Below are 70932 nucleotides of genomic sequence, written 5' to 3'. Positions count from 1 at the left end.
GTTTTTAGGTTACCTGTGACATACACAGGTTTAAAAAAATAAAAAGAGAGTAGGAAAAAGGTTCAAATTCAATGTATCAGAATTAAGATTTTTATATTTAAGATAACATTAATAATAGATAATATGAGATGCATAGTAATTTTAAGGATGATTAGTCAACCTTAAAAGATATAAACAGGTGATTATAAAGCACCAAGGAAATGAAAAAACGCACAACGAAGGCAATCCATGATGAACGTAAACCTTTGTCCTAAGCCATTATAATTTCTCTTTTCATTGTATATTTCATTCTCACTTTAAAAGGTTGTTTTCATTTTCAAGTATCAGAACAGTGCATACTGATCCTGAGAAATTCCCTAGTTACAGAAGACATATTTTGGTCTGCTTGTTGTCATTTGTATAAAGAAATCATTGAATCTTCTTGATGTCCCACGAGTGTTCTTATTTCAAAACAAATGCATTCCAGGCAGAAACTTTTTTCTTAATCTCTCTTTCATTTTATATTTATTTATATTTTATTTCTTAAACCCAAACCATTTCTGAAGGAATATTTCCTGGAGAAATATTTCACAAAATTCATAGCAGTAATTTTACAGAAGTTAGTTGTTGAGTAAATTTGTATGATGAAAATGAATAGTTGGCTACATAAGGAAAGATGGATTTTTTAGGGTTCACCAGAGGAATGGAACCAACAGGGTATATCATATATATGTGGAAAAAAAGGAATTGACTCACTTGATTATGGAAGCTGGCTAGTCTAAAATCTACAGAATCAATGTCTCATTTTGAGTCCAAAGACCTGAAACTGCTGTAAAATGAGAAATCAGTTCAAAGGCTCCCAGGTAGGAGAGTGCTCCCCTGAAGGGGAAGAAGGGTTAGGTAGCTCCCCTGAAAGTACCAAGGCCTTCATTTGATTGAGTGAGGCCCACCCACATTATGGAGGGCAATTTGCGTTGTGCTCAGTTTACTGATTTAAATGTTAATCTCATACAAACACCCTCACAGAAACACTCAGAATAATAATTATTCAAATATCTGGGTACCCTGTAGTAGAGTCAAGTTGATCCATAAAATTAGCCATTACAACAGGATAGAAAGCCTTGCCTGGACCTTGACTGAAATTTATTTGGGTTCCCTTAGAGTGGGAAGGCCTAGGCGTATACAGTCCCCACTCAGCTGATTAGTTAGTAGGAACATCTTATATGAAGGAGAGAGCACATCATGTCTTATGTCTTGTTATTGTAAATGAACCAAAAATTGTTGAGCTTTACATGTGCATGTCTGCTCAGTCACATCCAACGCTGTGACCCTATGAACTGTAGCCCACCAGGCTCCTCTGTCTGTGGGATTTTCCAGGCAAGAATACTGGAGTGGATTGCCATGTGCTCCTCCAGGGATCTTCCCAAGCCAGGGATTGAATCCTCACCTTCTGTATCACAGGCGGATTCTTTACTGCTGAGCCAGCCGTGACTGTTTTCTAACAGCAGACTTTAGTTTCTTCTGAGGGCCACGAGGGAAGGATCTGTTCCAGGCCTCTCTCTGTTTATGGATGGCTGACTTCTGCCTGTGCCTCTTCCCGTGATCTTCCTACTATCTGTCTTTGTCCAAATTTCCCCTTTTTGCAAGGACATCGGTCATACAGGGTTAGAGTCTGCTATAGACTGAATGTATCTCTCCAAGATTTATATTATTGAAACCCAATTCTCAATGTGATAGGGTTTGGAGGTGGAGGTTTTGGCCAGTAACTAGATCGTACAGGTAGAATCCCTGTAAATGGAATTGGTGCCCTTATAAAAAGAGATCCCAGAGAACTCCCTCACTCCTTCCACCGTGTGAGGAAACAGTGAGAAGATGGCCATCTACAAACTGAAAAACAGGTCCTCACCCAACAGAATCTACTGGCATCTTGATCTTGGACTTACCAGAACAATTCTGTTCTACTTTTGAGGGGAAATTGTGCCAATTAGTATAGATTTCTGTTTAGTGAATTATTCTTAGATTGCACACAACAGACACTAATTGGTTAACTTCAGGGGGAAGGAAAGGGAAAGTACATGGAAATGAGAAGGGACGAAACCCTGGGGATAACTCTGGGGGTGTCAACAGCAAGAGTCCTTAGACTATGTGTCCAGGATCTTTGGAGCAGTGCAGCTCCAATGACAGTCCAGCGACATTCTGTGTCCCTGTGGTCCATCCTTGCAGTTCCTGAGTATGAGAAACGGACTGACTCTGGGTCAGGTGATCCAGTAAGCTCTAAGCTGATACGTATATGGGGAAGGTGGTGTGACACACTGTCCCACAGACATGTCATTTCCCCCCACCCGCACCCCAGGTGGAGGGCTTTCCTAGGGAGAGTGAGTGGATGGGTGCTACGCTAGGAGGTCTCCTCCAGGTATTAAAACATACAAGATCACTAATCACCACACTTGGAGGGTGGAGGTAAAATGCTAAGAAAAACTTGGGATGGATCTTTGCATTTGAGCCAGGAAAAGATGCTTTAGTTATTGAACTCTAAACCTGTTGGGTGTTACTTCTACTCTGCACAGTAGACAAAAACAGGGATGTTTCTCAGAAAAATGAAATTTGGTGACCAGTGAGTCTAAGTATTGAAAGTGAAAAATGCAAGGATGTAATTCGAGTAATCAAAAGTAATTGAGGCTCAGGAAACTTTGAGGGTCAAGGATATACTCTGTATCTTAATGTGGTGGTTTCAAGACTGTATACGGCTACCAAAATTCATTAAACTGTATACTTAACATAGGTGAATTTTATTGTGTGTAAATAATATAACGCTAGTAAATAAAACAGGCCATCTTCTTCGTCACCTCCGCACTCCTGCCTCAGTGTTTTCACAGAGTGAGTTTTTGATTGTTGAAGATAGTTCCTTATATTTATATGCTCTGTGGTATATAAGGGACTTCCTTGGTGGCCCTTATGGTTAAAAATCTGCCTGCACTGCCAGAGACCTGGGTTCGATCCCTGGGTCCGATCCCTGGGTCAGGAAGATACCCTGGTGTATAAAGCAACTTCATGTATATAATTTCATTTGGGTATCACATGACTTTAGCCAGATACATTTTGTTACTCCCTAATTTTCAAGTGGAAAAATTGAGCCTCAGAGAACTTAAGTTACTTGCTATTGGTGAATGATTTAAGCTTGTATTTTCTGATTTATTAAAGGAGAAGGAATGAAAACAAATAAATAAATAAAACAGGCCAGTCCCCGGGAGGGACTGCCTGGATGCTGAAAGAAAATACAAATTGAACCCTTCACTTGTGGGAGGCTAGAGCCGCCTTATCTGCCACCAAGTGACCGTGCTTCAGCAAATAACAAATCAGAAACAGAACTTGGGCTCAGGAAAAACTTCAAGTGGCCTGAGAAAAGTCAACAAACTTATCATAGGAAAGCCTGAAACCAAGGACAGGCATCCTTAAAGCCAAATAATTTTTAATCCTATCCTAACATTTGCATCTTTGAAACATTTCTTTTTTTGAAAAATGTTTATTTATTTGGCTGCACGAGGTCTTAGCTGCTGCATGTGGGAACTCCCATCTTCCTTGCAGCACGCAGGATCTTTAGTTGTGGTATGTGAACTCTTGGTTGCAGCATGTAGGATCTAGTTTCCCAACCAGAGACTGAACCCAGGCCCCCTGCATTGGGAGCACGGAGTCTTAGCCGCTAGACCACCAGGTAAGTCCCCAAACATTTTACATGTGCCATCTCACTTTCATCAGCACAAAAACCTGCAAAGTGAATGCAATTATTTTTTTCTATATGCCACAGGCCAACTGTGAAGAGGAGGGCTGGTGTCTGAATATGTGGCAGGTATCAGTGTATTTCCTCTCAGCCCCAAATTCACTGTCAAGCTCCGGAAGGAAGATTTCCCCACAAGTTCTGCCAGTACAGCGTCACAGTGACTACTATCACTTCCTTCCTCTCCGGTGAGGTCTGGATCTCAGAGAGGAGGAAATTCCTTAGATGCTCTATTTCAGCACCCAAGGAAGCGAAGACAGCTCTCAAGAGTACACTATAAGAAGCAGCCACTGTTTCTCCAGCTAAAACAAACCGCCCAGCTGAGATCTAGACCTTGTTGGAGCAGGCATGCCAGTGACAAGGATGTCCTTGGGATGCTGTACCCAGGGAACTTGCTGGAAATCTTCCCTCCGGTACTTCCCTGAAATTCGTTCTCTAGGGTACCAGAGAAAGCTGTTCCCTGGGAGGTATCTCCCCAGAGACCAGAGTGGAATTCTACAATGATATTGCCCGAGGCAAGGGGGCAGTGAGGGGTGATGTCAGGAAAGCTGCTGGCAACCCACTGCCTCTGCAGACTCGCATCACCAGCACTATTGTGTAGTAAACAGGAAACTTGAAAACATAGCTCACCCAGCAAAGTCTCCTTCTACACATGAACCTGCAGGACAGTGGTTGTTCTAACTGTTGCCACTCCAGTGACTTTGGGGTGTCTTGATGCCTGCATAACTGTATATCCACACAGAAGACCCTTAATCTCCTTTAGAACTTGCTTCTGACTAAATCCTTACCTCTAACGAGTAGGATGAACACCTTGTTTTGAATCAGATGGTCTTTTCTATCTCCCTTGGGTAGAGTTTATTATTTTATCCCCAAGAGACTAGATACAACTTGTTCAGAGGCTGTCGGGAAATTGGAAGCCCTTCATCTTAGTCTCAGGTTATCTCATTGAGGCTCGGGGCTGTGGGCAGGGAAATTACATGGGACTCTCGAGGCTTCGATAAGGACCCAGAAGGGCCATCATCCCAGGTGAAGCTGCCATCTGAGAAAACTGCTGATGAACTCTAAAGACTCTGCTCTTAAATCTGCTAATATGAGAATGTCAAGAGTTCAGAACTTGTTTTCTCGATCAACAAGGTTATATTTAGAAAGAAAGACTCACTGACTTTTTCCTGGAAATTTCTTTAAAGATAATGCACCACCTACTGTTACCCCCAAATTGAATGTGATTTGGAAATCTACTGCCAGTTTAAGGAAATCCTGGGGATAGAAATATGAGAAACACCATAAGGATGCCATCAGCAAAATCCAAAGTATAGGAAATATTACAGGACAAATAACCTGGTTTCTTCAACTACTAAGTGGGAAGATGAGGAGAAAAAAAAAAAAAGCAAAAGAATGGATTTGTAGAGTACAAAGAAACATAATAATAAAGGTAATATATGGATCTTGTGTGAACTAACGAAATGTAAAAAAATGTAAGGGAAATCTAAACGCCAACTGAACATTTTATGATGTTTAGGTATTAGGTATAATAATAGTATTGTGGGGTTTTTTCTTTTAAACTTTTTATTTTGTATCGAGGTATAGTCGATTAACAATATTGTGATAGTTTCAGGTGAATAGCAAAGGGATTCAGCCATACATATATACATTTATCCATTCTTCTGCAAACTCCTCTCCCATCCAGGCTGCCACATAACATTGAGCAGAGTACCATGTGCTACACAATAGGTCCTTGTTGGTTATCCATTTTAAAGACTTGTGGTTTTTTTTTTTAGCTGCACCGCATGGCATCTTAGTTCCCCAACCAGGGATCGAACCTATGACCCTTGCAGTGGAAGCTTGGATTCCACTTTTAACCACTGGACCTCCATTCAAGTCCCAGGATTGTGATTTTTTACTGTAATGGCTTTATCTATATGCCATTACATAGATATTTACAGATATTTTCTTTGGAATAATCATTGTGGGAAGGAAGAGTAAAGGAACAAATCAGGCTTTCTCAACATGGGCACTATTGACATTTTGACTCAGATAACTCTTTGTTGTGGGAGGCTCCCCTCCGCATTGTTTGCTGTTTAACAGCATCCCTGGTCTCTACCCTCTAGCTGCCAGGAGCACTCCCCAGTCATGACGATCAAAAATGTCAACAGACATTGCCAAATATCAAAATACTTCCAGTTGAAAGTCTGTGGTGTAAGACAAGATTGGCCTACAAATGTGTAACTGTTAACATCAGTGTATATGAATACTCGAGGGCTCGTTATTCTGTTTCCTCTACTCTTATATACATTTGAAACTTTTAATAATGATTTAAAATATTAACTTAAAATGGATTTAAAAAATAGATATACTTCAAGGTGTTTGACTATAAAACCCTTGGCAACCACAAATATTTGCACCAATTAATTTTTGGAGATAAAAGACAAATTACAAGCTGAGAGAAAATATATGTAATGTATTTCACAGATAAAGGGCTAATTTCTCTAACTTATAGAGTTCTAAAATGTGTGAGAGAAAAAAGCCACAAACTCAATAGAAAAAAAATGGACAAAAGACAGAAGAAATCAGTACCCAAAAAAAGATTATATAAATGGTGCTTGAATATGTGAAACAAAACTCTACTCAAAGTAAGAGATATGCAAATTAAAACACTGAGAAACTATTTCTCACCTATCAGATTAGAAAATATTCCAAAGCTTGACAAAAGTCCTTATGGTAGGCAGAATTGTAAAATGCCTCCATGTATGATGTTTGACCTCTTTAGAGTTATCCCTTGAATAGGTTATATTATATAGCAAAGGCAACTGGATTTTATGAATATATTTAAGGTTCCAAATCAGTTGTCTTTAAATTAATCAAAAGGGGAGTGATCCTGGTAAACTTGACTTAACCAGGAGGATGCCCTTTAGCCGAGGCTCAGATTTTCTTGAGGGTGGAGACATTCTCTTGCTGTCCTTTAAGAAGCAAACCACCATGAATTTTACAATCCCAAAGAAAATTCTACCAACAACCTGATGAGCTTGGACGCAGATTCTTCCTCATCTCAGTTTCAGAATGTTAGCACCTTCTTCACAGTAATTTACCAAACAGTATTCAGGACTTCCCTGGTGACTCAGATGGTTAAGAATCCACCTGCAATGAGGGAGACCTGGGTTCCATCCCTGGGTTGGGAAGATTCCCAGGACAACCCACTGCAGTATTCTTGCCTGGAGAATCCCCATGGACAGAGAAGCCTGGCGGGCTACAGTCCTTGGGGTCGCAAACAGTCGGAGACGACTGAATGACTGGGCACGGCGCAGCATATTCATGGCATGTACCATCTTCCCAGGAGGCTCCGTGGTGAAGAATCTGCCTGCAATGCAGGAGATGCGGGTTTGATGCCTGCGTTAGGAATATCCCCTGGAAGAGGAAATACAACCCACTCCAGTATCCATTATTCTTGCCTGGAAAATTCCATAGAAAGAGGAGCCTGGAGGGCTACAGTTCAAAGGGTTGCAAAAGAGTCAGAACCAACTTAGCAACTGCTGTTACTGCTGCTAAGTCGCTTCAGTCGTGTCCGACTCTGTGCAACCCCATAGATGGCAGCCCACCAGGCTCCCCCATCCCTGGGATTCTCCAGGCAAGAACACTGGAATGGGTTGCCATTTCCTTCTCCAATGCATGAAAGTGAAAAGTGAAAGTGAAGTCGCTCAGTCGTGTCCGATCCTCAGCGACCCCATGGACTGCAGCCTTCCAGGCTCCTCCATCCATGGGATTTTCCAGGCAAGAGTACTGGAGTGGGGTGCCATTGCCTTCTCCGACTTAGCAACTAAGCAACCACAATTCATAGCATATAGTTTCAGGAAGAATGTTTTACTACCCACTAGATGGCAATGTTCCCTAGCTTAATTGAAAGCAGAACTTGAATTGGAAAGACTCCTTCATCTAACTATATATGCTACATCGATTTTCTCACCTATTGAGCAAACTAGATTTTCATTCATGTCTATGCAAAATAATATCCTTCAGAACTTTAATAACAAAAAATAGATCCTGTTTTCCCACACATGGGCTATATTAAATTTATTTTTTTTAATTTATTTATTTATTTTTAATTTTTACTTTACAATTCTGTATTGGTTTTGGCATAGATTGACATGAATCCACCACAGGTGTACATGCGTTCCCAAACATGAGCCCCCCTCCCACCCCCCTCCCCATAACATCTCTCTGGGTCATCCCCGCGTGTCAGCCCCAAGCGTGTCATATCCTGCATCATATATTAAATTTAGAATCACTGGGTTGGTAGGGACTTCCAGAAGTGTGCTAGTCCCCACAGGGGAGCCTGGTGGGCTGCTGTCTATGAGGTCTCACGGAGTCAGACACGACTGAAGTGATTTAGCAGCAGCAGCAGCAGCAGGAATAGGATGGTGCCCGAAAATACAGGCTGCTGCTCTCCATGAGATTTTATTATCAATTGCCCTGGCAGTTGGCCCTCCTGAAAAAATGGAAAAGTTGATGTGGCTCCTAGAAGCGTGCTTGCTCTGCTCTTCTCAGCTCAAGTGGAGGAAAGATCTTAAAACTATAAGAAATGGAGGCCCAGTAAGGAAAAACAGACAAACAAATCATTACAAGGTAATGTGAGAAATGCAAGGGAGTCAGTAGAGGGCACTGTGAAACCCACAGGAGGAGGAAAGAGCCCAGCCAGTCTTAGGAGTAGTCAGGAACAGCTTCCCAGATGAAAGGGCATCCTAAACTGACACGTGAGGGGTAAGTAGACAGGAGAGAGGCGGGCGGGGTGGGGTGGGGAGGGGAGATGGAATGGGGGAGGGGGAAGGGCCATGCAGGTTGCAGAAGTTGAAGGAGAAAGAATAGCATCTTACCAACTGTGTCCTCTGTGACGCCCAAGAGAGGTGGAATGAGGTGGGTGGGTGGGAGGCTCAAGAGGGAGGAAATATATGTATGAAAGTGAAGTCGATCAGTCATGTCTGACTCTTTGCAACCCCATGGACTGTAGCCTACCAGGCTCCTCCATCCATGGGATTTTCTAGGCAAGAATACTGAAGTGGGCTGCCATTTCCTTCTCCAAAATATATGTATACTTAGAGCTGATTCATGTTGTTGCACAGAAGAAACCAACATAACATTGGAAAGCAATTATCCTCCAATTAAAAAAATTAAAGCAATAAGTAAAAACAAAACAAAAAGAAGAGCATCTTATTTGAATCTGTATCCCCAGCACACAACACAGTGTCTAGCACACAGGGGATTTTTGTTAAACACGACCCTCCGATGCTGTCACACTTTGGACTTTGGTTACATGATGACTTTGGACAGATCACACCACTTCTTTGAGCCCAGCTGTCCTCACTCTGAAGGTGAATAAGATCATTTCAGGAGACTGGGGAGAGGGAGATAAGAGGGCGCAAGATCTAAGTCTGCAGATAAACTTAAGAGACGGGGAGAAAAGAGAGTCGCAAGGAAGCCTGGCAATCAGCGGCAACAGAAGCAGGAGTAACCATGCGAACGTGGTATCTTGAGGCAAGCATTTTAAGAACTTGGCATCGATCAACCGTTCAAGTAATTTAAGGAATAGTCCAAAGTGACCATTAATTTATTGATAAGAAGCTGCCATTGGACTTGGTAGGAGAAGACTCTGTGGCCTGGTGGGTGCAGCAACCACACTGCAGTGGGTTGAGGTGAATCCGTGGAGCCGGCAAGTACAGAGAACGCTAAAGAAATCTGAAGGTCAAAGTAGGGAAAGGATTGCGCTTCTTTCATTGCTGCTGGAAAAGAGACAGGGGAGGTCACAGATAGTGAGAAGAGTGAGGCTGTGGGGCAGCTGTGGCATTCGGGAAGGCAGGAGAGCTCGGCAGGTAAAACCTCATGGACAGATATTGTTTGCAGACTTTTTGATGATGGTGGTCATTCTGATCAGTGTAAGGTGACGTACTGTAGTTTTGATCTGCATTTTAGAGTGGCTCATTTTTAACATGTTATTTCCAGGAATCATGAAATGAAGCAAATAATTAAATGACCAGAAAGTACATGCAGATGGTGAAAATTTTCTCATATTGAACTTTGTACATGGGTGCGTGCTAAGTTGCATCAGTCATGTCCGACTCTCTGTGACCTCATGGACTGTAACCAGCCAGGCTCCCCTGTCTATGGGATTTCCCAAGCAAGAATACTTGAGTGGGTTGCCATTTCCTACTCCAGGAGGTCTTCCAGACCCAGAGATTGAACCCACGTCTCTTGCGTCTCCTGCATTGGCAGGCAGATTCATTACCACTGAGCCACCTGGGATGGCTCAGACCAACTAAGCAACTTTGTTTTCTAAACAAAGCAGGCTTTGCTTTCTTAAAAAAAAAAAAAAAAAAGCAGACCAACTAAGTGACTTTGTTTTCTAAATAGCTACAGACTGCACACCCAACTGTTGCTTGCACCTGGGTGACAACTGCTCCTTCCCCTCCCCCTCAGCAGGCCACCGAGACATTCTACCCTTGTAGCAGAAGGAAAGCCTAAGGAAGCTTAGCAAGGTGGTAGGAGCAAGCCATCTGCGAGGTAAGGGGAAGCTGAAGCGTGTGGTGATTGTAACAGAAGCGCATTTGTTAAGGCTCTCACAGGTTGCAAAGAAAAGACACAGAGGGGGTGAAATTCCGTTGCACGGAGGCGTAGGATCCAGAAGGAGCATAGGAAACCACCTCAGCAGCTGACCAGTCACTCTGGGTCCCTTAGAAAACTGAGAGGAACGACAGGCCTCAGAATTGGATGGATAATCTGAGTTCATGTAAGCATCTGTCCTCACTAGGAGAGCGTCTGATTGTCTGAGTCTGCTGCTATTCGCTGTACTGAGCATCCCTACTGGGAGGAGTTCCACTGTGCCCTCTCTGAGGAGGAAGAATCTCTGCCTTTACCCTGACTACCTTTGACGCCTGCCCGGGGAGCAGCATTGGCTTCTGCCAAATGGCACAAACCACAAACGTTTTACGTGGAAAATGCTTTGTTTGGGACTGCTTTCCTCAGAAAGGTCGAAGGGCTTGCCAAGAGTACAAAGCGCAAAAGAATGCTTTTCAGCTCAGGAGAAATAGTTTGAATCAGCTGCCGTGGAGAGTGAGAAAGAACCGAGAGGAAATACAGGATGAAGGACCCAGAGGAGGCTGAAGACCACAGGTTCCTCTTGCTAAAGTTAAGAATCATTTTTTTCTATTATGACTTCAGGAGGGGAGGGAAGGCAGATGGTTACTGTTCTCTAAATCAAGAGCTGGGAAACTTCTTCCATAAAGAGCCACATAGTAAATACTTTAGGCTTTCTGTCTTGCATACTGCTTATTTTTACTACCCTTTAAAAAATATGAAAACCATTCATAGCTCTCAAGAAGGTCAAAACAAATTGGCCTGAGGACCATATTTTGGTAACCTTTGCTCTAGACAGTTGACAGGATCTTAAATGGAAAAGAAATCACATGCAATCTATTAGAGATAATGCAGTTACTTCCTATCGTGCCAAGGCTATTTTCTTGCAAGAGGCTTGACAAATCATTTTGAAATGGGTATGTGAAAGAATCATTTTCTTCCTACCTGTGTGAAATAAAAGTCATACTCTTATTGCAAGACAAGAGAAATTTAAACCAAAAAATCTCTGCCCTTTGGCATCCTCTCACCCCTCACTGTACATTGTATATGTGCATTATCCATCACCAGACCTCCCCATTGGCAGGACTACCTGCTCATCTGTAGAGAGCAACATTCTCCCAGCATCAGCAAGATACTCCTTGGAAGACAGCATTCCTTCTTGAGCTTGTAAGAAGTCACATAACCCACCATGATGTGGCTTAGATCTGGATTATGTAAACTGTCAATAATAATGTCGTTTGTGTAACGCCCTCTGTCTCAAAAAATTTATATAACTGTGCCTTGACTTCTAACAGGCAGAACACTTCTCAGAGCTTTCTGAGATGCTCTTCCCGGGTTAAAATCCTCAAATTTGGCTCAAGCAAAATTTCCCATTTCTTTCTTAGACTGACTGATTAATTTTTCTTCTATATGAGTGAGAAAGAAAAGAGACAAATGGGCAAGCCTACGACTAAGTAGGCTTATTTTCGAAAAGAGCTAAGGCAGGTGCCCTTCAGATGGGAGAAGAATTAGAGGAAGTTATATGATGTCTTTTTTGTGTCGTAGATTTTGCTCAATGCATCTTTTCCTCTTTGGGGAATTTATGGATTAGACAAGAAACAGGTTTTTGGAAAATGGTCTGAAAAACAATTCAATGAAAAGAAGCAAATATATCCCATGATTTAAGACTCCTTAAGTGTTTAAGAAAATTAGAAACACAAGCTCCAATCTAGATAGTGAATAATCTCAGTGAGAATGGAGAGAAGAGAGCATCTGAAGGACCAATGTGGATACAGAGTTTCCCTAGGAATTCAGAATTTTTGAAGATTTATACGAAAGGTGAAAGACAATACATTCTTCAAAATGAATGCAACATCAACAAAAGCCTACATGAACAGTGTTTGCAAAACTAAAACCAAGAACAAATCAAAAGTTATATTTGCCTCCTTAAGAAGCTGAAGGTTTTGGTTAGAAGTCGTGGTGGGTTGAGTGGAGGTAGTGATTAGGCTGGGTCAGGGCCAGCCATGTATTTGGAGGACCCAGCACAAAATGAAAATGGGAGTCCCCTTGTTAAAAAATTATGAGCAATTTTAAGATGGTAACAGCAGGACAGTAAACCAAGCACAGGACTCTTCCGAGTGACCACTCAGGTGCACGTTGAGGAAGCCAGCCCTGGGCTGACGACACAAGACTGATCAAACCCTGCCTCAGCCCAGCCATCTCTGCTTTAAGGTTGTCAAGAGAGCTATGCAAGATACAATGTAGAAAATACTGCACCAGGCCGCGAGCTCAGTATGTCCGACCCTTTGCCCTCTCATGGACAATAGCCTGCCAGGCTCCTCTATCCACGGAGTTCCCAGGCAAGAATACTGGAATGGGTTGCCATTGCCTCTTGCAGGGGGTCTTCCTGTCCCAGGGATCAAACCCTCATGTCCTGTGTCTCTTGCATTGCGGGTGGATTCTTTACCACTGCGCCACCGTGAAAGCACACCACACCAGATGCCCCTTCATTTTTCAGTAGTTCCTGTAACTGCCTTCACAGGGCTCTCTGGTAAACTCAGCAGCAGGACACTTTTGAGGCTCAAGACAGAAATCTCTCTGCCAAACGGGAACTGAGAATGCCTGAGAGTTTATGTAAACAGAAGAGAGGAAAAGAGCAAATGACTGAAGGCACCAGCTAAATTAGAGAGAAAAGCCAGCTCTAAAGACTTCTCCCTGTGGCCAAAGCATCCTGTTCACTATTTACAACTCCAGTCAGATCATCTCTTCTAGGGGGGGATCAAAACTGGAGGTGAGAAAAGGACTTTCTTCAGTTCCTTTACCCCATCCTGAGGGAAAGGGCTCTTAAAAAGTATATTTGAATTGAAAGAGGAACAGGAAAATCACTGTTCTTTGTTGCTTTTGTCAGGGGAGTGTGTAATTTCCTCGGTTCTCTCACTGCAGTAAAGATTTTAACCAGCAGTGTTACAGCTCCATTACAGCTCAGTTTTATTAGGAAAAACAAAGGATAGTACACCCTCGAGGCATGAGGGTGGGCCAACCCCAAAGGAGAGGCCTCAATCCTTCTAGGCTTCCTCCTTTTATACATTTGTCTCCTCCCTCCTGAGCCTGCCCTATGCAAATCGGGCTAGCCAAGTGTGTGTGTTTCACCTGAAGTTCTCATTCCAGTCTGCGGATTACCTTTTTTTTTTTTTTCCTCCATTTCTGCGGGCTTTTTCCTTTGTCTTCTAGCCACCGCCATTTTGGACTCCTTTTTCCTATTCTGACTACCTAGCACTTTGATAAAGTAAGCATAAGTGCTAAGAGATAACAATAAGTAAGGAAAATAGCCAATTGTTTTTCTTCATCTTTTCTGTATAGCAAGGTTTAGTAATCTGCAAAGTTTTAAAAAAGGAAAAAGCAATGGAAACTTAGTAAAAATGTGTAAGAGCATCAGATAATAATGCAGATGTTTTAAATGAACACTTAAGATGTTTTCAATGCAGACAAGTGTCTGGAATTAGACAAAGTGCATTCCAGGGATACTGTAGGAATTGGTCCTTGTGTTCTGGGTCATTGTAATTGCTCTTTGAGAAATTTTAGGACATGTGAGGAGAAACAAAAAAAACTGGGGAAAAAGATCTCCAATTTTGATAAAAAGAGGAAAAAATTTAATTTTCAAAACAGGGACTGGTAATGTCAAACCCAAGTTCATGTGCTCAATGCATAGTGAGATCAAAACAGACCAAGATGTCGGAGTTTGGAGCAGAGAAAGGCTACCTGGCAGTACTCTTCATTCCAGGGGGAAAGGGGAAGTAAGCAGTTACAGGGGAAACTGACTTGGGGTTGGCTCATTGGTTACCAGGGAAACTAGCAGAGAGGCATGCCCCTCACTGCCCCTTTCTTAAGCTATCAAAGTAGAGATGTTCTGATCTCAACATAAGAAGTTGCGGCCAGGACAAGTATGTAGAAGGGTCAGTTGTGAGTAGAGTGTAGGTGAAGCAGGCACTGGTTGACAGGTAATGTAGGGAGAGAAGAGAATAGCCATCTTGGGTGGCCTGATCATACACATGGGAACTCTCCAAGTTCTGCCAGCCTGACAGTGAAGACAACAGCAAATCATCAGAGAGACCTGACATTTTAGATCTAGTTCAGGTATTTTGGAAACTTGAGACACACGTTTTTGAAAGTATCTGTGAACTGGATTTAATTTCCCTATAGAGAAGGAATAGAAATGGCGATGGGATAATGATATTAGAGATCAACAGGAATGAAATTATTACATAAATTGATGCACAAAATAAGTTGAAGAACTCTGAGACTAGCATAATAGGAATTCCAGCCTGTGGTGTATATGTATGAGCTGTAAAAAAATGCAAATCTTCCTGTAATTCAAGAAATATAAAAGTGGTGGTGATATAAGTATAAAAGTGCCCCACCCTTTAATTCTTTCAGATTAAAAATTTAAAAGTTCACTCCCAGGTAAAATCCAGGTGGGGGGAGTCATCTAAGTTTACCGTTCAATTGTTCACCAAAAACAGAGGAGCGTCTTAGCTTTTCTCTTCAATTAAAGTCCAGGTGCTGTGTACACGTTGGGTGGAATTAGTATGTGGAGTTCAATGTTGCTTTTCTTTTTTTGGTTGCACTGGGTCTCCGTTGCTGCGCACTGGCTTTCTCTGGTTGTGACTAGCAGGGCCTGCTCTTGTGGTGGGGCATAGGCTTTTCTTGTGGTGGAGCGCAGGCTTCAGGCAAGCAGGCTTCAGTAGTTGCAGTGCACAACTCTTGGGTTCATGGGGTTCAGTAGTTGCAGCCCACAGGCTCAGAAATTGTGGTGCAGGGCCTACCTGCTCCGAGGCATGTGGGATCTTCCTGGACAAGGGATTGAGCCCCTGTCCCCTGAACTGGCAGGGAGATTCTTAACCACTGCACCGCCAGGGAAGTTCCCAGTGTTGCTTTTCTTGCTCAGTGATTTTAGTGAAATTCACTAGTCTTGCATGGTTTCTTTTTTCTTTTTTCTAAACTGCATTCCCATGCCTACTGAAGGCATGCCTCTAGTATTGGCTATTATGGTATTTCAAAAAGTGTTTGAGACATTTCTTTATGTACACCCCAAAATGTTGATGTTTTGAACAGCTATCAACTACTGCATTCCTTAATTCTTTCTACTATTTGTCACAACTGTTATTTAAAGAACCAAATAAGTATTGCATGAAGATGTGCCCTTTTTCTCTTAGTTTAAAGAAACACCAAGGTACCTGGAAAAAAAAATTCAAGTGGAAAAATTCAGTAAGTCTCAGTGTGATCTGTATTCCATTAGGTATGACTATGAACATTGAATCATAACTTTTCAGTTGTAATTTTATGTTCACATTATATTTGAATACTTCCCAATATTTTTGAAAGAAATCTTTCAAACATACATATACCTATCCACAGATTTCTTATGCTCTTTTTATTTTTAAAAATTTCAGCTGTACAAGAATATGGAAGGACTAGCACTATGAAAGCCTATATATCCTCTACCTAGATTCAACACCCATGTTTTTGATCTCTCTGCCTATAGTATTTTTTTTTAACTGAACAATTTGCAATGCTTCATGACACTTTTCCTTCTTTTTCTTCCCTTTCCCCCTGAGCTTTTTCTTCTTCTTCTTTTTTTTAATATTTATTTATTTCGCTGCACCAGGTCTTAGCTTCTGCACACGATCCCTTCAATCTTCCTTGTGGCATGCAGGATCTTTAATTTCGACATGTGGGATCTAGTTCCTTGATGAGGGATCGAACCCGGCCCCCTGTGTTGGGAGCCTGGAGTCTTAGCCACTGGACCACCAGGGAAATCCCTCCTCCTGGGCTTTTAATTGTCACTGCTCAAGACCCTTCACCAACTCTGCCTTCTGTTTGCCTCTTGAAGCACACATTCTAAATGGCTCCAGCTCCACCTCTAATTAAGCACTAAAACATTTTGTCCCTTATCAAAGGACTACCAAGTATCAATAAGAACATGGAAAGAAACTGCTTTGTGTGGGAGAACTCAAGAGAATGTTCTGGCCTTTGGGTGTTGGTTAAAAAACTGTACGCTGAAGCTATTCAGAGGGAGGAATGTAGGTGAAAAGAAAAAAATGATTATGCATGTTAGAGACTCAGGAAAAAGATATGATGGTGAATGAGGCAGAATATCATCTTTCTCAATTATAACATCGTAGATGTCTTCTATCCATGATAAAGTCCTGTCTCCCCTATCTCCACACATGAAGTGGACAACTGCAAACTGCATTAACACAGTACACAGTGTAACCCAAATACACAGTGTACCTTGATCTCAGCTCCTAGTGCTTCACAAAGCTTATCAGTCTATTTTGCTTGAAAGGACTGCATCTAATCCTTTAAGCATTAGAGAATGGGGTGCTAATCCAGAAGCAAAAGAGAAAAGCAAGTCCAACTCTCTGTGCTACCTGAATGGTAGGTAGGTAAATCCTCCATTCAGGAGTCCATTGCTATTAAGGAGGTAATACCTGTGTTGAGAATTAAGCCTAAGCTGAGGTGAAGTGGACCTTGAGATTAGGAGAGATACACAGTGTTGATACATGAGATAAAGAACAAGGAAAGAGACAAGCTGAGTCCTTCAGTAAGTTTATGTGTGTGTTTTTTAATGGAATAAGAAAATTGGATATTTAAATCAACAAAATGCAGAAGATAAATTAATGTGTAAAATGGGTATTAATTAGCAATATATTTGTTTATCATTGGAAGAAAGCTTTTTAAAAAGGAACTACTTTAAAGCAAGATAGTTTTTTTTTTAATTTACCAAATATGGTAAAACTGTAGCAGTTTCAGATTTAACAGAAGTAAAACAGATGATGTATTAGGAAGTCACAAATGCACTGGTTTTAGATTTTGTTGGCTTTTAAAAATAAAACAGTTGCCCTTTTTATTTTCCATTCCACATTACATATTAAATTCCCTCAAAAATCTAGTTAAAGGATACCAATCACAATTTTTTAATAATCAAATAATCTTGATGGGGCTTCATTCTTATGAATTTACTAAAATAATTAAGGAAAGAGGAAAGAGTCCTTAAAAAGATATACCCTGTGACTATAATCTACTTTTGATTTAACTAGAGACTAAATTAATTACTAATCTTTTATGCCTGATTTATTATGAAATGGTAGCCCAGTTGTAACAACTTTTTCTGACTTTATATCAAAAGACTAACACAGGTGAAATCCTGGGCAGAAGTTTGTGCCTCCTTCATGAATAGGCCATATATCTAGTTTCATTATCAAAGTGAAAAGCCATCTTCTTACCAATATCCCAAGCAAGAAAAATCTCCCTTGTATGTCACTAGAAGTCCCAAGTGCCTACATTCGTCCCAATCCCCATCTGACAATACAGGAAATATATACTGTAATGAAAAATAGTTGGGAGATGAAAAGTGACAGAAAGAGAGAGGTTATTAAGTTGTGTTGATTCAATCATTTAATAGCCAGGAATAAAATAATATTTTTTATTTGATCAATCAAAAGTAGTGGAGAAACTACATTTAAAAATGTAAAGATAAATACTAAAAAGAGCAGAAAGAGAGAAGTGTTAATATACTAATTTCATCAGTGCTGATAGTATGGGGTCAGTTGGTAATGTCTAAAGAAAGAATAGAAGATTAAGTGTTTTATATAAATGTATACTTATACAGGTACCACCAAATTGGAATTTGGGACTAACATTTATACACTACTATATATAAAGTAGATAATCAACAAGGATCTACTAATAGTATAGGGAACTATACTCAATATTTTGTAATAACCTATAAAGGAAAAGAATCTGAAAAAGAGCATATATATATGTATATATATATTTATACACACATACATATGAATCACTTTGCTGTACATCTGAAACTAACATAACATTGTAAATCAATTATAACTGTATTCTAAGATAACCACTAGAACAAAAATGCAAATATGTATTTCCTTATAAGAAAAAATACCCACCTGCACCCACATCCATAGCCACAGAAGAAAATGCAGACCAAGCAGTGAAAGATTTAAACAGTAACAAAACAAAACACCCCAAATGAGCCCCCAAAAACCAATTTAGAAAACATAACACAAAATATGATGTAGAATTAAGACCAAACATATGTGAGTATGGGCTTGCCTACCCAACAGGCCTCTTCCCTTTTTTTTTTTGTGGGGGTGCCCACCCTGCTTTTGTTGTGGGGCACATAACCAGCCTATGGGATGAGTCACTATTGCTAAGCCAAACATGGGTACTCTGTGTCCTTTTGTCAGCACCCATTACACCTAAGAGTAGACAGGAGTTGACTGAAGAAAAATGTACAACCTAAAAATTTCAAGTTCTGTTTTAATCAGAGATCTTCCTGAAGACTAGCACTCAGGAGACAGCCTCTCAGATAGCTCTGATCAATATTCCAGAGAAGTAAAGTAGGAGCCAGGATATTTAGGACTTTTTGTCGGGAAACAAAAACAACCACCACCAAAAAAACCCCCATGTAGTCAAACAGCAAAAGATGACTGCTAATCACAAAAGAACAGGCATTTCAAGTTCATGATTTTCGTGCTTTTCTATGTGTAGGAAGATGCAAAAGTCTGGGCTCACTGACATTATTCCTTAATGTGTATCTTAGCTATCTAGGGCTAGTGTCCTGTTCTTCATCTTGAACTCTCCTCAGGGTAGGTAATTAGTGTTTTTTTTTTTTTTTCTTTTGTATGCACAGGTATATGACCCATTTCTATAGGCAATGAGATTTAAGGGGATACCTACTGCAGGGCCACTGGGAAATATCATTTTTTTCCCCCTGATAAGAGAAGCCCCAGGAGGATAAAGGTTTTTACCCTATCCTTTGTTTTCTGCCTTCGAAGGTGCTTGTGATGCTAGGAGCTGTGGGAACCATCTTGTGCTCATGAATCAAAAGAATAAGGGCTGGCCGACAGAAGGAAGGAGCCTGAGATCTGATGACATTGCTGAATGAAGGCCAGCTACCGAGTTGCAGGGTGACTCATATCTTTCCTTACAACTCTCATTTCTTTCTTCAGCCCTATAATACAAAGAATCCATGATTAATCTTGCTTAGCAAAATATTCCTCTCCAAAGCTTTTAACCATGTAATGCCTTTGCAGACCATTTAGATATTTCACTTGCAGAACAGAAGAGTTGACTTTGTACTAAAAATCTCCCTAGCAGAGAGTCTTCCCAGCTTCGGATTACATAAATGACCTTTAGCTTGTGGCATAGAATTCCAGAACACTGGAAATGGCAATGCAATAACAGAAAATGATTCAGGAAGGGGCTTCTTGAGGTCACACACATGGGTTACATAAGCTGCTCCAAGCAGCTCTATATTCTTCTAAATGCTCAAGCTCCCGTAAGTCACTGGGTATTACTATTGCTTGGTATCTCTTAACTGATTTCTTATTGATGTCCACTAAATTCGTAATCTCTCTAACAGATCTTTCCTCAAGCTCCCTCTCCACTCAAGGGAGTGGCTATTCATTGACTTCCTAGTAACCCTCAAGTTCCTACAACTATTCTAATCCTTATTTCCCATAATTCTTCACAGCCACCTTCCCTCCTAGCTCCCTGGATGTCTAATCCACATTCCTTTCTGAAATAAAACTCATCCACAGTGCTCACACCCTGTCGATGCAACCCTAGAGGACTTCACTTCTGCACAGGCTTCTTTCTGGTTTTCCTGCTTCATTGGTGCCTTTCCCCTTTTATCTTGAACTGTGTGACCGGTCTCTGTGGGTGATCAACCCCCACTCCCTCCTCCCTGTTCCTCCCTCAGGCAATCTAACCCTTAAACTTGGGACATGTGCCCTGGGGTTCTTTTCTCTCTTGTCTGCACTCTTACCCACTGCATACTTGGCAGTCTGGTTTCTTTCCCCACAGCTACACTGAAACTGTTTCCTTAAAGATCAACAATGACCTCTTTTCAGCTAAATCCATGATTCTTTTCTGGTTCCTCATTCTCTTGACCTCTGTATTGCATTTTTAGAAAACGATTACTCCTACCCTCAAATGCTCTCTTCCTTGGCTTCCGTTCTATTTGCTAGCAGTTCCTTCTCTTTTTCTGCCAGGAGACAGTGAAGGACAGGGAAGCCTGGTGTGCTGCAGTCCCTGGGGGTGGCAGAGTTGGACACAACTGAGCGACTGAACACCACCAACCTTCTCTTTTTATTGCCTTTGGTTCCTCCTGCTGTCCCTTCACTGTATATTCCCCTTCCCCAGTCCCTGACTCCCTAAATTCTTTATTCTTTCAAGGTCACATCGGCTTCCCTACAGCCATTGCTGTTGAGGCCGTCTGAGCACAGGATTGGAAAAGAATTTCCAGACACAGAGCATTTCAGAAGGGAGTGAGTTGATTAAGAACAAAGAGCAGAGATTAAGTGGGCACTGGGAGCACAGCGAGCTGACAATTCCTGACAGACCAGGGAGAGTCAACAGTTTTCGTGGGTTAATAGCCAATTTTTACAGTCTAAAGACAAAGAAAATTCCTGCTGGAAGGTTGGCGTCAGGTGATTGGTTGGGACGTTATAGCATTGGGAGCCAAGAAGCTTGTTAAGTTATTCTCAGGTGCTTTTTGCAAGGTTACAAAGGGGCTCAGTCAGCTTTGGAGGTGACCTTGGTTCTGGGCTCCACTTCTGAGGCCTTGGTGCAAGGCCTCACATCTGTGGCCTTGGGGCAGGACTCAACAATTTCCTCTGTGCTAACAAAGGTCTGTGCTACTTTCTCACAGGAATTGTAGTCCTCCACTGTTCAGGCACTTCAGTTGTGTCCAACTCTTTGCAACCCTGTAGCCCTCTAGGCTTCTCTGTCTGTGGGTTTCTCCAGGCAAGAACACTGGGAATGGGTTGTCATGCCCTCCTTCAAGGAACCTTCCTGACTCGGGGACCGAACCCAAATCTCCTGCATTGCAGGCAGATTCTTTATCGCTGAGCCACCAGGGAAGCCCAAAGGCCCCCGCTGCTTACTGCTTATTTACTCTTGGATATTTCACTGGTACTTCAATTTGAACATATCTCTTGTCTCACACCGGTGCCCCTTCCCATTTTCCTGCCTCTGGTCATGCCACCATCATTTGCCAGAAACAACAGAAATTTAAGGTGGCTTCAGTTCAGTTCAGTTCAGTCGCTCAGTCGAGTCCGACTCTTTGCCACCCCATGAATCGCAGCACGCCAGGCCTCCCTGTCCATCACCAACTCCCGGAGTTCACTCAGATTCACGTCCATCGAGTGGGTGATGCCATCCAGCCATCTCATCCTCTGTCGTCCCCTTCTCCTCCTGCCCCCAATCCCTCCCAGCATCAGAGTCTTTTAAACAGCGGTAATTAATTTTCTTAACTGCTCTGGAGGCTAGGAGTCTGAAACCAAGGTTTTGGCAGGTTTGCTTCTCTGAGGGCTCTCTCCTTGGCTGGCAGACAGCTGCCTTCTTGGTGTGTCTCCATATGGTCTTCTCTGTATCCACACACATCCCTGTGTCTCTCCCTTTTTTAGGACACCAGTCCTATCGGATTAGGGCTTACCATAATGACCTCATTTAACCTTAAAAACATCTTTAAAGGCTTTACCTCCAAATGCAGTCACATTCTGATGTGTGCTGGGAGTTAGGACTTCCATATATGAATTTGGAAGGAACATAATTTAATTCATTATAGTCACCCAGGCCATAAAACTTTGTTGTCCTCTTGACTCATCTCCATTATATTTTATCCAGACATTTAGTCTTCTAGACTTTTCTTATTAAATGTCTAAATCTATTTCTTTACCACCATTCTCAGTGCCATTCTCAGATCCTAATTAATCTAAATTTCCTTGCCTTGTTTTTATCCTTATAATGACTCAATTTATCTTTTCTTTTGGTATTTTTATCAAAGCCATTCATGTGTGTAAGTAACATAAATACTAATAAAAATGAACAGGCCTTTGCCCTAACCCCAGGCCCATCACCCAGGTGTAGCCTCCATGTTGAGCCAAAGACTGTACCAAGAGTGCATTTTTTCCTTAAGATCCACTGTTCTTAGAAACTAGAAGCAAGATAGTTTGTGACACATATGTATTCCAAAAACTAGGATAGATTTTTTTACTGAATAGTAGTATATTCTTGGCATATGTTCAGTATATAGTCATCGTATATGTTTCTTAAAGGTCCATATGTAATTTTTAAAAAGCGGGGGAAAGGAGCCACTGTTAACAGTCCCTGGGCCATCCAAAATAAAGTGCTCTTAACAGCCATACAAATACATCCTCTGTCACTGCAAAAATCTGCCATAGTTTAGTTCACTTCATATTTGGACATTTTCTAATTATTCTTACAGCTCCTAGTGATTATTTTTTCTATTTTAGGAGGTATACTAGTTTCCTAGGGCTGCCGTAACAAATTACCACAAACTAGATGGTGTAAAACAGCATACATTTATTCCTTCACAGTTCTGGAAGTCTGAAATCAAGGTGTTGGGAAGGGCATGCTTTCTCTGATCTCTAGGGAAGAAGCTTTTTTTCCTTCCTTTGAAGGTGACCTATTTTCCCTCATCTCTGAGTGCTTTCTTCTCTTTTCCTTAGTACATCTAATGTTATCTTGCTTATCTTTCAGCATAGCTTTTCAGTCCAAAGATTCATGGCTATCATTTTTTGGGCACATTTTCTTCAATGATTTCTATGGCAACTTCTATGGTTGCACTTTCTCTGATGCTTTCTTTCTGGAACTCCCATTGGTTAGATCTTGGATCAATATTGGACTTCTACTTCTTTATTTTTCACTTTATTTTTTATTTGTCTTTTTTTTTTCTAACGATATTTCTTTCTAGAAAACTTTTCAGTTCGGCAAGCATATTTTTAATTTCCAAGTCATTGTTCTTGACTTTCTTGTTTTCCATTGGTTTCTTATTTATAGCACCCTGTTTTTTACATTAGGTATTCATTGTCATCTAGAATACCTCTGAGGATATTAATTGGAGGTTTGAAAAAAATCTTTTCCTGTTACCTAAATTGGTTCCTGTGAGGTCAGCTTTTATTTTTGCTTAGTCTGTTTTTTTTTTTTTTTTAATCCTAGTTTATGCAGCTAATTTCCCTTGTGTGTCCAGTGATGTGGGGGTGCTTTTTTAAAAATATTTGAAAAAGAGGAAATAGGCTGACTATTTTTCTCTACTGTTATATGTCAGGCTGTTAGTTAACTGCCCAGAAAACAGAAGAGATTAACAGGAAGTTCTGTGTTCATGAGCACAGCTTGCTAACCAGTTACAAGGAAAGGATAGGGAAGGAGCCAGAGAGAGCAGGGTTTACTTGGTGTCTGCTACTCATCTTAGCATTAGTTCATCAGTGTTTACAGATATTTCTGTTTATTGTCCTGTTCTCATTTCTCTTTGCTTTTATAGCTTTATTTACTTAAAAAATTCTTTACTGGGCTTTCAAATTGTGTTTTGTAAGGGAGGGGAGACAAAATGTGCTCAGGCTGCTATTTTGAACCAAAGCATCTGTCTACTGAGGCTTTCTTGATAGCTCAGTTAGTAAAGAATCCACCTGCAATACAGGAGACCCCAGTTCGATTCCTAGGTCAGGAAGATTTCCTGGAGAAGGTACAGGCTAACCTCCCCAGTATTCTTGGGCTTCCCTTGTGGCTCAGCTGGTACAGAGTCTGCCTGCAATGCAGGAGACCTGGGTTTGATCCCTGGGTTGGGTAGATCCCCTGGAGAAGGAATAGGCTCCCCACTCCAGTATTCTGGCCTGGAGAATTCCATGGTCTGTATAGTCCATGGGATCGCAAAGAGTCAGACACGACTGAGTGACTTTCACATCTATCTTTTAAAAAGTATTTCCTGTTCTTTCTAAGTGGGCATCTTCCACTATATTTAGGTTAATATCCTTACTGTCTCATGGATACACCAAGCTAGTATCAACCTTCATGCCCTCAGCTGTGTTTCTTTTCAAGAAACTTCCTTCTTCTCATCCCTTTCTTCTCCCACCTAAGCCTAATAAAATTCTTCCCCGTTTTGAAGCTAATTTGAGTACACTTCCTCCATGAATCCCATCTGTTTATAGCTTTCATGGACCCCCACCCCTTCATCTTTCTACTATCCAACTCTGTACCTGTCACTCACAATTCAGCTTTAACTCTAAGTATAAACAGAAGGGGGCTCAATAATACTTTTGGTTAAAACCTGTAGGCATAAAGCATGAGAAGTGGAAAAGAAAAGAGCAAAATTAGGATAGAGAAATAAAGGAACTGGGAGAAGAAGAAGAGGTTAAACAATAAAGAAAAACTGTGGTGCAGTATAGGTACTTTCTAACTTATTCCCCTGGTTCTTAACTGTGTTCCCAAAATAAGGATAATGATGGTTACCTAGTCAAATCTTATTTTCCAAACTTGTAACTCACGTTAGGCCTTCAATAAATATTCAACTATTAGGCAGCAAATAAGTACTGACCGCCACAGATTTGCGCCTACGTGAAATTAGGGTAAGAGGTAGCTCAGACGATAAAGAATCTACCTGCAGTGCGGGAGGCCTGGGTTTGATCCTTGGGTGGGGAAGATTGCCTGGAGAAGAGAATGACTATTCACTCTAATATTCTTGCCTGGAGAATTCCATAGACAGAGGAGGAGGGCTGTAGTCCATTGGGCAGCAGAGTCGGATATGACTGAGCAACTAATTCTTTCTTTTCAGAGGGGAAATGAACTATTTTCTTATGCTCCCCTCCACCCCCTGAAAAGACCTCAAAACTAATAGAATTTCTCCTTTCTATATCATTTTTGTTTAAAAATTATGTAAATGTGACTCTCTTGCGGATGGGAGAGTTGTATGTATCAGAGTGGGTGCTGTGAATAAACCCTACTGAACTGTGGAATTTTATTGCCCCATATTATCAGTTACCTTAGATAGTACACTTGTAATGTCGAAATCTGGAGACCAGACCTCTGGTGTGCTGCTTTTAGGATCATACTGGAGAGTTTCAGAACTAGATCTCTAGGCATGGATTGACTTAAGTGTAAACTTGTTCTGTATAGATGCTTATCGTGCATATTAAACTATTAGTCATACATATGACCCATACACAATGAAGGCCCATGTCTGATAGACTTAACAGCATTGATGAAGGGAGACAAAATATTTGAGAATTCCTGAAACAGGTACTATGCTTACCAGCCATGATTGTAGTTACAGAGAAAACCAAGCCAGAGGTGTTTCCTTCCTCCAGGACACATTGTTGCTATTTCTTGGTCCATTTCAGGGATACGTGACACAGACCCACAGCACACAGTGTCTCAGGATTTGTTCAGCTTGTGACCAGGTGTCTCCAATTCTATTTCATGGTAGCGGAAACGGAAAACTTCATTTTTTTTTACCTCAATATCTGCTCCATCTTATTTTTTTCATGATTATTATCAGTTCAGTTCAGTCACTCAGTCGTGTCCAACTCTTTGCGACCTCACGGACCACAGCACGCCAGGCCTCCCTGTCCATCACCAACTCCCAGAGTTTACCCAAACTCATGTCCATTGAGTCAGTGATGCCATCCAACCATCTCATCCTCTGTCGTCCCCTTCTCCTCCTGCCATCAATCTTTCCCAGCATCAGGGTCTTTTCAAATGAGTCAGTTCTTCGCATCAGGTGGCCAAAGTATTGGAGTTTCAGCTTCAACATCAGTCCTACCAATGAACACTAAGGTCTCCTTTATGATGGACTGGTTGAATCTCCTTGCAGTCCAAGGGACTCTCAAGAGTCTTCTGCAACACCACAGTTCAAAAGCATCAATTCTTTGGCACTCAGCTTTCTTTATAGTCCAGCTCTCACATCCATACATGACTACTGGAAAAACCATAGCCTTGACTAAACGGACCTTTGTTGGCAAAGTCATGTCTCTGCTTTTTAATATGCTGTCTAGGTTGATCATAACTTTCCTTCCAAGGAGTAATCTTTTAATTTCATGGTGAAATGAAATTAAAGTAAGTAGTGGTTGGGCCGACTCCTTGGAAGGAAACAATTATCATAGTAGTATAAAAAAATTTCAGTGGTTTCATAGTTAGGACACCAAAAGCACAAGTAGCAAAATTGAAAACAGATAAAATGGATTTCAACAAAATTTAAAACTTCTGTGTTTCAAAGACCACCATCAAGAAAGGGAAAACCCACAACCTGTAGAATGGGAGCAAATATTGGCAAATCATATATTTGATAAGGGACTTGTAGCTAGAATAAAGAACTCTTACATCTCAATAATAAAAAGATAAGAAACCCAACTCCAAAAATGGACAAAATCTATGATTAGAAATTTCTCCAAAGGAGACAGAAGAATGGTCAAAAAAATGTTCAACACTATTAATCGTTGCTGTTGCTGCTAAGTTGCTTCAGTCGTGTCTGACTCTGTGCAATCCCATAGACGGAAGCCCACCAGGCTCCCCCGTCCCTGGGATTCTCCAGGCAAGAACAATGCCATTTCCTTCTCCAAGGCATGAAAGTGAAAAGTGAAAGAGAAGTGGCTCAGTCGTGTCCCACTCTTAGCGACCCCATGGACTGCAGCCTACCCGGCTCCTCTGTCCATGGGATTTTCTAGGCAAGAGAAAATTGGCTCCACCCCACTGGAGTGGGGTGCCATTGCCTTTTCCGATGAATCGTTGCTGCTGCTGCTAAGTCACTTCAGTCGTTTCCGACTCTGTGTGACCCCATAGACGGCAGCCCACCAGGCTCCCTCGTCCCTGGGATTCTCCAGGCAAGAACACTGGAGTGGGTTGCCATATCCTTCTCCAATGCATGAAAGTGAGAAGTGACAGTGAAGTCGCTCAGCCGTGTCTGACTTAGCGACCCCATGGACTGCAGCCTACCAGGCTCCTCCATCCATGTGATTTTCCAGGCAAGAGTACTGGAGTGGGGTGCCATTGCCCTCTCCGATGAATGGTTAAGGAGAGGCAAATGGAAATCAACATTGAGATACCCACTTCACACCCAATAGGATAACTATAATAAAAAAGACAGATAATAACAAGGATGTGGTGAAATTAGAGCCCTTATACACTGCTAGCCAAAATGTAAAATGGTGTCACCACTTTGTAAAAATACTTCGGCAGTTTCTCAACTGATTAAAGTTAACATCTGCCCCTATAATTTTACCCAAGGGAACTGAAAATAAATGTCTACACAAAAACATTTACATAAATGCTCATAGCAAAATTCTTAATAGTCAAAAGCGGAATAACCTAAAAGTCCCAAAACTGATGAATGGATAAACAGAATATGGAAGAGCCATATAACGGAATGTTATTAAGCAATTAAAAAAAGTACTGAGACATGCTATAACATGGATGAACCTTGAAAACATGAGGTCAAGTAAAGAAGCCAGTCACAAGGACCATGTATTGTATGACTCCATTTATATGAAATTTCCAAAACAGGAAAATCTATGGAGACAGAACACAGAGTAGTGGTTGGGCTGGAAGAGGAAGGAGCTGAGTGATTGCTACTGGGTACGGAGTTTCTTGTTTGAGTGTTGAAAATGTTGGAAATTTCTGGTGATGGCTGTACAACTCTGTGAATATAGTGAAATCAATTGAAATGTGTACTTTAAGTCAGTACATTTTGTGATGTGTGAATTATATTTCAAATAAAGCTGTTATTTAAAAAAAAAACCCTCTTCTAAGGAGCTGATCTTCTAAGGAGCTTTTTTTTGGGCTCCAAAATCACTGCAGATGGTGATTGCAGCCATGAAATTAAAAGATGCTTACTCCTTGGAAGAAAAGTTATGACCAACCTAGATAGCATATTCAAAAGGAGAGGTATTACTTTGCCAACAAAGGCCCGTCTAGTCAAGGCTATGGTTTTTCCAGTAGTCATGTATGGATGTGAGAGTTGGACTATAAAGAAAGCTGAGTGCCAAAGAATTGATGCTTTTGAACTGTGGTGTTGGAGAAGACTCTTGAGAGTCCCTTAGCACTGCAAGGAGATCCAACCAGTCCTTTCTGAAGGAGATCAGCCCTGGGTATTCTTTAGAAGGAATGATGCTAAAGCTGAAACTCCAGTACTTTAGCCACCTCATGCGAAGAGTTGACTCATTGGAAAAGATTCTTATGCTGGGAGGGGTTGGGGGCAGGAGGAGAAGGGGATGACAGAGGATGAGATGGCTGATGGCATCACCGACTCGATGGACGTGAGTCTGAGTGAACTCCGGGAGTTGGTGATGGACAGGGAGGTCTGGCGTGTTGTGATTCATGGGGTCGCAGAGTCGGACACGACTGAGCAACTGAACTGAACTGAAGGAGCTGATCATGGATACAAATCAAGCCCAGATCAAGAAGACATGAACCTTTTCTATTCTTAAAATATCTTTCTTTAAAACCAGTGTCCTCAGTTCAGTTCAGTTCAGTCAGGTGGGAAACAGAGAGCCACGTGAGACCAACATAAGCCATTTTCGGCGGCTTAGCCGTTTCAAGTCCAGGTATTGGAAACGAACGCTCAGCTGCACGAGACCGCAGGGCAGACCCACAAAAGGCCTACCAGTCAGTGGTTGAGAAACAAAACCGCGACGAACTGAAGTCAGCATCTCCGCCTCCCCTCCCGACAAACACTTCCCTTTTCCTCCTCCACCCCGCCCCACCGTCGCATTCTCTCCGCCCACCGGCTCTGCCCACCCGCTCCGCCTCTCGCGCGCCCCGGCCGAGTCGGAGGAGAGCACGAAACGAGGGCAGGGTGATTCCATCCGGGTGCTCCGTCGGGGAGGGCGTAAGGGCGTGGCTTTATGACGATTGCGGGGGCGGGGCGAGGAGCCAACTCGGGTGCCGGGCCCTCCCGACAGAGAGGGCGGAGGGAGATTGGGTCCTCCCTTTTCACGCCCCATAGAAACTGCATTCTGGACAAGAGGGGGAGATGTCTGGTCTCAAACTCCCCTTTTGAGGCGGGAGTGTTAACCAAGAAGCTTCAGCTCGGAGAGTCACCCATTTCAAAGCTTGCTCACACCCTCTGCCCCTGCTCTTCCTTCTTCCCTCCTTGAGAACCATGTAAACCTCCCCCCTAGCCCGTCTTCTCTTCCCCTTCGCCCCTGCGCAAATGGTGGCGGCCCGCGCGGTGCGCAGCCGCAGAGCGTTCGGGGCGGTGCCGGTGAGGGGCGGGTGACGCAGCGGCCGTCGCTGCCATTTTAAGTTGTTTGTTCTCGCTTCTCGTCTCAAACGCGACTCTGCCCCGGACCTGGGAGGCGTCGAGGCCGCCGCTGTCGCTTCCGCAGCCACCGGTGGGGGGGAAACCAGGCTGTGCCACCGCGGACGCTCACCCTCCGCTTCGGCTTCTCCCCCCTCCGGGTCTCCTCGACTTTCTTTCCGAGAGCCGGAACTCGATCCGTGCGGAGAAGAAAGACTCCAGAGCAGATGCTTGAACTGAAATAACTTTTTATTTTGGGGGGTTTTCTTCGCTGACAGACCCCCTTTAGCGCAGGGCTCCCCCCACCCTTCCTCTCTTCCCCCTCCGCCGCCAGTACAAGTCCAACCCCCCCTCCCCCTTCCTCCTCGTTTCTCCTCTTTTCTCTCACCGTCGCCGCCGTCCCCGCGTTCTTCCCGTCCGCCGCCGCCCGGGGCGCCGAGCCAGACTATGGGTCCCAGGTGGGGGCTGAGCGGCGGCAGCAGCGCGGGCGGCCCGGTCACAGTGCGCACTGCAGCGGGGATGGAGGGGTTCAGTTGGCTGGTGGTTTTCTCTTGACATGGCTCCTGCCCGTGCTGCGAGCAGCGCCCCCACCGCCGCCGCCTCTTCCGCCGCCGCCACCGCTCCGCCCGCAGGCTGCGGCTAGAGGGCCCGAACCCCGCCCGAGAGTCGGTCCGCCAGTCCCGGTCTCCGCGGGGACAGGGAGGGGACTTCCCCGTCACCCACCCCGCCCCAGCCGCCTCCAGTCCATCCCTCCTGTTCCTTCGGGAAGCCAACTAACGACCCCGCCCTAAACCATCCAAACTCGGGAAACATGGTCTGTTCAACGTGAGAGCTGAATCCGGGAACTTAGTTTTTCTTTTTTTCTTTTTTCTTTCCTTGGGTGGGGTGGGGTGGGCATACTTTAAAAAGTAATTAATATTAACGCAACTATTTTCTTTTCTTCCCACTGATCCTTCCCCTTTACCCTCTCCCGCCTCCTCTACCTGGGCGGGGATTGTTTCCACGATGAAATGAGTGAAAACCCGAGTGATCCAGTGTCTCCCGTGGTGCGAGTGAGTCGCTGCCGCTGAAGGCAAAGGGTGGGGGTGGGACCTCCGGGGGGTGGAAGGCAGGTGGTCCCCGGGCACTGCCTGGGCTTTGGGAGATAGAACCCGCCACCTTTGCCTCAGCAATGCTCACAAGAAGATAAGTCTCACTCCCCACGGTCTTGCACGCGGGCAGATTTATAGGGAACGATCCCTCGGGGAATGTAGGACTCATTGCAGGACTTGGGGTGTTGGGATCCCGGGCATTAATCAGGTCTAACCACAGAGCCGGAATCATTATTATATCGTATTATATATACCCCTTTTTCTTCTGCCATCATGATTCTCCTTGGCAGCAGCATTAGCAGCCGCCTGATGGTGAAAATGTGGGTGATGGGGAAATTGGTAATGACTCCGCTGTTTTTTCTTACGGCTCCTTTGGGCAACAGCTGCCCGCCCCCGGTATACACTGTAGTTGATTGCAGGGAAACCCTGAACCTCTCCCCTTCTTTCTCTACCGATTTTGCACTTTTCTCTTTGCTCACCACCAAGTGTAATCAATAACACGCACTGATAATACATAGCAATAGTGAAATCTGAAATAACTAAGAATTAATTAGGTACTACAGCCATGAATCTGGCTGGGTAAAGTTCAATTGGGTATTTCAGTTTCATTCACCTACCCTGTTTTGGTTTTGGGGGGAGGTTATTTTGGTGGCTTTTTTTTTTTTTTTTTCCTTTTTGATATTTGGAAAGTAAGGATCACAGTCCCCCTCCTCATTTCTTTTCATTACTCCTCTAAAAGGAGGGAAAAAAGATCCGGATGGATTTTAAGGATTGGACTGGTGTCAACTGTGTTTTATTGCACACCTAAATCCTATTAATAGGTTTATCCGTTCCCCCACCTTTATTTTGGCAGTTAAGCCAAATGTGTTTTCCAAAAAGTTAGTTCAAGTATTTTCTCTTTCCTGCCTTCCTTCCCTTCCTTTCTCCCATCTGACCCCAAACCATTCTTGTCCAAACATGACTGGACAGCAGCTTTTGTTTCTTGACCCTGTAATATGACAGTCTCCTAATATTGCCAGAAGGTGCAGTTTTTGGGTTGCGGTCGTGATTTTAGCTATACAATCATATTAGCAGGAAAAAAAATGACTTGTTTCTGTTGTACTTAAGTCTTAAGAAAAAGTGCCCATAGTTTAGTGACAATTTCCAAAGGCTTTAGTACCACCTGTATTTCAAAATGGGGGACCCAAACTCCCGGAAGAAACAAGCTCTGAACAGACTACGTGCTCAGCTTAGAAAGAAAAAAGAATCTCTAGCTGACCAGTTTGACTTCAAGATGTATATTGCCTTTGTATTCAAGGAGAAGGTAATTTAAAGTTCTTAATGTGATTTAGCACAAGGTTTTTTGTAAGTGTATGGTTAGGGTTAAAGAGTGGTGGACAAAAGTCTCCATTTATATGCTTTAACTTTGACCCTTAAGGTAATTAACCTCAGTCAAAGGAGTTAGGGTGTAACTATGAATGAAAGGCTTGTGTGCTCATTGGTTTGGAAATAATATAATTCTAAAGCTGAGTAGGAGCCCCTTTAGTTAACGTGGGGTCAGTAGCATTGTAAAACTCGCATTTTTGTTTTAGAATAAATGTTATTTACGTGGAGTTATATAGAGAACTTGGTTACTGAATTTAAAGATTATCTAGGTATCTAGAATGTTTGAAAGTAGTAACTGGAATCAAAATGTTTACTTGCTGAAAGCTTTCTGGTTAATTTCCATGCTGTAGTTTACCTTTTCTCATGGCACATCTAGTGAAATAGAATGCGCTTTTATTTTTAGGAGCAGTTGATTACTGCAACGGTTAATTTGTCTTTAGAAGTACAGCATGACCAAAAGAAATGTACAGTTTTTTTGGTGTTAAGAGTTAATCCCACAGTAAAACAGCAAATAATGAGTTGTGAGTAGTCACGGAAAACATGATAAAACCTTTTGGCAACTGAAAATAATGGACAGTTTCTTAGATAATCAATTTCTATTTGACATGAGGTTAGTTTTGAATATTAAGGAAACTGCTTTGATTTTGTGCTTAAGTTGTGAGCTAATTTCACATCAAAAACACCATCTCGGCATGGTTTATCTTTAATTTGAAAGTTTCTCACGTATTTATTCCCACTATTAAAGTTATTAGTATTCAAGATACCAATACAAGTATAGCTGCTAGGTATAGCATAAAAAGTGGTTTCGAAATTGGTTTGTTTTGAAATGATTGTCTCAAGATTGAATATCACGGATTTGCTTTTTTCTTTTTTCGTTAATTGCAGAATTGATAAGACCAGATTTTAATGGACACTATTACAATATAGGTTCACTAGAAATACGAGATAAAAATAGACTAGATTTCTGAATTTAATTTATCAGATGCTGCAAATTATACCATCTAGCTTTTCTCACACCTGTGGAAATCTTTGACTGGACAGTATCCAGACAGTTGTCTTGAGCAGTTCATGAATTTTATAACCTAAATTGATGAGTTCTTGATCTTAACTAAGTTTGAAGGTTTGGTGGACATTTTTTTCCTTTTGAATATTGACATTTGTAGTTAAATAATACCCAGAAGGGATAATGGAAATTGACCCTAGAGCCTTGATTTTAAACTGCTGAGAGTTTGATTTTGCTGTATGTAGAACCCAGTTAAGTGAACTTGGATCAGGAGTAAATCAGTGTTTTGTTTTTTTTAACTGCAGGGGTATCTGGTGTTTGTTTCTCATTGTTTAAGAAATACTGTGCAAAATAAGTTCTTGGTATGGTTACCATAATGCTAAAAAAACATGCAGTTAAACATTCTGATAATAGCCTATTTGTGTGTGGTTGGGAAGTAAGGGAGTTGAGGGAAGAACAGAGGGATCCACCTAGTTTGAAAATCTGTGTTTTCTGTATGGAAATAGCTTCAGTTAAGAATTTTGCTGTGTTAGAATAATGCTACAAAACATTGTATAATGAACTCTGGGAGTTAGACAATGTGCTACCAGTAAGTTAATACACTTTTTTTTTTTTTCCTTTTAGAAGAAAAAATCAGCACTTTTTGAAGTGTCTGAGGTTATACCAGTTATGACAAATAATTATGAAGAAAATATCCTGAAAGGTGTGCGAGACTCCAGTTATTCTTTGGAAAGTTCCATAGAGCTTTTACAGAAAGATGTGGTGCAGCTCCATGCTCCTCGATACCAGTCTATGAGAAGGGTGAGTTCTGTTTTTAAGTCTTGATTGGGTAGGCTTTTGTGAGTTAAACTTGCCTTTCTTTTTTTTCCTCCTAAGAATGGGTGATCGTAAATGTCTTTAAAAACGGAATTTAAATAAAGCATGTGTAACTTTCTTAGACGTTACTCTGTTGGTAATAGTGTACATTGTTGTGATTCGTGTATTACATTACTGAGATTTCCTTTTTCAGGGGAGAATAAAACATCTTGCCCCTTGTAAATAAGGAACTTTTGAGGTGGTTTGTCTAAACTTCTGCAACTCATTGAAAGTTACTGTGGGCAAAGTAACTTGAACAAGAGGGCCCCATCATTAGTAGGCTTGGGGGGCAGCTGGAGATAACCATGTAGTGGTCTGGAAGAGGTTAATTGGCCTCAATAATTGGCATATGATAAAAATAGCATTTCACTTGTAATAAGGTAATTTAGAAGTTCCAGGACACCTTTGTTTAATTAGGCTCTGATTTTGAAGAGTGGAAATAATGGTACAAGAACTTTAAAAGACAAAAAAATGAGAGGTTCAGTTGCAGTTTTCACTGTGCACTAATGAGTTTAGATCTCAATATGATGAACATTGGACTGATTGATTATATGTGAACTCTACAAAATAAAAATTAGAATTCGGTCATAAACTATTCAGATTGTATACAGTCCTATTACTGTCACCTCTTAAAAGACATAATATGTGGTAGACCCTTAACGGATTTGCAGCAACTGTCAGGGCCCACTTATAAGTGGGTTTTTAAAAATAAATAATTTACAGTATTATTCAGTCCACAGTTGGTTGAATCCACAGGTAAAGAACTGCAGGTATGGGGGGCTAGCTATAAAGTTAAATGCACAGTTTTCGACTCTCAGTGTCTCTCCTGCCCAGGTTGTTTAAGGGTCAGCTGTATAGTGAACTTTTTGTACTTGAAAATGTTTTTGTAGTCAGACCCTGTAATTTGTGATATTGCTTGTTATGGCTTTGTTTATTTGAAAGTAATGTTTTGTATGTGTGTGGCATTTTACAGGATGTAATTGGCTGTACTCAGGAGATGGATTTCATTCTTTGGCCTCGGAATGATATTGAAAAAATTGTCTGTCTCCTGTTCTCTAGGTGGAAGGAATCTGATGAGCCTTTTAGGCCTGTTCAGGTATATTATTCTAAAACAAGTGTGGTGAACACATAAATAAGTTGAAAACTCAGAGAATAGGTTCCAATTTAAGAAATTCCTTAGGAATATGCTTTCTGATAGGTTTTCCTTCACGAGTCCCTCCTGGCCTTTTGACTGTTTTTTGTTTGTTTGTTTGTTTTTTCGGTTTTCCCATTAAGTTTTATTTGGGCAGACCTGGGGACAGAGGGCCTGCACCTAAAAGAAGGTGTTGGGCCTCTTGGTGGTGAAGCGTGGCTTGTGCTGGCGACGGAGGACCTGGTGGGGCAGTGGGAACTTGATCTTGGAGTCGTGGAACTGCTTGACCGCTGGTCGGCGGCACTTGCTGGCTGCGATCTCCTCCACCTTCATGATCTGGATTGAGTGGGCCCGGGCTCGGTGCCGGGCGCCCATGTCTCGGTCTGCAGAGATCAGGAGGGGGCAGGGTGAACGTGCACATTTTCCCATCATGCATGGGGATGGAGGGCGCTCGGGGACCAAATAGCCACAGCATCTGGTCCCAGCAGACACCGGCCACCAAGTGTGTAGAACCTCCAAATTCACTTTGAGGGACACGGCTGCAGCCCCACAAAGGCGACGAGGTAACATTTGCTGTTAGCACCTCTGTTTAAACCACTGCTACAAGAAACAGCAGTTCTTGGGTTTAGGTGCCTGCCTCTTGTAAGAATGGACAGCATTTGGATTACAGAATCTCTTGAGATTGAGGTGGTTCTGACTACCCAGTGTGTCTTTGAAATTATGGTCAGAGCAAATGTTTTAAGGTAGACATTTGTTGATTTATAGTGGGGCCCATAGATCAACTTTAGAAAATCTCTTCCCCTCCACCACACTCGCTTCTAAAATACTTTGTATGTAACTCTGGTTCTCAGAGGAATCTCATCTAAGAAATGAATGAAGAAACCCTTTCCTAGGAGTTGATTTGCATATAAAGCTTCATAGGAGAAAAGAATTTAGTAGTGGTTCTTAACTAACTTTCCTTGACATTTGGCTATGTTTGCCTTGTCATTTAATGTGCTTGACTATTTCTAATGTTTTATTTAAGGGAATTTATGTGTGTGTTGATGTAGTTTTATTTATAATATATCTGTGTGTGCATGGTTGTAAGTACAAGATCCACCAAAATGTCAATTGTGGTTAGTTTTAGGTCAGATATAGGTATCTTTTCCTTTTTTACTTAAATATATATGTTTAATAAATGTCTACAATGAACATACTTAGCAATCAGACAAACTAAGAAATAATTAAGTTTATTTAAAGACTAAGTATACCAAACTAAATTTTAGAAGGCTTATTTTGAACTAATTGCTTAGGACTATGAAAATTCTCATTGAAAAAATTTTGCTTTTATCCATCCTAACGAAGTGTCTTTATAGTGCTTTTGGGTGTAATAGACTAATTGGTATCCTCCTCCTGTCCCCATGGTAATGTTGCTACACATTAGCTCAAATAAGTTGTCATTTTTCTAAGGTTCATTTGACGGTAGGCTAGATAGAGGTGAACGTCCTCTGTGTGTTCTTTTAATTGATGACATCTGACTAAGATGAATGCGCTGGAGAATTTAAGCTGAATATAGAAGACAGAAATGGAAAAGACATGTTATGTTATCAGGGCAGGTCTTACACCTTAATGGTGCTGCTCTCCAGAAGCACTGTTAGGTTTTTGCTTTTTTCAGTTCAGAATTTCCCATTTGAAAAAACTTAGATCTGCTTATCACAGTGTATTTTTAAATTTCTAGTACCCTGTCCTTCTCTCAGACTTTGTTTTAAAAAAACAGTTGTATTAAAATAGTCTTCTCAAGTGTTACTTTTTAAAAAAATCGTGGCTGTTATATTGAGTGTTGACTGCTAGGCTGTCTTTCAAATAAAATTTGATGTATATTGAATCTCAGTCCTTAAACTAGGTAGATAGGAACCTCCTTTTGCAAAGAAACTGTCAGATAGGTAAATAATCCAAGGTCTTGCAGTTAAGTGGTAGTCAAGACTGACTATAAAGCCTGCGCTCTTAACTCACTACCCGGTACTGTGGAAAGTTTCCTGAATGATAAAACCTTAAATTATGGACTGAATATAAACAGTAGGGTATAGGATTATCTAGGATATAGATAATAATTTTATAATTAGCGGTATAGAAACAAACATACTTTTTTGGAGTAATTTTAATATAAATATCCTGAATGAGCGGAGAAGGCAATGGCAACCCACTCCAGTACTCTTGCCTGGAAAATCCCATGGACGGAGGAGCCTGGCAGGCTGCGGTCCATGAGGTCACTAAGAGTCGGACATGACTGAGCGACTTCACTTTCTTTTTTCACTTTCATGCATTGGAGAAGGTAATGGCAACCCACTCCAGTGTTCTTGCCTGGAGAATCCCAGGGATGGCAGAGCCTGGTGGGCTGCCGTCTATGGGTTCGCACAGAGTCGGACGCAACTGAAGCAACTTAGCAGCATCCTGAATGAGAAACCTTAAATAAAAATAACAGGGTTTATTCTCTTAAGATTAGTGAAGGAAAGGCAAACTAATTCACACACCTTTTTTTCTGACTCAAAGCATTTTAAAAGCAGAATACTTCAGTAGTGAGATTTAATAGAAACCACAGTAAAGATTGTTTTAAAATATTGAGTTCTATATTCATAGTACTATGAAGCACAGTGAGTGGTCTAGTCTTTCCTCTTCATTCCTAATGCTTTTGCTGCAGGTTAGCTCTTCATCCTGCTATTACAACATTCATTACTTTCCTTCCAGGAATTGTTTCTTACATGCTGCCTATTTTTTGTGTGGACCATTTCTTCCCAAAACTCTGGATATTCAAACAGGATAGAATTGATGTGCCACAGAAACACAGGCAAAGCCTTTTCAGTCTCACTGAAATTTCTTGTCAGTGTGTTATCTACTGGCCTCTTCCATCCACCCTGATATATGCCATAGTGAAACACTTGAAGCTGTCTTTTTTGAGCAGCATCCTGATTTTGACACACTTGTGTTTGTGTAGGTTCTGTTTCCTAGAATGGTATTCTCCAAATTGGTTACCATTTTTATTTTCCCCAGGGAAAATTACTGTCATCTTTCAAGGCCCAATCCAAAATCATCTGCTGATACTGGCCTCATTGTCTACTGTTGGTTATTTATTCTTTCTTCTCATGGTGCTTTTAACAGTAAGAACCCATTTTAAGATTTTTTTTTTAACAAATAACCACATCGTATCCTGGGAAAGGTTTGAAGTAAGTTAGGGTTTACGTTTTTATGTTGCTTTTCCTCTTCAGCAGTATGTGAGTCCCTTAAGATTGAGATAATCTTATTTATATTTGTCAGTATCTAATATGCTTTTTGTATCGAGTTCAATACATATTTGAATTGTGCAAAAGTATAATTCAATATTTTATGTAGAGTCATGTGTAGGGGATACCATATTTTATGTTACGGCTTATGAGAGAAACTGCTGGGTAGTAAAACCCTAGACAGCAAGGTCTGATGCTCTTTCCATGTTAGTATTTTCTACTGTCTTTGACATAATGGGAGAATAAAGATTGTTTGAACCAAATGGGCTAGTAATCATTTTTACAATTCACTATTCTAAAATATCAGATTGTTTAAGGTTTCCAGGTTTCTTGAATTCCCTGTTAGCCTGGTCTTTTCACCTGTCATTTGGCCTCTCCATAGACATTTTGTTGGATAATCTTCCTCATGTTAAAAGATAAAAAAAAAATGTTATGACTGACTTGATAACTGTTTTTCATAATGTAAAAAACTTTACTGATATGTGAGACCTGGAAGTATATTTCAGGTGTGGGTTTTAACGTTTCATTTACTCCTCTTAACTGATGGGTTAGAGCCCTTTTATTCTATAGGTGAGGAAGCTGAAATTTAGAAAAGTTAAGGGGTTTGCACAGGTCACGTAAGTAGTGAGGTGTGCAGCTGGGATTGGAATATAAATAGATTTCTTTCCAAGAGCCATCTGTAGCATTCTTTGTTATATAAGAGAAAGATGGGTGGTATTATTGGACTAAGTACTAAAGCAGGAGTCTTGAGCCAAGTAGGTCTGAAAATCTCATTTAATGATATTTGGCTTAAAAGGAGTATTAAAGTTGAGTCACTTCAGTATAGTTTTTCTTGAAGGTCAAATTATGAAGTGTTAAACAATAGAACTTTCTGTGATGAAGGAAACTTGTATATCCCAAGAGATTATTTAGAATGGTGGCCACTAGCCACCAAATGAGACTATGGATCATTTGAAATGCGGCCAGTACAATTAAAGAACTGAGTTTTCAATTCCACTTAATTAATATCAATGTAAGTAGCCTCTATTGGTTACCATATTGGAGAGCACAGCTGTATGCATGTGGGTGCAGTAGACGTTTTAGGTAGTGTAACATGGTTGCGGTTACATGTAAATGTCTTATTTCTTAGGCCAAATTTGAGTTTCATCACGGTGACTATGAAAAACAGTTTCTGCATGTACTGAGCCGAAAGGACAAGACTGGAATTGTTGTCAACAATCCTAACCAGTCGGTGTTTCTCTTCATTGACAGACAGCACTTGCAGGTAAACTTTTTTTTTTTTTTTTGTAAACCACACAAGGGCTCATTTTAAAAGTTTACTGGTTAGTAAATTGTTTTCTGTATGTTATGTAATTCTGATTTGCCCCTTCAGTATTGCATTATTTTTGAAGTTACTTAAAAACCAAGAAACAGATGTCCTGATCTTAACCTGGAACATTGATTCCCAAACTGCTGCATGTTAGATCTACATGGGGAGCTTTTCTAAAAGTCATGATTTCAGTTTGCAGTAAGCAGAATCTGTATTTTGAATAAAATCCTCAAGAGATTGATAACACATTTATGTATTGAGAAGCACTGGCCTAGATCTTTTAAATATCTAAAAGGATGAAAGCACATCTGTATTTTAAAGGTCCACATGTATTTTAAATAAGTACTTCCAATTTAAGAAGCAATCCAAGTATTCCAAATTGATTTTTATTCTGTAAAATGTTTATTCTTATCGACCTAAGCCTAATAAATGTCATCACTTAGAATTCATAGTGGGTAATAGATACTTTGTTAATTGTTAAAAATAGCATTATTGTAATTTATTTAGCATTCATTCAACAGATGAGTGCTAAGTGTCAGGTATTGTATAGCAGTGAACAAGTTAGAAATTCCTGCCCTATGGGTTGGCATTTCATTGTGGGAAACCTAGAAGTAGGTAAGTAATAAATACTACTTTTTTTTAAAGTACAATATTAATTGCATTGTGTAGAACATTTCTGTTTTTATTTTAGCAAGTCTGTGCAAGACAAGGTACTAGAGAATTAGAAATGGGAGTCATCTTGCTACCTTCAAGGAGCTGATAGGCTATTTGGGAAGATTGTACATTTTGTACCTTATAGAAAGTGTAGTTACAAGTAAACGAAACTGGGAGTTAAGAAAATTAATTTTGCTGGAAGCATGTGATAAAACTGATAGAAAAGCATACAATTTGGGGGGGGGTGTTTTTTGTTTTGGGCCTTTTTTGTTTTTAGTTTCTTATTTACCTTAGTGCTCCTGGGGTGAATATTTTTTGGTTGACTCTTATCCTTTTTAATTGCTTATAGTATACTTTCGTTTGAGTTACTTACTGAGAAAATACTGTAGAGCAGGATATTCGACTAGTGTCTACAGTTGACCCTTGAATGACACAGGTTTCAACTGCACTCGTCCACTTACGTGACAGTTTTTCAATAAATACGTAACTGCTCAGTCCAGTTGGCTGAATTCATGGTTTGTTCAGTCAGCTGATGTGTAACTGTATATATGGAGGGAAGACTAAATTATACATGGAGATTTTCAACTGCATTTAGGGACTGTGTTCCAATCCCTTTGTCTTAAGTGTCGTGTCATCTGTACATAGTATTTTACGCATTCGTGACATAACCTTTTTTTTTGATACTTTTAGGCTATGTGGTTTATCAGTGAATTTTTTCAAATTTTCACAAATCTCACATTTTTCCCAATATGTTTATTGAAAAAATTTACTTATATGTGGCCCTGAGCAGCCCAAACATATGTTGTTTAGGGGTCAACTGTATTATGCACCAAACTCAATACTAAGAGCTTTCCGTGTATGAGCTCATAAGTCTTGATGTATAGATCTTACTACTCCCATTTTATAGTTAAGGAAATTAAGAAATTTGATTGAAATCATCTAGCAGAGATCGCCCCTTTATATTCTAAAATAATATATATGATAAGGGCTAGATCAAAAAAATTTTGAATGGGTGGTGGTATAGAAGCTCATGCCTAGAATTCAGATTCTAACATACATGCAGTAACTTACTGGCCATGAGACGTTGGACAAATAACTTTTGTGATCATGTTCTTTTCTATAAATGTAGTAAATGAAATTCCTAGGTTTTAAAAGTTAAAATGAAAAAATATATATGTATGGGTTCATTTATGTACATAGGTATATAGGACTGCTTCAAACATTGGCAAAGTCCACCTTCTGTTCCTTTTGCCTTTTTGCTTTTAAAGAGGTGCTATAGTGAAAAGATGCAAAACTTTGAAGGCAGCTCTGAGTTCAGACTTCATCTTCCACTTACCAGCCACAGTTTTTTGTGAAAGTACCTAGCACTTATCATAAGTTAGATGTTAAAATGGTAACTGCTTTTTTAAAATACTCAACGAGTGTGATTTATCTGTTAATACTTTGGCCTTGTCCTTTACCTCAGGATATGCTTAAATCTCTTAAGTATTTCTGATTTCTCTACCTTCTGCTCTCACCACATCTGCTGTCTTTCTGTATACAAACGTGATTGCAAATCTCTATTCAAATCTATCTCCGTGATATGCCTTTAATCCTAATTTCTTTTAGCTAGTAGTATGATTTTCGTAACTTTAAAGTCTGCACAAATTCTGTAAACATTTAGTATCTTGTTGACTCTTTTTCTATATTTCGTATGTGAAGGTTCTGTCCCGCTAGACTAAGTCCCCTATGAATAGGGACCATAATTTCTTGCCTTACTGTATATGCTTTGTTACTGTGTTCTTAAGTGCTTAATAAATTGTGGGAGATTTTCATGTGATAATTGGCCAGTTACGTTGAGGTCCCTCTTAAGAATATTCTAAAAATTTTTTCCCCTTCCAGACTCCAAAAAACAAAGCTACAATCTTCAAGTTATGCAGCATCTGCCTCTACCTGCCACAGGAACAGCTTACCCACTGGGCAGTTGGCACCATTGAGGATCACCTCCATCCTTACATGCCAGAATAGAGTGCTGACCAGCAAAATGGAGAAGATCAGAGAGTGCAGCAGCAATTTTTTTTTTTCTTACCACTTGATTCTTTCAGAGTTTAAAGAAAAATGGACTCATGCACAGAACACTATGCATTTTGAAACTTGTTCATCCTGGATTTTTTTTTTAATCATTTGTATCTCAGAACTTAAATTAGATGTCTTCTGCACGGACTGTGTGAAAGAAGATGCTTTGCATATTTGCTGCACTGCATCAGCATCTTACTAAAAATGTGAAATGAAAGGACTATTGTACACTGAAATGCTTAAATGTTTCTGAAAGCACAAGGTGATACTCATTTTTGATGGTCTTTCCATTTGTGCTGGTGTTGGCCTCTTTGACACCTGTCATCAGTATTTGGAGGGTGAGAAGTGAATGTAACAGGTATAAACAACGTTTTTAAAACTTATAGCTTTGCTATAATCACCGTTGTTCAGAGCAGTGTCAGATTCATTCTAATGGCCAAAAGTGGTTGTTTAAAAAAGAAAAAGAAGATACAACCATGGGAAAGAAATCTTTAAAAAGCATCTCATTGTAGGCAGTCTTGCCTCATATATTACTGGGTCATGTTTGTTTCCTGGTACTCATAAATGTATGTATTTTATTTCCAGATCTCTTTCCCCAAGTTGCTGTTATGAAAGAGGATTCTGCCGAGTGTGCACACAGTTACACACGTTAAAGCAAATCTGGAGTCTGAAGTAGCTAAGCGGCTATGAAACTGAGAAATACATTCATAGCTGCAGAAACCACAATAGGTAGAGGACTTTCCTTTTGGTTTTTGTTTTTTGGTTTTGAAAAGAAGAGATTTTTATTATAAAGAAAAACAGTTCCAGTGAATTGTGCAGAAATACTGGTTTTTAACACCATCCTAAAGGGAAACTTAGGGTTTTTTTTTGATGTAGAAAAGTTATTAAAGTTGGGATCTTAAATTGTGCGGGGAGGAAAAAAAACACCATTGAGTGTTAAAGTTCTAAAAGCAGAACTCATTTTGTGCAATGAACATAAGGAAAGACTACTGTATAGTTTTTTTGTTTGATTTTTCTTTTAAATGAAGAAAAGCTTTGCTTAAGGGTTGCATACTTTTATTGGAGTAAATCTGAATGATCCTACTCCTTTGGAGTAAAACTTAGTGCTTACCGGTTTCCAATTGTATTTAGCTTCTGGTTGGAATTTGAATAAATGAAAACCTAAATAAAATAGGTGAAAGTTCCCTGACTATTCAGGTGAATACACAAAACTTGAAGTGGTAACTTTTCTTCTAAGTCACTTGGGTACCTGTTATTGAGACCTTAGCCCTTGGCTAAACTGTAAACTCAGAAGCGAAGTTGGGTTTGTAATTTCAACAGGAATGGGAATCAAAGACATTTTGTCAGCTTTTAACAATTACCGTCCTGGTCTTACACCTGGCTTCGTGGAAAAAACAAAAATATTCTTAATTCACAATGCACTTCCATGTTTTCTTATCAATTGACAATTGGAATCTATTTGAAATGAACACTTTCTCATGGTCAGGGACTGTTCTAAACTCTTAACTGCCCTGAGTGGAACTAGGTGCAAAGGTGTAGGAACTTGCCCCCATCGTCAAGTTTTGAAGGGTTCAGGCCAATTAAAAAAAAAAAAAGTGTCTTTATTTGGTATTTGAGTGATTGCCTTTGTGGTTAAATTTGGATTAGGTGTCCTGGTCATTGCCCATTGTGAGTGATGTTACCCCCTGAAGTTAATATCCAGAAACACACTGCTCGTGTGCTCTTTATTGATGTCCACATTCATTGGTGAAGGTGGTGTCCTATTTCCCCATTTTGTAGTTACTATTTTATATTTATTCTACATGTGCCAGCATTCTGTTAACAAGGAAGAGCTCTCCTGTCTCAGCCATTTGTTACCTAAACAGTATGGACTCATTTCTTTTCAGAGCCATATTGTTTATTTGTAATTGGAAAATAATTGCTTTACAATAGTGTGGGTTCTGCCATACATTAGCACGAATCACCGATAGGTATACATGTCCCCTTCCTCATGAACTTTCACCTCCCACCCCTCTTGTTACAGAGCACTGGGTTTGAGCTCTCTGTGTCATACACTGCTATGTAATTTTCATGCCTTGTTTTATTGAGCACTTCCTGACTTTCAAATACAAGATAGGTTCATCTTGTTATTTCCCTACCCCCACCCCCCAGCTCTGAAATCAGCTCTTTCTCCAAGGACCCCAAGTTTTCGTGGGCAATACTAGATCTGGGTTTCCTTTGTGCTCACTGCTATTATCAAGGCTGCTTCTGCCCTTCAGCAAACAGGGCTATATGTATTCTGATGTGTATGCTGTATTCTAATACAACCAAATAATCATCAACCTTTAACTGTTAACTGTTTCCAACTTCCAAAGGAAATTACTCCCTTTCTTTATGATCATCAGTTGTGAAACGTTAGAACTAAGACCCTGATGCAGAAACCAATTCTAAATACTACAGTTGACAGAAATTTGAGAAATTGACTAAACAATTTGTGAACTTGGGTCTTTCTAATACCAAGCATTAGGAGGTTGAAGATCTGCATGGTTTTATCCTAGGTACTAGAAAGGTAATTCTGTACTCCCCACTACCACCACTATAAAATATACTAATCCTGAACTGGGCTATTTATCCCACTGGGCTATTTATCACTAATCTGCTTTGCCTTAAACTTTATTGAGGACTGCTCACTCTTATTTTTCAGTGTGGCCTGTGGTTCATCTGCTTTGAAGTTCCATAATCTTGGAATTGGGTTTTTTAAAAAAATGTAGCATTTTAGAGCTGAGAAGGACCTACAATTTAAGGATTAATCATTAATTTGACCTTTAGCTCAATACTAGGTTTCAGTTTTAAGGTACTCTTAGCTCAGATGGCCCTGTAAGCTTTGCTTTACCTCTTCAAAACAGTGTTTTCATCCAAGTATCACGTATGATTACAGACTAAAACTTAACTCGAAATCAAAGAATATTGACAACCCCCTGTCCTGTATTCCACTGGATCTCTGGCATTTTCCCCGAAGACTATTTCTTGGCTACTTCTAGTTGTGGTATTTTGAAAATTACATTTGTCCAAGTCAGGTTTACTCTGGACACTCATTGCTGGGCTTCTTCACGGAGCCTTCAGATGGTCTGTTTCCCACGTGTTTGGTATGTCTGCCTTGTGCTATTAATTTTCCCGTGGCCTTGTTAGTCAGATCCACAGAAGCAAATGAAACTGATCTTCCTTCCTTCAAAACATGTGCTGTAATCAGTATGTCTTCCCCCACTTTAGCAGGTGATATGTACCTTGAAAGGAAATATTTAAATTTAGTTAACAGTTTTTAAAAGAAAGTTGAGTGCATCTCATAACAGATTTTTTTTCCTAGATAGTTCAAGAATAATATCACTAAACTTTCTGTCCTTTCTAATTTGAATGGCAGATCCTAACCCAAGTTCTCTCTTACTGATTCCTTACATGCACACAAGTTTGTTTTCCCATAAATAAAGGGGTTTTCAACTGCTCCCCAGCCCTGCGGCCCTTTGTTTTTAGGTTTCCTACTTCATATTTATTTGGGACTAGTGAAAGATTCCCCCAAGCTTTCATTTAATTTGCTTAACTTCCAATGTGAGGTAATACTTGCTGTTTTGTTATCAATATGCAGAAGTTACTCAGCTCTAAAATGATTTAAAAACAACTAATGGCAACCCACTCCAGTACTCTTGCCTGGAAAATCCCACGAATGGAGGAGCCTGGTAGACTGCAGTCCATGGGATTGCTAAGAGTCCGACTCGACTGAGCGACTTCACTTTCACTTTTCACTTTCATGCACTGGAGAAGGAAATGGCAACCCACTCCAGTGTTCTTGCCTGGAGAATCCCAGGGATGGGGGGAGCCTGGTGGGCTGCCATCTATGGGGTCGCAGAGTTAGACACAACTGAAGCGACTTAGAAGTAGCAGCATAAGGAATTAATATGAGGCCCTCTTGGATCTCAGGCAGTTCCTGATAGTGGCCAAAACTTCGGCCACACAGACTTTGAGAGGCCAAAATTATGTTTGGCTTATTAAAGATGCTTTATGGTTGTAATAGCAGTATCTTGGAAGATCATGAAGTGCTGTGCTAAGTTGGAAGATCTCTGCTCCTAACAGTCTTGAGGCAAAGCAGGGTCATCAGGCGGTCTTAACCCTCATCACATGGAATAAGGGAAGAACTGAACAGTGTGCTTCAATGCCCTAGCAGTTCTTTTTGTTCATTTTAATCTCAAAAGACCCTTTGCATTTTAGTCTTGTGATTTGCTTATTGGATGCTCATTTCCATAGTAAAGACAGACAATGTTAAGTTAGCCTAAGGAAAGATTTAGATTGAAACCTGATGACTCAAATCGTTTACACTGACCTCATGTCAAATAACATTGGCTTTCCCACCCTAACTTCTGCCTCCCCTTCCAACAAAAAATGGTATCTTCTGTAGCTTAGGTGGAATAATTGATTGTCTTTTCCAACACCACATTGCAAAAGCATCAGTTCTTCCAGTGCTCAGCTTGCTTTATGGTCCAACTCTCATCCATACATGACTACTGGAAAAACCATAGCTCTGACTCGATGGACCTTTGTTGGCAAAGTGATGTCTCTGCTTTTTAGTATGCTGTCTAGGTTGGTCATAGATTTTCTTCCAAGGAGCAAGCATCTTAATTTTGTGGCTGCAGTCACCATCTGCAGTGATTTTGGAGCCTAAGAAAATAAAGCCTGTCACTGTTTCCATTATTTCTCCATCTATTTGCCATGCAGTGATGGGACTGGATGCAATGATCTTAGTTTTTTGAATGTTGAGTGTTAAGCCAGCTTTTTCACTCCACTTTGACTTTCATCAAGAGGCTTTTTAGTAGTTCTTCGCTTTCTGCCATAAGGGTGGTGGTATCTGCATATCTGAGGTTACTGATATTTCTCCCCGCAATCTGATTCCAGCTTGAGCTTCATCCAGTCCAGCATTTCACATGATGTACTCTGCATATAAGTTAAATAAACAAGGTGACAATATACAGCCTTGACGTGCTCCTTTCCAGTCTGTTCTATGTCCAGTTCTAACTGTTGCTTTTCAACCTGCATGAAGATTTCTCAGGAGACAAGTGAGGTGTTCTGGTATTCCCATCTCTTGAAGAATTTTCCATAGTTCATTGTGAACCGCACAGTCAAAGGCTTTGGCGTAGTCAATACAGCAGAAATAGATGTTTTTCTGGAATTCTCTAGCTTTTTCTATGATCCAGTGGATGTTGGCAATTTGATCTCTGGTTCCTCTGCCTTTTCTAAATACAGCTTGAACATCTGGAAGTTCTCAGTCCATGTATTGTTGAAGCCTGGGCTTGGAGAATTTTGAGCATTACTTTACTAGCGTGTGAGATGAGTGCAATTGTGTGGTAGTTTGAGCATTCTTTGGCATTGCCTTTATTTGGGATTGGGATGAAAACTGACCTTTTCCAGTCCTGTGACCACTGCTGATTTTCCCGATTTGCTGGCATATTGAGTGCAGCACTTTCACAGCATCATCTTTTAGGATTTGACATAGCTCAGCTGGAATTTCATCACCTCCACTAGGCTTTGTTCATAGTGATGCTTCCTAAAGTCCACGTGACTTCCCTTTATCACTGATTATATATTCCTGATTATTTATATTATTATTACTAATATATACTGTACTTAGAAATCCCTTTAGTTCTAGATTCTAAAACCATGGAATGTTTTTAAGGCAAATCTGTAGCTGCACTTAGGGATGACCAGCTAAGGGCAACTCATGCTTTATTTCTGTTATAAATGTGTGTAGTCTCAGTTGTTTGAAATGAGTTATCACATTGAAAAAAGTTATTTGGGGTGCAGTTTGCATACGTACGTTATGTTCATATCAATACTGACTCCGCCCATACCCCTTTCTGTGCACAGTAGAGCAAGCGTTGATACGACGTCCACTAAGGTGGCTGTCATCCCGCCATGGAGAGTGCCTATTTTATTGGCATGCTGCTCTTCTACTTTCATTTCACAAATTACTTTCCCAGGGACAGCAGAAACAAGAGTCACCTAAATGTTAAAAAAGAAAAAAAGAATTTTGAATATTTGGTGGTATTAGAAAAGCACAAACAGCTCTACCAAGAACCGTCATTGGATTAAATCAAGCCACCCCCAAAAGTTGATTCGGAAACTGAAAATCAAGTTACTAGTCTATCTTGATAGAAATGAACTCTGGAGTAAATTGTTTTGAAATAAAAAAGGAATATTTAGGGAAAAACAGGAGTAGTTTTCTTAATCTCCACTCCTCTGCAGAAATCAAACTTTCCATCTGAGCTTTTGAGCTCTATGTACAGCAACTTGGCATCTCTTAATGTCTTCTCAGAAATTTTGCACTAACAAAGTCAGGTGGTCCTTGTGATCTGTTAGTCCATTGTAGTTTTAGGTTAAAGCGTCTGCCTCCAATGCAGGAGACCCGGGTTCGATCCCTGGGTCGGGAAGATCCCCTGAAGAAGGAAATGGCAATCCACTCCAGTATTCTTGCCTGGAGAATCCCATGGATGGAGAAGCCTAGTAGGTTACAGTCCATGGGGTCGCAAAGAGTCGGACACGACTGAGCGACTTCACCTTGCTAGTTACTGCACAAAGTAATTTTTAGAATGACTTCATAATGAATGGTTTAAAACAATTTTTAAAATAGGCTGGAAGAAATTCAATACATTATGAGAACAAGCTTATACCACAAACCTGTTTTAGTATAAAAAAAGTTTAATAGAATCCAGCAAAGTTAAATTGCTGCTTTTAAGGTCCTGCCCCATTTATAGTATCATAATGAAAAAATTACATGAAAGATAAAATGAGGAACAATGAAATGTTATATCAAACATCTTTAGAAAGGAAACAAAAATAACAGAAATGTGTTTCTCATATCCTATTTAATTTACTAGGGAAAAACAGAGACATTTAGAAGTTGGAACTGAACTGTGAATGGAACGTGTTGTATCCAGTGCAGTAATTCTTGCTGTCACTAGAGGTTTTCAGACAGAACATGGATGACTGTGTGAGGTGTCTGCTGTATTTCGGGGAGGGAGGGGTGTCATGCATTAAACGATTCGATTCTAGATAACTACCATTTATTGAGCACTTTCATAAGTCAGGCACTGTGCCAGTCTTTCCATGCACTATGTAATAAGGGAGAGATGGTTTCCATTCTGTAGTAATTTAAATTCAGACTGGTTTACTCTCAAGATCACCAAGGATATGACAGAATTGAGATTCAGGTCTAAGTCTATCCACCTCCCAGTCTCCCTTGTCGCTAACCGTAGAATCTCTAGATATATACAGCGGCTTTTATACTTCCACCAGGAAGGCATTTTGGAACTTCACAAACTAACTTGAGTTGTTTGCTGTTGTTTATCCCCTAGAAGGCCCTGATATAAAACAGAAACAGAAACATAAAATACAAACCATTCTAAATAATATGTCATGTTTTGCTTAACAGGTAAATCAATGGAAAAGTGAATGGTAGAATGGGATCATTATCATTCAATAAATGATCTAGCCATCAGATGTCCTCATAAACTAATAATGCACACCAAGGAGACCCAAGATAAAAACACCTTACTAGGGCATTTACTAGACTGTGAAGCACTGCAATCTAAAGATGAACAAGATCCAATCTCTGCTCTTAAGGGGTTTCCAGTCTATAGGAACAATACCCACACACTGCAGTTCAGTGAATGACTGCCGACAGGATAAATACAGGTTGCAGGAAGTAAGGATCTTACTCATCCGAGTATGTTTTCAGGGACGAGACATTAGGAAAGGCATCCTGTGAAATTATTTGCAGACTGAAGGATGGGCAGAATTTAGCCAGGTAAAGAGTTTGAAAAAGCTGGGCAGTTCAGGAAAGCCTCATAGTCACCAAAGGTGGATGCGTGTGTGCGTGTGCGTTTTGTCATATCTGACTTTTCTGCAACCCTACAGATCATACCCTGCCAGGCTCCTCTGTCCACGGGATTTTCCAGGCAAGCATACTGGAGTGGGTTGCCATTTCCTTCTCCAAGTCGCAAAGGTAGTTTAGTGTCATTTCAAGGTACAGTGTATTTAATAGAGGTCAGCTCTTAGTGTTCCATTTGATTATCTAACTTTGGCTGGGATGACAAAAAGTAAAACAAATGTCAATTTGACTTTCTACTGAAGAATACTGATTTTAATACTGATCTTCTCCCCAATCCTGGTGGCGCAGATGGTTAAGAATCTGCCTGCCCAGAGGAACCAGATAACAAACTGCCAACATTCCCTGGCTCATAGAGAAAGCAAAAGAATTCCAGAAAAAACATATACTTCCGTTTCACTGACTACACTAGAGCCTTTGATTGTGTGAATGACAATAAACTGTGGAAAATTCTTAAAGAGATGGGAATACCAGACCACCTCATTTATCTCCTGAGAAACCTGTATGCAGGTCAGGCAGGAACAGTTAGAACTGGACATGGAACAACAGACTGATTCAAAATTGGGAAAGGAGTACAAGGCTGTATATTGTCAAGTTTGTACCTTTTGACTCCACCTTTTGTCCACCACCCACTCCTGCCTCTGGCAATCACCAACTGTTCTCTGTTATCTCTGAGCTCCATTTGTCTTTTATTTTTCTTAGTTCTACATAAAGTGAGATCATATGGAAAATAAAAAAGAATCTGCCTGCAATGCAGGAGATCCTGGTTTGACCTCTGGGTTGGGAAGATCCTCTGGAGAAGGAAATGGCAACCCACTCCAGTATTCTTGCCTGGAGAATTCCATGGACAGAGGAGCCTGGCAGGCCACAAGTCCATGGGGTTGCCAAGAGTTGGACATGACTGAGCGACTAAACCGACCCACCCAACTTGAAAGGCCAAAGGGTATACTAAGATACAAAGTTGGCTGAAAGTGTATACTCTTGCACTGGTCATTCTGATATGGCAGAGAAATACTTTTATGTGTTACCAATTCTTTTTTTTTTTTGACCCTGTTGCACAGCTTGTGAGATCCTAGTTCCAACCTGGGACTGAACCCAGGCCCTCAGGAGTGAAAACAGAGTCCCAACCATTGGACTATCAGGGAATCTCTAGTGTTGCCAGTTCTTGTCTCCCTAAGTAGAATAAGTAAACCAATGGAAGATAACAATGACTGATGATTCTTTTGAATCAGAAGACTGATTTGCTACCCAACTTCCCAGAACTAAGAAACATGTCTTGTGGGGGAAGAAACCAATGGAGAACTACCTGTTGACAAATGGGGCTGAGAAGAGGACACTGTTCAAAAAAAAAATAGATTTTGGTTTCAGTCAAGATACAGGCTGTAGGGAGCACGTGTATTTATTTGGTTATTAACTGTGGCTAACTTTGTGTTAGAGACCATGCTCAGAAATGTATATGCATGTCTTACAGGCACTGAGACACCATCTCAGTCCTCACAAATCTTTCAAGTAGACAGTGTTTTTGTCTCCACTGGACTCAGGTCCACTAAGTAAACCTGCCTCCCTTGAGTGAAGTCGCTCAGTCGTGTCCGATTCTTTGCGACCCCATGGACTGTAGCCTATCAGGCTCCTCCGTCCATGGGATTTTCCAGGCAAGAGTGCTGGAGTGGATTGCCATTTCCTTCTCCAGGGGATCTTCCTGACCCAGGAATTGAACCCGGGTTTCCCGCATTGCAGGCAGATGCTTTACCATCTGAGCCACCAGGGAAGCTTGAAAAGAACACTGAAAGATAAAGGTAAAAATGGAGGCAGTGAGAGACTACTTTTGGGGGCTCCAAAATCACAGCAGATGGTGATAGCAGCCATGAGATTAACAGATACTTGCTCCTTGGAAGAAAGCTATGACTAACCTAGACAGCATTTTAAAAAGCAGAGACATTACTTTGCCAACAAAGGTCCATCTAGTCAAGGCTATGGTTTTTCCAGTAGTCATGTATGGATGTGAGAGTTGGACTATAAAGAACGCTGAGTGCCAAAGAATTGATGCTTTTGAACTGTGGTGCTGGAGAAGACTCTTGAGAGTTCCTTGGACTGCAAGGAAATCCAACCAGTCAATCCTAAAGAAAGTCAGTCCTGAATATTCATTGGAAGGACTGATGCTGAAGCTGAAACTCCAATACTTTGGCCACCTGATGCGAAGAACTGACTCATCTGAAAAGACCCTGATGGTGGGAAATATTGAAGGCAGGAGGAGAAGGGGATGACAGAGGATGAGATGGATGAGATGGTTGGATGGCATCACCGACTCAATGGACATGAGTTTGAGTGAACTCTGGGAGTTGGTGATGGACAGGGAGGCCTGGTGTGCTGCAGTCCATGGGGTCACAAAGAGTCGGACATGACTGAGCGACTAAACTGACTGAGGAACCAGTAGAGACTATCAGAGAAGACAAAAAAAAAGTTAACAAATGGGTGCCATGGGAGGCAAACAAAGCACTAGGGAACAGCTCAGAAGAATTTAAATACTCCCTGAAGATTTAACCAGCTGAAGTACCATTCCACTCATGTTCATTGGCAGGGTGGTGATGGTGATGGAGAGATGCGCTAAGCAGGGTTATAAGCAGTATTTTTCCTCAAAGGCTGGTAAATGGCAGATTTTATAGAATCATTCTAGAATGCCTACAAAGGTAGATGCTATGAAAGTCTATATTCACAATAATCATGTTGGCAAGGTTTCTCTCAATTACAGATCCTCTGCTGCTTTCAACCTGGAAAAGAGGTTGAAAGGAAAGACCTTTCTCACCACCTATAGATTGAGGACTAGGGTGATGTCTCTTCACTCCTCCAGATCTTCTCTCAAGAGGGAAAGCACAAACTTGGGGAGAATTTCTGCAGCTAATCGAGTATGTAGAACTGGAATAGAGTCCTTCCCAGGAAGGAGTGATGCCCTGCACGAATGTAAATATGATGAGCCCATTATGATAAAATCACAAATCAAACAGCAACAAAGAAGTCTAATCTGTTCCCTGAGAAACAGTAGTCCAGGTATACCTGTTGGCATATCACGTTGATAAACTTTAATATCACTGTCTTTTTGTGGTAGAGCCAAAGCCTCAAAGTTTTTCTAGGAAGTATAAGGTCTATTCTTACTTTCCTAACCATTTCTATAGTCTTCAAAGGCTACTTACTGTTCTCAACCCTGTATGTCCTCGGGGTTCAGTCTTAAATCCTTAATGCTTCTCTCTAGTCTGTGCTGTTCCTCTTGAGACAGCTCACTCACCTACACTTTACCTCTCATTTCCACAAGGATGACTTGATACAATTTAACCTGGTTTCTGAACTGCCTGCCCTTATTTCTTTGTGTGTTGGATTTCACCTGAGACTCCTGAAGTATATAGTTTCACATGTGTTACTGTGGGGGTGAGAATTCCATTGGCAATTAACTTAAACATGATAAGGTGAAACATGTTCTTTACTACAGAACTAGTTGAAAGCTTTTGGAAAAGGCAATGGCATCCCACTCCAGTACTCTTGCCTGGAAAATCCCATGGAAGGAGGAGCCTGATGGGCTGCAGTCCATGAGGTCGCTAAGAGTCGGACATGACTGAGTGACTTCACTTTCACTTTTCACTTTCATGCATTGGAGAAGGAAATGGCAACCCACTCCAGTGTTCTTGCCTGGAGAATCCCAGGGATGGGGGAGCCTGGTGGGCTGCCGTCTCTGGGGTCGCACAGAGTTGGACACGACTGAAGCGACTTAGCAGCAGCAGCAGTTGAAAGCTCTAATATATAAAAGGGATGCAATGGCTTCATTCATATGAGGTACATAGAGTAGTGAAATTCAGAGACACAGACTATAGATAGTGGTTGGCAAGGCTGGGGAAAAAAGGGAATGAGAAGTTACTGCCTAAATGGTAGAGTCCCAGGTCTGCAAAATGGAAAGTGTTTTGGAGACGGATGGTGGTGATGGTTGTACAACTATGTGAATGCAAAAATTACTACTGAATTGAATACTTTAATATGGTTAAGATGGTGAACTTTATGTTGTGTGTGTGTGTGTGTGTGCACTCAGTCGTGTCCAGCTCTTTGTGACCCCAAAGACTAGCCAGCCGGCTCCTCTGTCCACGCGGGTTCTCCAGGGAAGAACACTGGAGTGGGTTGCCACACTCACTCTCCTCCAGGGGATCTTCCCAACTCAGGGATTGAACCCAGGTCTCCTGCATTGCGGGCAGATTCTTTACTGTCTGAGCCACCAGGGAAGCCCCATGTGGTAAAATATGTGTATTATACCACAATTCTAAAAACGGGGATACATCTGTGCTTTCTGAAATTATTTGGAGGACTTTTTTTTCCCCCTCAGGGCACATCTGATGGGACTGTTCCTTGGAACCCACTTTTTTCCTCTCCTCGATGATAAACTCCTGGAGGGTGAGGAATTGTGACGGGGAGTGTGGTGTGTGTGTGTGTATGTGCACACTCTGTAGTGTCTGACTCTTTGAGACCCCATAAAATGTAGCTTGTCAGGCTCCTCTTGTCCATGGAATTTTCTAGGCAAGAATGCTGGAGTGGGCTGCCATTTCCTCCTCCAGGGGATCTTCCCAACTGAGGAATCGAACCTGCATCTCCTGCACTGGCAGGTGGATAGTTTACCACTGTGCCACCTGGGAAGTCGATGGGTATTTCTTTATAATCTCACAGTACTTAGTTTGCTGACTGATTTAAAAGTGATCTTATAGCAAGATCAGGACTTGGAGTGTTAGTCTTTCTGTATCAGTGTTTTATAAAAGATAGGTTTTGTGGGTGTTTATAAACACTGATAAAACAGAGGTTTTTTAAAAAGAGGACAGGCTAAAATAAAGACGTGCAATGTATGATCTCATACACCGACTTAACATCTATAACCAGAACTAATTTTCAATTTGCTTTATTCAACAGATCATTTGCAGAGGGACAAAAAATCACCATCATTTACCAGATTCTATATGCTATCTACAAACATCTGTCCAAAAAACAAAATCCTCTTTGGAATATTATTAGCCAAATTTTCCAGTGTTTTTGTACTTGATTCATTGACTTTGTGGGAGTGGGTAATGGGGCTGACTTGACACAATAGTTCTGTACATCTCACTTGCTTCTTACACCCAGAAACATTATTCCTTCTAGTCTTTACAAAAGCAATGGGGTAAGAGGACAAGTGTGTCTGAGAGACCATGTACATCTTTTACTCCAGTTTAACAGTAATCTTGCATTTTAAAATCCTGTACTTAAAAGAGCATTTCTTGCCTTGAAGAATCTCTGGTGTCATATTTAAATCACCAAAAGGACTATTTTTTGACATAAAGTGATTTTATCAGTCAAGATCCCGTAAGGCACAAAAACTACACTTCTTTTATTAAGAAAGAGACTTTAAAGAATTATTAACCAGAGATTTAGAGAAAGAAATCATATGATTTGAACAGCCAACTCTAAGTCCAGTGCAAAGACATGGTTTATATGTATATAGAATAAGAGTAGCAATTTATCTAGTTTTGACCTAGATCAAAGTGAATGATTAAGAGCATGGTTTTAAGTCAAGTTTTCAAAATCTCAGCGCTTTTGACATTTGGTCTGGGCCGTTCTCTGCTGTGGGGACAGGGGGAGGGAGTCTGTGCACTGGGGATGTTTGGCAGCATCCCTCCACTCTGCTCAACCACTCCCAATTGAGAACCGCCGGTCTAGATCACATTGCCTTAAAACTCACAGTAAAAGAAACCATGTTCATGACTAGATTTACAGATCACTATGCATAAACCTACTTAGCCTGAGCAAATCCGCCCACACGAAACAACTGCAAAATCCATTTTTGATCAAATAAACACACAGAGCACCTACCGTGAGACCAACCTGTGCAGTTAATGTGATAGTCACCCGTCAGTCGTGAGCACTTGAAACACAGCTAGTATGAACTGAGATGTGCTCTAAGTGTACAGTTCACACGAGATTCCAAAGTACAGAAAGTTAGCCCTCTTTGTATTATTACATGTTAAAATATTTATGATGTTAAACTATTTTACTAAAATTAACATTTCTTTTTAATTATACAATGTTGTGATTATAAAATTATTATTATAAAACACCTCCTTCCAAAGAGGGTCGTGAAGCCCTAAAGGGGGAACTTTCCCCCACTTACCACTCCTCCCAGTTTACTTTATAAATCCCAGCAGGAAAAACGAAGATTTTATCAGCAACAAGCTAAGAAACCCCCGCAACTCAACCAATGAGACACCACTACAAACGGACTCTCCTCTCCTCCAAGGAACTTGTTCAAAATAGCCCCTCTCAACTGTCTCCTATTCTCTCTATAAAAGAACAGCTGAGGACTTGCCCATGGTTAGCCTCAGTTTGCAAGTCCCAACGTGTAACTCTTCTGCCATTCCTGAGATAAACCCATTTTGCTGACTTATAAAACGGACAGATTAACGTAGGCACACCTACCACATAACTCTACTCCATCAAAGCAGTAATCATTACTACTAAGGTGAATTTAGGGACTCAATCCAAAAGAATCTAGCCAGAGACAACGTATCCAATGTTTACCCACGAACCAAGAAGGGCGCTTTCTTTCCCTTCGTTAGAAACCGCGCCTTCGCCTCTAATACCTTTTCCAGGTTTCTATCGAAATTTCTAAATTTGCCTGAGTGCGTTAGCCACTCCAGCAGAGTCTTTGCCTTCTTCATCCAGATCATTGTGGACCGTTCGCCGGCTCCCAAGTCTTGGAAAAGCAGGGGAGCCTCGAAGTTCGCAAAAGAACAAGGTCAACAGCCTTCTGGACCCGAAGAGCGTTCCAGGTCCTCCGTCGAGAGCACCCGCCACAACTGTCCCTCACACCGGCAGCGGGCGCACTGACGTCTATCACCTCGTCACGGACATTCCGACCGCGTTGTGACAGCGCACGCATGCGCCGTTTGGCCCTCGCCATCCCGGGCCGACTTTCTTGCTGCGCAGGCGCGCTGCCGTCTTTCTTGCTGCGCAGGCGCTCTGCCGTCTTCTGAGAGGCGAGGGTGATTCCCCGCGGGTGGTGGTTGATGGGCTAGCACTGCGGGCGCTGGGCGCCTGTGCAGAGTCTGGCGTCTGACCGTCCCCGCCCCCTCCCCCTCCACCACCCACCCCACCAACTCCGGGCCAGGTTCAAGGTGCGGGGAACCGATGGAGCGGAACAGCGGTCCAGAGGCTGGGCCGGAGGCGGAGCTGGAGGAGGGGGAGCCCGAGGTGAAGAAGCGGAAACTCCTGTGTGTGGAGTTTGCTTCGGTCGCGAGTTGCGACGCCGCTGTTGCTCAGTGCTACCTGGCCGAGAACGACTGGGAGATGGAAGTAAGCTTTCGCTGCTTCTCTCTTGCCAGCTCTTCACTTTGGTGATGCAGGCGTACGTCCCATCCCTGTGTCTTTGTTTTGCAGAGGGCGCTGAACTCCTACTTCGAGCCGGCCGTGGAGGAGAGCGCTTCAGAAAGCCGTCCCGAGTACCCCTCTGAGCCCAAGTCCTGGTGAGTGACGACGGGCCGGGGACCCGTTCGGGCGGAGGCAGTCGGGTACCAGGTTGCGTTGGGCATCCGGGACCTGCCATCGAGTTAGGCGGCGGGTCTGAGTAGCCGGAGAAGGAGGATTGGTGTAGATGAGACCTGCCCCAGCAGTTGGGCTCACGCTTCTCCCGAGAAGTCCAGGCTGTGTCACTTCGGATGTACTTTGGAGTCCTAGGGAGAAATATGAGAAATGTAATATTTTACTCCAGGTGTAGGGAATACGTAAGCGAGCGTTTCGAAATGGATGAGACACAAAATCCTCTGCTGAAGAATGGTAGCTTGGAAGTCTCCTTGCTTCCTGTTGTTGTTTGTTTACTCTCTGCTGGCCGGCCAGGATAATGGTTTTTGCTCTTAAAGTCCGTATGCCTTACAGGTTTCCCCACGGTTTGACCACTGCCTGTCTTCCTGGGTTCGTCTCCTTTTCCTACCCCCACAAAACTTCCAGGCATGTCAGTCAGTCAGTTCAGTCGCTCAGTCGTGTCCAACTCTTTGCGACTCCATGGACTGCAGCACACCAGGCTTCCCTGTTCATCACCATCTCCCGGAGCTTGTTCAAACTCATGTCCGTCCAGTCAGTGATGCCATCCAACCGTCTCATCCTCTGTCGTCCCCTTCTTCTCTTGCCTTCAATATTTCCCAGCGTCAGTCTTTTCCAGTGAGTCATTTCTTCTTATCAGGTGGCCAAAGTATTGGAGTTTCAGCTTTAGCTGAATATTCAGCACTGATTTCCTTTAGGATTAACTGGTTGGATCTCCTTGCAGTCCAAAGGACTCTTAAGAGTCTTCTCCAACACTGCAGTTCAACAGCATCAGTTCTTTGGCGCTCAACTAACTTTATGGTCCAACTCTCTCATCCATACATGACTACTGGAAAAACCATAGCTTTGACTAGACAGACCTTTGTCGGCAAAGTAATGTCTTTGCATTTTAATGCTGTTTTGGTTAGTTATAGCTTTTCTTCCAAGGGGCAAGCGTCTTTTAATTTTGGAGCTGTGATTTTGGAGCCCAAGAAAATAAAGTCTGTCACTGTTTCCATTATTTCCCCATCTATTTGCCATGAAGTGATGGGACTGGATGCCATGGTCTTAGTTTTTTGAATGTTAAGTTTTAAGCCAGCTTTTTCGCTCTCCTCTTTCACCTTCATCAAGAGGCTCTTCAGTTCCTCTTCACTTTCTGCCATAAGGGTGGTGTCATATGAGGTTATTGATATTTCTCCTGACAATCTTGATTCCAGCTTGTGCTTCATCCAGCCCAGCGTTCTCATGATGTACTCTGCATATAAGTTAAATAAGCAGGGTGACAATATACAGCCTTGACGTGCTCCTTTCCCAATTTGGAACCAGTCTGTTGTTCTATGTCCAGTTCTAACTGTTGCTTTTTGACCTGCATACAGATTTCTCAGGAGACAGGTAAGGTGGTCTCGTATTCCCATGTCTTGAAGAATTTTCCAGTTTGTTGTGATCCACACAGTCAAAGGCTTTGGCGTAGTCAATACAGCAGAAGTAGATGTTTTTCTGGAATTCTCTAGCTTTTTCTATGATCCAGCAGATGTTGGCAGTTTGATCTCTGATTCCCTGACTTTTCTAAATCCAACTTGAACATCTGGAAGTTCATGGTTCACGTGCTGTTGAAGCCTGGCTTGGAGAATTTTGAGCATTACTTTACTAGCGTGTGAGGTGAGTGCAATTGTGTGGTAGTTCGAGCATTCTTTGGCATTGCCCTTCTTTGGGATTGGGATGAAAACTGACCTTTTCCAGTCCTGTGGTCACTGCTGAGTTTTCCAGATTTGCTGGCATATTGAGTGCAGCACTTTCACAGCACCATCTTTTAGGATTTGAAATAGGTCAACTGGAATTCCATCTCCTCAGCTAGCTTTGTTCATAGGCCCACTTGACTTCACATTCTAGACATATCAAATTTTTCTTTTCTCCAGTGGGTCTTTTTTTCTTGCCTTTCAGCTCTTATAAAGATATTTATCACCTCTGCCTAGAACCTTTTTCTTCCTCCTTTGTTGCTTTTCTTACAATTGCACTAGTGTATATATGTATGTCCTTATCTTTAGGTGTGTGTGTTTGCGCACTCAGTCGTATCCAACTCTTTTTGACCCCATGGACTGTAGCCCACTGGGCTTCTCTGTCCATGGGCTTCTCCAGGCAGGAATAGAGAGTGGGTTGCCATTTCCTTCTCCAGGGGATCAGTGCATTCAAAATACTTATGCAATTGTTTCTGAATAACAGGTAAAGCAAGTAAATGTTAAATAAGTAAAATGTTAACATTTATTTGTATGAATGGTGAGTAGAATTCTTTTTACTGTTTTCTGAAAGTCTGAAATTATTTCCAAAGAAAGTTTATAGTTACAGTGGTGAGTATTTTGCAGTATATTCAAATATTGAATCATTATATTGTGTACCTGAAACTGGTATAATGTTTTATATACATTATACTGTGTGACACAGAAGTGATAGGGTGTCCTCCTCAGTGCAGTAGATCAGGAGGCACCTGATATGGATTCGTCCCCAATACTGGTTAATCATATTTTGATTAAAACAAAAAATGGGGGGGAGTTCCCTGGTGGTCTAATGGTTAAGACTTGGAGCTTTCACTGCTGTTGCTGGGTTTCAGTCCTTAATTGGGGAGCTAAGATCCTGCCAGCTGCGTGGCAAGGCCATAAAATAAAAAACAATTTTCTAAAAGAAGTTAAAATACTGGCATTAAATATATTAAAATTATAAATACAAAACCCTAGTTCTTAAATTTGTGTGTATTTTATAAATGTTTAGGAGTCACCTTTTAGTAATGTTTGTCCCTCCACTCAAATGTCCAGGCCTTGATGGGAGAGGTGGAGTCAGGCAGGCCTGAGGACTGGAACCCACACATGTGGTCTCTCCAGCATGGCAGTCACAGGGCAGTCAGACTGCCCATGTGAGAGCTCAAGATTCTTGGACACAGGTTCCAAAAGACTGGAGTGAAAGCTGCAAGGCTTCTAATTGCCAAACCTCAGAAACCCCACAATATCCTTTTCACTGTGTTCTGTTGATCAAGTAAGTCACTGAAGCCCAGATTCAAAGAGAAGGGTGTTCATTGGATTTCACCTCTCAGTGAGGCGAATAACAGAATTGTAGCCATTCCTTATCTGGCACAGTGAAACCATATTTCAAATATGATTTAAGATGAATCCAAATAAATGTGGAAATCTTACGTACTTAATCTAATTTGGGGTTGTAGTCTATAAAGTTATTTTAATGACCTATATCATTGAGGGATATCAAGTTGGTTCTAAGTGAGCAGACTTTTGCATAACATAGAATCTAGTTTTCTGTAGTCATCAGACTCTTGGTCTTCCATAGGCAGATAGTTTTAGGACTCTTAAAATGTACTTACCCCCCTGCCCAACTTCGCAATGAGGAAGACTAAGAATAAATGTGAAATCCAAAATTGATCATGAATTGCAATTAAAATAACATAAATAAAATTTCAGCAAGAGAATTTTACTTACCTGTAAAATGAGGGCTACAAAGATTTGAAAAATAATTTTTAAGTTAATCAGTTTCTAGATTATTTGCAGAGTTGTGTTTCATTCTGCTCTTGCCAGTGTTGACCTAACCAAGGAAGAAACAAATGATTCAATTAGTTCTAAAACCAGCGCATCTGAAGATAAAAGTGTTCAGCAAGAAGATGGCAGCGTATTCTCTTTCATTACCTGGAATATTGATGGATTGGACATGAACAATCTGCTAGAGAGGGCTCGAGGGGTGTGTTCCTATTTAGCTTTGTAAGTATTACATCTGTTTCATGATAGTGTGATAATGTGTCTTACCTGCCTACAGGGAGGGTAGTAGATCAAGGTTATGGGCTTTGCAACTGGACCTGACTTCAGAGTCCAGCTCTCAGAGGAAATATCAGAAAGAATCAGCAGTGATTGCCTCTGGGAGCAGGACTGTGGGTTGGGGTTCAGAGGGAACACTAACTTTTGTTTGAAGCCTTCTGGTACTGTTTTACTTACTAAACTTGTTATATAATTATTATTGTGAAAAGAAAATTGCCAGTGTGATCCGTATCTGCCACACACTGGCTCTGTGACCCTGTGGAACCACTTGAGAGCCATTTCAGTTCTCTGGAGCTCGGACTCCATTTTCTTCATCATGGATAGTAACTGTTTCAAGAGGACAGAAAGAGACAACACTTCAGGCATCTATTAGAGTATAAGACAGTTGGAAGCTCTTAATATTACTGGGTGTCTACAGTCAGTGATCCCAGTTCTTCTGACTTTAAAGAGTTGTCACATATATATATATATGTTTTAATTTGATCTTTACAGTATTATGTGTTAAGTAACACAGATCTTTCTCATTTTATAGTTATCAAAGATCAGTGTAAACATCAAATAGTAGGTGTCCTAGAGGACTATAATTTTGTGTTTCTTTTATGCTGTGGTATTTTCCTAATAGGTAGCTGCAAATGAAATGGTATACCTGGTACTTATCATGAATTGATGTGTTTAATTAGGTACAGCCCTGATGTGATATTTCTACAGGAAGTTATTCCCCCATATTATGCCTACCTAAAGAAGAAAGCAAGTAGTTACCAGATTATTACAGGTAACAATTTTTATGTTATTTAACTTGTCTTTTTTTTTTTGAAAAACAAGTCAAGGAGAGAGATAAAGTTAAACAATTGGAACATAGGGGAAAAAAAGCACAAATAAAGTAAGCTTGAGAAAAAGAAGTCACACTCTCTGATATTGAAAAAATCATAGGACCTTTCAATCTGGAGGTTCATAACCTTCAGTTCTAGAAAATTCTTTTTCTCTTTCTCCTTTCCTCCCTCCGTCTCCCTCCTCCTTTCCTCCTGCTGCCTTGCCCAGCTGCTGTCTTCCGAGTCTGCTGCTCTCCTCCCTGCCCCTCCCTCTCCAGTCCTTCCTCCCTTCTCTCCCTTTTCTTCTTTTCCTGGTTTCCCTCTATTCTGATAAACCAGTCACCCCTTCTCCATCTGCTTTGCTCTCTGAAAAACCTGGAAGCTTTTATTCACTGCCCCTCCACTTCTGTTCTCTTTTCTTCTTGCAAGTTTTTACTTTCTAAATTTTTTATTCACTTACTATGATTTTTCTGGTGCTTTCAGAGTTAAAAGTAACTTCCTTTCAAGTTGCCTCAATTTGTCTTATACTCTTGCCTTTCAAAATTTTTTCAAATTTTTATATTTGGTATTAGCACTGTTAACTGTTAGGGGCATTTATGTAAATTCATTTTTATTTTTGTATTTCTTCCATATTTCCAGCTACATTTTTGTATTTCTTCCATACTTCAATTATGTCGGGACTTGGTAGGCCATCTTCAACTATTCTGAAGTAATAGTTTACTCTTAAGATGTAGATCCATTTAAATTCTGTACCTGTTTGTTAAAATAGAATTTTTAGTAGGGAACTTGGGGTAAACTGCAAATACCCCTGACCTCTCAGTGTACATTCTTTTCCACAAACACTTGAAGGTCATGAAGAAGGATATTTCACAGCTATAATGTTGAAGAAATCGAGAGTGAAGTTTAAAAGCCAAGAAATTATTCCTTTTCCAAATACGCAAATGATGAGAAACCTTTTGTGTGTGCATGTAAGTAATTTTTTAAAATTGACTTAAAAAGAAGAATGAACTAATTTTTTCATAGCTCGCTGATGATGTCTTTAAAAAAAATAAAACATTGTATTTAGAGAAATATTTACTCCTCACAGATTCTTTTAAATAGTCTTAAAGAACTTTATAAATTAAATTTTTTAGACACATTTCAAATATAGACAAATTTGTAAAACTAAGATCCTTGATTCATTAGCTATTTTCTTAATATATGAGTTTGCTAACATTCCACATTTGCTTTCTAGTTTTTTGTTTTTTTTAATTAAATGCACTGTAATTGGTACTGTGTTGCATTCTGTGAGTCTTTAAAAAATTAGCCAAATAGGTCTTGCTTTCATAGAATTCCTATATTAGCAGGGGAGAGATTATATGTATAGTAACTAAAATAAAGGAAAGGCATAAATGCTGTAGGAGAGGTGTAATCATGTGCCTTGAAAGCTTAGAGGAAGAAGAGATGACTTTTAGCCACATTGTTTAGTGACGGTTTCACGATGGAAGTTGTATTTGAATTGGGCCCTGAAAAATAACATAAAATATAGACATTAAGAACATGGTGGCAGAACCACCATGAGCAAACTTGTGCAAATTGCAAATAGCAGGGTATGTTTATATGAAAGAGGGCATGTACAGCTCGAAATGAGCGTTCTATTCAGTTGAGTGTAGAGGGTACAAAGAGGAGGGGTAGTGTGATGAGAGGCTAGTAAAGTAGGTTGGATCCAGATTATAAGAGATCATGAAAGCTCAGTATAAAAGAATTTGGACTTGACTCTGCAGGCAATTAGTTGAAATATTGACAGATCTTAACATTGTTGGTATCTTCGTTGCAAATGGTATGTGATTCTCATTCATTCATTCATCATTTAACTGACATTATTTGGAATTAGCTATGTGCCAGGCTCTCGATACTATAGTAGAAAACAAAAGAGCCTTCTTTGCTTTGAAATGATTCAACAGCTTTGCAGGAGAGAGGTAATGGGGCTGCAATTTAATCTGTGGGACCTTATGAACAGTCTACAGTGTGCTGTAGGAGGATAGAAGAGGGAGCCACTGAGACCCGGGACATTGGGAAAGGGCTCACAGTGGAGTGGACATTGGGGTTAGGTCTTGAAGTATTAGTGGGTACTTGCTCAGTATTCTTCCGGAGTCTTCTTTGACCTTTTAGAGATAAGCTCATTGCTGATGCTACAGTTTCACTTTAATAAATGTTACTATGTAACCAATCAATTGAATAATTACTGATTCTGTTTACAAAGTTCAGTGTTAACAGTGGATCCTTTTCCCAGCTCTCATCATTTATTTATCTTGTTGCAGGTGAGTGTGTCAGGAAATGAACTTTGCCTTATGACTTCTCATTTGGAAAGCACCAGAGGGCATGCTAAGGAACGAATGAATCAGTTGAAAATGGTTTTAGAGAAAATGCAAGAGGCTCCAGGATCAGCTACAGTTATATTTGCTGGAGATACAAATCTCAGGGATCAAGAAGTGAGTGGTGAAGTCAGTTCAGTGTTTATAGGCAGTTTGTTGCTGTGGAAATTCATTTAGATTTTCTTGTGTTTTTGGTGTTTTTTTTTTTAAATTTTGTTCATGGCTACATTGAATCTTCGTTGTGGCATGTGGGGTCTTTAGTTGCAGCATGCAAACTCTTAGTTGAGGCATTTGGGATCTAGTTCCCTGACCAGGGATCACTTAGGGGCCTCCTGCATTGGAAGTGCAGAGTCTTAGCCACTGGACTACCAGGGAAGTCCCCCTAGGTTTCTTTTGACTAAAGCTATTAAAACTAGGACCTTCATTTGTTCATTATTTGTAAGTGGCCTTGCAGATGCAGTTCAGTGAATAATTATTTAGACTGTACTACTTGCCTTGCACAGGGAAAGCAGAGGCAGAAGACGCTGTTACATTATTAGTGAAATATATATATATATATATGTTGCATATGAAAAGGACAATGCAAAACAATATATGTTGATTAAAAAGAGGGGTGTAGAGAAAATAATATTAGAAGAGTTTAGCAATGGTCGCTTTATTTTCAGTTTCTCTAGTTGCAAGGTGAGAAGAACAAAGATTTGACCAGCCTAGTTTTCCCTAACTCTTCCTACTGAGATTTTCTTTTTTCAACCTTTTTTTTTTTTTTAACCTTCATGACATTGGATTTGGCAATGATTTCTTAGATATGATACCAAAAGCACAGAGAACAAAAGAAAAAATAGATAAGGTAGACTTAATCAAAATTAACTTTTGTGCATTAAAGGATATTATCAGTGGAGTGAAAGGCAATCCATGGAATGGTAGAAAATATTTCCAAGTCATATATCTGATGAGTGATTGATATACAAAATATACAAAGACCTCCTACAGTTAAAAAAAAAAAAAAAAAACCTCATTAAAAAATGGGTAAAATACACATGGAATTCTACTCTGTTATGTGGTAGCCTGGATGGGAGGCAAGTTTTGGGGAAAATGGATACATGTATATGTATGGCTGAATCCTGTCTCTGATCACCTGAAACTATCACATTGTTAATCAGCCATATCCCAATACAAAATAAAAAGTTAAAAAGGCAAAAGATTGATATTTCTCCAAAGAAGACATACTAATGGCCAATAAGTACTTGAAAAGATGTTTAATATCATTGGTCATGAGAAAAATGCAAATCAAAACCAAGATGAGATACCACTTCACAGACATTAGCATGACTATTATTTTTTTTAAAAATAACAAGTGTTGGCAGAAATGTGGAGAAATTGGAACCCTATGCCATAGAACTGTAGTGTTAATGTCATACATTTTATGTATACTTTACCACAATAAAAGTTTCTTTTAAATCCTAGAGTGAATGGGAGGAAAAGTTAATGTTATTAGTAAATTTCAAAAAACTGCAGATATTTGACATTATTAGATCATATAAAATGGTATACGTCTAAATTTAGGTTACGTCTAAATAGCTTAGAGTAACAGTTTTGCCTTCTCTACACTTATGTTCATTTTTTAAAAACTACTAATAACAATAACTGAGGCCATGGGTTGTCAGTCTTCTGGGTTTTATCTGATACCCAAAATTAGGGATCTATTTAAGAGAAAGGGCAAATTTCAGACCTCTCTGGCTCTCTTGATATCTTTATATTGCCTACTTATTATCACGCAGTAAAATACTTTTATAAAATATCTAGTTGTACCCAGTTTTGCATTTGTGCATCAACAAATAATCTGTGGCATTCTGACTGGAAAAATTGTACTTAGATGCAGTCATGGTAAAGACCTTTTTAATTTAAGGGAAAAAAGACTGAAAAGAGTTCTTTCTTTTTCTTTTCAGGTTACCAAATGTGGTGGTTTACCCAACAACATTTTGGATGTCTGGGAGTTTTTGGGCAAACCTAAGCATTGCCAGTATACATGGGATACACAAATGAACTCTAATCTTGGAATAGCTGCTACTTGTAAGCTTCGTTTTGATAGAATATTTTTTAGAGCCGCAGCAGAAGGTGGCCACATTATTCCCCAAAGTTTGGACCTGCTTGGGCTGGAAAAACTGGACTGTGGTAGATTTCCCAGTGATCACTGGGGTCTTCTGTGCAACTTAGATATAATATTGTGAACTGCTTTTCAAATACTAGTTTTAAATGTTTGAAGTGATTTTGTTCTGTGATTATAATTTCAATTATAATTTCTATTTGTTCTGGAAAGGTAGTTTAACAAGGAGGAATTATAAACTGGATCATTGTAACAGAAGGAAAAACTACTGTGATTTTATTTTGTGGATTGTGTCCTCAGATTTCAGAACTAAATCTTAATGTTCATTTAGGCTAAAGCATACCTGTGTTGAAAACACGAGGCCTGTTAATGCAAGGTCACAGTGGCCACCAGAGCTTTTAATAGTGCTCGCAGCTGCTGGCTGGATTTCAAGCAGGGCCACATTTTGTCTGTGGACTAGCCTTTATATTAGATTCATTTTTTAAATCAGGTACCAAAATAGTTATATTTTAAGTAAGTCTTCAAAAAAAAAAAAAGGTTACAGAGTCCTTGGGATTGGATCTTTTAATACTATTTCATAAATCCAGATAATCTGATAGTTATCGTCCATCAGATTTTTTGTCAGTTAACAGTGCCTAATTGGTAAGCTAGAAATGAACTCATGATTTAAAATTCCTTAACTTTAAAAAACTTGAGTTTGTAGTTATGTCACTGAACAGAGGCAAAGTTAGGCTTGATAATGATTAAAGTCAGTTTTCCAGAGGCATTGGGCTTTTTTTCTAAGAGAAAAATGTGTAAAGAGAAATAGACATTTAGTTTTACTGCTTGTAAAACTGAATTTTTCTCAGGAGGTGAATAAGGAACACTTCTACATGTGCTTTAAGGAAACATTTTTTTCTTCCCCATAAGAGAGTATACTCTAAATAAATAATTTTGCTTGTTTGTAGTTTGTTTTAACATGCTTTTGTGCTCGTGATGGAATTGAAGTCATTACCTGCTTCCTATTTCTGGCTCCACAGCTACTGCACCTTCACCTTTGTGTGGAAGAAAGCAGCTTTTTACATTACTTCTCACTCTGCCAAGTATTACCAAGAATTGACTTCCTCAGTATACAGAAAGGAAAACTGGTGGTAGATAATTGGAATGAGAAGTGGCAGAACCTTGTTTTCATCAGGAGTGTCAAAATTAACATCCAAAACACCTTTAAAGAGACAAACTGAATGTGTACATATGGTTTGTTCCAATGGAAAAGAGGTGTACATGTTAATTGTTTAAGAAAATGAGAATTAATGCTAAAATTTTAGCATATATTACAGAAGCAATAGTTCATTTTTGTGGGAAAAGGCTGTTTGGGGCACAAACTGCTTATTCACTTGAAAAAAGAGTTAGAATAACTCTACCACACTTCATAATACCAAAAAAAAAAAATCTGGATAAGTGACAGGCTAAATATAAAAAAAAAATGTAGTACTGTGTATTGATTAAATAATTACTAAATTGTTTTAAAAACTGGAAAGGAGTATCATTTCCTTAATATGACTCAACATCCAAGTTAAATACCTTCCCATTTACTGCTTATAGTGTCAAAATCTAAAAAACAAGTTAGAAGTTAATAAAAACAATAAAGCTACTTTTCATCTGTTTTCCATAGGCAATAGTTCTTAATGCAAGAATAAAGACACTACTACTCAGTATCTTTTTTTAAATATTTATTTTTAATTGATGATTGGTTTACAGTATTGGTTTGATTTCTGTTGTACAACAACATGAATTAACCATAAGTGTACATACGTCCCCTCCCTCTTGAATCTCCCTCCCACCTCCTGCCCATTCCCACCCTTCTAGGTTATTACAGGGCCCCTGTTTGAGTTTTTACTTTGAATCTCAGGTTTTCTCAGTATAGTAGCTTTGTGTACCTTATTTCCTGTCTTGTTGAAATTCCAACTCAGAATCTTATGTATCAATGTGGTAAGCAGCATCTTTGTCACTGATATGGAAAGTACTTGAATCATGCTAGACCTGTTTGTCTCACCTTCAAAAAAATATTCGTCCTTGTCTTTTATTGTGCAGTTCAGTAAGAACAAATGTCCCAAACAACAGCATATAAAGATCAGATAAAGTCTGGAAAGCTGTACTAAAAGTACATCATTTTATCTTTAGTATTTATGATAGTGTCTGGCATGTAGCAGGAGCACAATAAATGCTAAAGAGAAATGATAGTGGCCTCTCATTTGTGTCTTACAGAGGCAGCTAATATTTTCACAATTCAGTATGAAAATAGATATTATATGTATTGTGAAGTGAAGTTGCTCAGTCGTGTCCGACCCTTTGCGACCCCATGGACTGTAGCCTACCAGGCTCCTCCATACATGGGATTTTCCAGGCAAGAGTACTGGAGTGGGTTGCCATTTCCTTCTCCAGGGGATCTTTCTGACCCAGGGATTGAACCCAGGTCTCCTGCATTGCAGGCAGATGTTTTACATCTGAGCCACCAGGGAAGTTCCCCGATTATATGTATTACATATATCAAAATAGATACTCATTGTAATGACTGAGTTTAAAAGTCTAGGCTAAACTTGCATGTATATGTAAGCATATATATATATATATATATATATATGTAAAGATTTTTAAGCCCATATATTAATTACTTAGTTTTTAGTTAGAGACTCCTGGGAATAGCCTTATTGTCTGAGTACATCAGATTTCTTGATGTGGGGAGAAAGGGCACTCGGGGGGTACAATGGAATGCCACTGTAAGAAGAGAAAGGATGGAGAGTGTCTTGTAAGGTTTGGGTTTCCTTTGAAGGAGGGTCTTGGAATCAGAGATTGGTCCTGTTGGGAAAAGCAGGGATTAACTATGAATTGGGCGCTGTCATGAGGGAAGGAGAATTCAGCAATGGGGTATCACTAGTTACTAACAGAAACAGTGAAGAAAAGGGGGGTGGCTGGTAGGAAAGCAGTCATTCTAAGAGGAGGTTGTTATGTCATTTTACAGCTATTGCATGACTTTGGGAGAAATATTTCCTGTTAATTTCACTTCTGGGTTAATCTGTACCTGTCCTCCCAGTGTGATCAACTGGTGTTTCCACTCTTTCAGCCCTGAATAGTTTTTGTTCTTTGTGCACTCATATCCCCACAATCATCTTATACAAATGCGATTACCATCTCTATTTTATAATTGACAAGAAAGGTTTAGCAAGTAACTCATTCAAGGCCCAGCCATTCCCAGGGCATAGCCTAGAAGGGGATTGTTCATCAAAAACTACTCAGGACTGAGAGTGGAAATATCAGTTGATCAGGCTGGGAGGACAGGTACAGATTAACCCAGAAGCAAAATTAACAGGAAATATCTCTCCCAAAGTCATTGCTTCCAATAGCACTGCTGTAAACTTAATAGACATGGGAATGTACAAGGAAGGCCTCAGCAGTGCCCTGGCTTCGTTTTCGGTCCTATATTACCATACCTCGATGTGTGCATCTTTCTTACAAAGAAACTATAAATGCAAGGGAGAATCTTTCACAGGAGTTCTATTGTTCAAATGATCACCTTCCCATAATGCAATACTTCCTAACACCGGTTTCCATCCTCGTTTTAGAAAGCAACACGTGCTCAAAATTAGCGGGAAGCCTAAAGAGGCTCCCGCTGGAGGAGTAGGACGTGCATCTGGGGTGAGTTTGCTTTGGGGGAGGCATTTGCAAAGGGTCTTTGACCCAAGTACTGTCCTCACGCCTCCCTTGAACCTGGCCCGGGCATTTGGAAGAGGTACTTATCCCCTCAGGCTGTTTAGGACCAAGGTGGCCTGAGGGGTTGGTGAAGGAAAGGTGGAGCAATGCAGGCCACCCTGCTGCCCGAAAGCCTTCTGCTTGGTCCCCTATGGGGTGGGAGTCTGGGTGGCTTGCGTACCCATCTTTAGAGCACAAGCTGGGAGCCAAGAGCTGGGTAAGGACTGCTGCCCTCCCATGCCTGGGGGCACGTGTGCGCGTGCGCGGGCGTCGCCGTGGTAACCACGCAGCAGAAAGGCGCTGAATCACGGGCGCGCGCTATCCCAGCTCCAGCAGAAGCTGCAGCGAGGGGCGGGCGGGGGCCTTCCTGATTGCATCTTGGCTAGACCCGTGCCAATCCCGGCGGGACTGGCTGGCCTCGCGCAGAGAAGCGGTGACCACAGTCGCTGTCACT

At 40.7% G+C, this 70932-nt stretch overlaps 3 protein-coding genes and 1 non-coding gene across 7 annotated transcripts; 2 read left to right on the top strand and 2 right to left on the bottom strand.

The window, feature by feature from the left end:
• The first annotated feature begins 29507 nt into the window (after positions 1-29507).
• On the top strand, positions 29508-43406 carry CUNH6orf62 (chromosome unknown C6orf62 homolog). Of its 3 annotated transcripts, none has more exons than XM_040249928.1 (5): positions 29508-31868; positions 33558-33734; positions 34762-34884; positions 39307-39441; positions 42022-43406. In XM_040249928.1, the coding sequence occupies exons 1-5, from the start codon at positions 31740-31742 to the stop codon at positions 42145-42147; spliced, it is 690 nt and encodes a 229-aa protein (XP_040105862.1). In that variant the 5' UTR covers positions 29508-31739; the 3' UTR covers positions 42148-43406. The 3 variants fall into 3 exon arrangements, with proteins under 3 accessions (XP_040105862.1, XP_040105863.1, XP_040105865.1); XM_040249929.1 differs by having other exon boundaries at positions 29917-30526; positions 42022-43383; XM_040249931.1 differs by lacking the exon at positions 34762-34884 and having other exon boundaries at positions 30548-31868; positions 42022-43379.
• Positions 35423-35556, bottom strand: LOC120870633. Its single transcript, XR_005722836.1, has one exon. It is a non-coding gene; the product is annotated as a small nucleolar RNA SNORA68 (small nucleolar RNA).
• On the bottom strand, positions 43192-57022 carry ACOT13 (acyl-CoA thioesterase 13). Its single transcript, XM_040249936.1, has 3 exons — positions 56743-57022; positions 48035-48219; positions 43192-45458 (listed from the first exon to the last, which is right to left on the bottom strand). The coding sequence occupies exons 1-3, from the start codon at positions 56827-56829 to the stop codon at positions 45254-45256; spliced, it is 477 nt and encodes a 158-aa protein (XP_040105870.1). The 5' UTR covers positions 56830-57022; the 3' UTR covers positions 43192-45253.
• An 85-nt stretch (positions 57023-57107) lies between these two features.
• TDP2 (tyrosyl-DNA phosphodiesterase 2) lies at positions 57108-67300 on the top strand. Of its 2 annotated transcripts, XM_040249926.1 has the most exons (7): positions 57108-57454; positions 57539-57624; positions 61252-61431; positions 62166-62257; positions 63144-63262; positions 64595-64765; positions 66595-67300. In XM_040249926.1, the coding sequence occupies exons 1-7, from the start codon at positions 57290-57292 to the stop codon at positions 66874-66876; spliced, it is 1095 nt and encodes a 364-aa protein (XP_040105860.1). In that variant the 5' UTR covers positions 57108-57289; the 3' UTR covers positions 66877-67300. The 2 variants fall into 2 exon arrangements, with proteins under 2 accessions (XP_040105860.1, XP_040105861.1); XM_040249927.1 differs by lacking the exon at positions 61252-61431 and having other exon boundaries at positions 57139-57454.
• The last annotated feature ends 3632 nt before the right edge of the window (positions 67301-70932 follow it).

Source organism: Oryx dammah, unplaced genomic scaffold (genome assembly GCF_014754425.2).
Source record: "Oryx dammah isolate SB20612 unplaced genomic scaffold, SCBI_Odam_1.1 HiC_scaffold_11, whole genome shotgun sequence".
In the NCBI taxonomy this organism is placed as follows: Eukaryota; Metazoa; Chordata; class Mammalia; order Artiodactyla; family Bovidae; genus Oryx; species Oryx dammah.
The sequence above is the reverse complement of the archived record's forward strand: the minus strand, read 5'-3'. Positions and strand labels throughout refer to the sequence as shown.

Excerpts from the sequence above, each read along its gene's own strand:
- CUNH6orf62 (XM_040249928.1), top strand. The coding sequence starts at position 31,740 with ATGGGGGACCCAAACTCCCGGAAGAAACAAGCTCTGAACAGACTACGT. Across the intron at positions 33,735-34,761 it reads GATACCAGTCTATGAGAAGG|GATGTAATTGGCTGTACTCA; the intron begins GTGAGTTCTGTT and ends GGCATTTTACAG. Across the intron at positions 34,885-39,306 it reads AGCCTTTTAGGCCTGTTCAG|GCCAAATTTGAGTTTCATCA; the intron begins GTATATTATTCT and ends CTTATTTCTTAG.
- ACOT13 (XM_040249936.1), bottom strand. The coding sequence starts at position 56,829 with ATGATCTGGATGAAGAAGGCAAAGACTCTGCTGGAGTGGCTAACGCAC. Across the intron at positions 48,220-56,742 it reads TCGATAGAAACCTGGAAAAG|GTGACTCTTGTTTCTGCTGT; the intron begins GTATTAGAGGCG and ends TTTAACATTTAG. Across the intron at positions 45,459-48,034 it reads AGTATTGATATGAACATAAC|GTACATATCACCTGCTAAAG; the intron begins GTACGTATGCAA and ends TTTCCTTTCAAG.
- TDP2 (XM_040249926.1), top strand. The coding sequence starts at position 57,290 with ATGGAGCGGAACAGCGGTCCAGAGGCTGGGCCGGAGGCGGAGCTGGAG. Across the intron at positions 61,432-62,165 it reads GTGTGTTCCTATTTAGCTTT|GTACAGCCCTGATGTGATAT; the intron begins GTAAGTATTACA and ends GTGTTTAATTAG. Across the intron at positions 63,263-64,594 it reads GAAACCTTTTGTGTGTGCAT|GTGAGTGTGTCAGGAAATGA; the intron begins GTAAGTAATTTT and ends ATCTTGTTGCAG.